At 42.5% G+C, this 72,089-nt stretch overlaps 1 protein-coding gene across 1 annotated transcript; it reads left to right on the top strand.

Annotated features, from left to right (window-relative positions):
- The first annotated feature begins 21,879 nt into the window (after nucleotides 1-21,879).
- Nucleotides 21,880-64,548, top strand: NXPH2 (neurexophilin 2). Its single transcript, XM_082312056.1, has 2 exons — nucleotides 21,880-22,143; nucleotides 61,377-64,548. Exons 1-2 carry the CDS (start codon nucleotides 22,090-22,092, stop codon nucleotides 62,118-62,120), a joined length of 798 nt encoding a protein of 265 aa, XP_082168182.1. The 5' UTR covers nucleotides 21,880-22,089; the 3' UTR covers nucleotides 62,121-64,548.
- The last annotated feature ends 7,541 nt before the right edge of the window (nucleotides 64,549-72,089 follow it).

Here is a 72,089-nt window from a genome sequence, read left to right as displayed (position 1 = left end):
ATATAACAGTATATTTTTTTATATTCTACTCACTTAAAAAGCATAATCAGATTTTCATCAAATTATTACCACAATTATCTGTTTCTATTGAAACTAAGCACAATAAAAATGGAGTCTAAATGAGTTTTGAGTAAATTCGGAAAGAGTGGGCAGGGGGGAGGTCACTGAGTGAACTGGAATGATGCGTGACAGAATGGCAGGAATGAATCTTCAGATGTGCTATAAAATACATGTATAAAAAAAAAAAAAACACACACCAGAAAACACACATACTACTAGCCCAATACTTGCACACGTAAAACAACTTATATTCAGTAATGATCACAATATACCTCTCTCTGTTTTAAGAGACAAGTTGCTGTATACTTATGCAGTGCTTTGAAGTTTTTTAGCTGAATTGTTTTGAGTAAGACCTGCATATTTCAGCAATACTCATGTTTTCAGGTAATCCAAAATTCATCTTAAAGTTCAAAGAGAATTCATACGTAAATTATAGGCATTTCAAGTGGCTGACTCTTCATCTGTCAAACGATTTATCTTAAAAATTACAGCAAAAGCCTGTTTTTAGAATATTTAAGGTCTGGCTATGCATTCCAGTTTATCAATACTAATGAAGCTTGGCAAACATAGAGGCTGTGGTTGAAGTTCATATTAATATAGCACAAGGTCCCGATGAAGACTTTCTGTCTCACTAAAAGCTTTTTTAAAGATTTAACTAGAAAAATGCTAACGATATTGTAAGATTTCTCTGCACTGGACCCACATTTACCCTGGAAGAGTTTCCCGCACATTGTCACGGTTATTAAAAATGAATGCAAATACAGAATATACAAAAAAAGTCCTTTTTCAGTACTACAATAAGCATGGCATTTACATTTCAGGAACTACTGAATGATGACAATGATAACTCTGAAATGATTTACTGCAATCAAACTTTGTGCCACTAAAATAACTCTTACTCTAAAATATGCAACACTGAAGTAAAGTACAGGAAAGGTTCAAGGAAAAAGCCCTTGGTACTTATTCTTATTGCATCGTATTTTATAACTTAAAGACTAGCTGTATCCAAGTCTTAGAACATTTCATACTTACTTTTCCACCTTCTCTTTTTCCCTGGAGGTGTGCTTTATCACATGGGTGCGCGACTGAGTAGGGATGGTCTGACTGACCTCTCCCTTCTCTTAAAAGTCCAAGATGAATTCCCACTTACTATAAATGATCAAAGTTTTATGGACTAATGACAGTTTAAAATACTTTTTTTTCCACTTTTACTGCAATCCTGTCATTAAGACTAACAATCTAAAGTAGCTAAGAGAATGAGTAAGCAAGATGATTTACACAGATGATAGTGCAATGGTAAGAAGTGGGGAAAGATTCTTTGAATTTTTTTGTAGCTGAACCATTAAAAAGATTTACACCAAGGTCTTTAAGTGAAAAGAGAGCATTGCCAAAGAGGTCTGGCAAGCTCTTCTATCAATAAAATACTCTGCCCCATAAATTTAGCCAAACCCTCAGCTTAAAACCTGATTAAAAGCTAGAAGGAACTTGCTTTGTTACCAGAGATAGCCCACCAACCCAGTATCCAAACAGATTGCCTATAAAAATCAAACAGGATAACAACACTTTGATAAAATCTTCACCACCATTGCATCTCCTATACCTTTCCATGAGGCCATGTACAAAAACTGAGGAAATATTTAGCATGAGAGAGCGCAGGTTCAAATACAGGACAAAGTTGTGTGGAAATTACTTAGGGCTCAGCACAGCATTAAAACCATATATGTTTCTGTACCTAGCTGATCTGTACCCTATGGCAAGACTTACAAAAATCTTGCCATACAGAAGACTCATAAAATATGTATGTATCTTTATAAGGTTTTGGTTTAAACAGCTTTCAGAATGTTCTTTAGTTAGAGGTTAATTTAGAACAAGCTTGTACCTTTTTCACGTCCTGTCTCCTACCATTTTTGTTCATTAGAGAGAGCCTCAGGAGGCAGTAATCAGACCTAGATTCAGGTGTAGGGCAGGTTCAGAGTGAAGGTTTGATTTTATGACCATACCAGAACATACATTTGGAATTTGAAAGCAGCAGTATTTGATCTGGTTTGCAACAAAATTTCAAGACAAAACAACAGAAAGGAGGTTTTCGGTTGCTCAGTATATCAGAACATTATTATTTGTTTTGTGCTAAAAATGGGTTTAAGGTTGTACAACATGAGTGTTTTGACAGTCCTTGCTTCAAGATCAGCTGTTCATGACATGTCCATCAACTTGGATTGCAGCCCATCCAGATCTAGAAAACAGGTGCCATCCAATTTTGGACCTCACACGAAATCAAAAGAGTAGGGATAGATACTCATATGCCCTCGTCCTCACCCTAAAGTCTGAATAAAGTGACAAACTTTATATGGGGTACTCCAACAGTCAAATTCTAGTAGGAAGAAAAGCAAGGAGCCAAAGCGGTGAACAAGGAAGAGCCTGTTGTTTGCTTGGTCTTTTTGGGCCATAGTAGTTCACACATCTCTGCTGTCTGAGGGCAGCAGGTTGCCACCATTTAGACATCTCTGAGCCAAATTCTGTAACCTCCAAACAGAAGTACGTTGAAAGAAATCCACAGGGCTGGTAGCCAGGTTAGCTTCCTGACCACTGCATATGTCCTGTGCAATTTTACTCCGCAAGCTGATTCAGGACACAGCCTTGGATAACTGGTCCATCATAGTAGCCTTGAGTTTCTACAGAAATGTATAAGCAGCTGAATATCATACAGGAATTGTTGTGCTCCTTTAGCCAAGCAAGGATGAAAAGACAGATGCCAAAAAGGGGGGACCCCCCCCACGCCTGCTCCATAACCAACACCACCTTTTTCAGATCATTGCTGCTATTTGGCAGTCTATAGGCAGGCAGAAATTTCAACCACTCTGGTTACACAAAGGTTACAAACACTGCTGGCAGCATTTACATACACGTCCTTGGAAAGAGGACTCCTCTTTCTGCTCAGCCTTTCCTCAACTGAACTTTCAGCACTTTGAGGTCTGGCTTCCAATTCTCCAGCTTTTGCCCAGGTCTTGGACTACATACTGGACAGTATCAACACCCAGCTGTAAATGAGTGTCACAAAATCCAGTTATCAGCATAGTAAAATAATACAAAAAATTCATAGGGAGCCAACACTGCATCAAAGGAAAGTCAGCCTACAAGTCTCATTGTCAGTCTTTTAACTCCATCACAGAATAAACTCCTCTATCCAAACACAAATATTATCTATTGCTCTCTAAAATACATTTAGTGTCTCCGGTGGTATTCTGAATGAGATAGGAAAAAAAACACTGAAGATTACTCATGAAAGTGCTTGCCAATTTTTTTGTTGCTTTTTGGTCTGAATTCTAAGTTTTATCAAATATTTATCACTATTTCAAATAAGAAGAGAACCTGTCCCAGCATTACATGCATTCATTCAAAAACATGCATTCACATGTGCACAAGGAAGACTCTAAAGACGGGTATGTCCTATGAACAACAAAGAGGACAGAAGGTGAACTTCATGACGACAAAGTTTTAACTGAACACAGGGATTTTAAACTATTTTTGGAAAATGCCTGTTTCGCATTCATCAAAAAAGCCATTTATCAACCATCAACAAGGTCGACGAATGAGGCAAAGCTGGGAAATGGGAGAAGATGACTTAGGGAACAAAAGGATGAGGTGTTTGGGAAGACATGACGGGAAACAAGTGGAGGCACAGTTTGTACACATTCAGATAGATAAGCTCCCCGCGCTGGGAACAAGGGCTCACATGAGATGCTTTGGGCCGCTTATGCCATTTCGCTCCTTAAGAGTCAATACTTGTTTCAAAAAGCTAAGAGACCCTAGGTGTTTCTGCAGTTTGGAGAGGGATACCTCTTCTGCAAATGCAAATATGTCAACTCACTAATGGCAGGTGGTAAGCTTGGTCATAAACGGAATGATTTTACTCTCTGGTCAACATCCAGACGTATGTCAGGATTTTTATATAGGTTCCTTTTTCATGGGAATGAAGGAAGGATTGCATATATTTCTTCATTCACATACAAAATATTTTGGAAAACCTAGCAGGCAAGTTTCATAGAAACACAGTATCTTTTTTTTCCTCCCCCTCTTAGCATGTTGTATAGCAGTCTGGGAAACCAAAACAGAGCATGCATCGAAAAACATTTTTCAGAACAATTCATTAAAAGCATTGAAGAATGCTTGTTGCTTACATATTCTCCCCAGATGATGTGTTGACTGCACATTTACAAGCCCTCATTCCTTACAGACCTGGTCCCAAGAGATTGAGTGGGAAAGTTAAAAGTGGTGAGACACATTACTCATTCAAGTATATGAAGTATAGGTTCAGAGGGGATTACAAATGTCATTTTTGCTACTGAATCTCTTTCACACTAAGTACTGTTTACTGCACACATTCACACAACATTCCCCTTTGGCTGCACATTCGTTAGCTTTCAGATTTGTAGAACTGCTTCAGTGTCAAGTATCTTACTTGAGGGAAATGCTGCATATTTCTCTTGTTTTCAGTGTGCTGGGAAAAATGAAACTTATTCATAAAGAACTGGTTTATCTTCTCCCACATTTTCTAATGCGAAATACAATTTTTACATACTGCATATTGATGACTTGCATACTATTGTGGTTTATAGCACTTGTTTCACTCATTTTCATTGCAGTTTTTTGATTCTGAACAATTTTTTTTTTGCTTGACTTTGTCTTTCAATTACTGGGCTGTCTTCTACAGCGTATCAATTTAAAGAAAAAGTTATGAAATAATTTTGATAGTATTTGCTAGCATTTGTTCCAGAGTACCTATGGTGCCTTTTGCCAGTAGATGGCAGCATGTTGCTGCTTAGCTCGTACGGACTCTGTGCAAAATGCCTACAGGGGAAACTTTCAGACAAAACCAACTGGGTCTTTGTAAAGCCACGTTCCTATATATTCTCTCACAGCAAAATACTGTAGTCATGTCTCTTAGAAGTCCTTCAGGGGCTGAGTCAAAGAGTGACGTTTTCTTGGTTTGGTTTTGATTTTGGTTGTGGGTTTTTTGTTGTTTTTTTTTTTTCAAACTAATGTTTTGCAGAAATTAAAAGATTTCTGGAAAGCAGAGATAAGCTGAACAAAGTCTCTTGGTACAGATACTCAGAAAGGTTTGTAAATTTGGAATTCCAGCCCTGTATCTGCAGTTCAGGACATCATTTCCAGCAACAAAACCAGCTCTTCTATCCCTGCCTCTTCAGAATTCTTGACCACAGGAGATATTTTCCTGCTATCAAACAATATGCACACATACGTAACAATTTCTCCCTTTTCTACCTGTATGAAAGGCAGCAGCAGCATATCTATGAGTATACACCTAACAAATTTAAAATACTGAATTCCAAAATTGTACTCCTCTCTTAAGTGGTTTCCATATGATAATTTTAATAGAAACAAAACTCAAGTAAGAAGCATGTACAGATTTCAGTCATTCTAAATTCCTAATTCTTTGTATTTTCAAAACCAAAATGGGCTTGAGATAATGAGCACTATTATTTACACTTGCAATCTGCAGTTTGCTCCTATGAGTAAGCAATTATATTAAATGCTGCGGGCAACATAACAAAAGTGCATTTTTCTCTCCCTTGTATGCAAGGCTTATTTCAATTCACGTGATGTGGTTCTTTCAGGTAGGAAGTTTAGGTGTATTTATAACAGAGTTTTCACAGTGTATAGGCAGCCTTCTCTCTCCTACCCCTATTAACGGAGCCTGGATATATCCTTTTAACTTTCTGACAATGTAGCAGCTTAACAGTATATTTGACTGGTAATTTTATAAAAGTTCAAAGAACCAACAACCAGCTCACACATCCCCTGTGTCATGTTGATGCTACAGCCAGAATGATTTGGCCATTTCAAAGAATCTATTTTTGATTGTTAGAGTGAGTTTCTTACCTGAAATGATCATCTTCTGTCCCTCAGAAGCGGCTAAAATTCCACTTTTTCCACGTTGCAAGTAGCAGCTGCTTCAGCACTGTAGTGAAAGAAAGCCCTTCTGTCAAACAACATAGTGCTTTTATATTACAGCATATCACACATCAATTGATCTTAATAAAGCAAGGCCTCGGGAGGGCCTTCTAACATGTGAAAACATATAGATTTTTTTAAAGCAGCAAGTCCATTTGGTTTGAGCTTGTAAGGGTGGTTTGCATGGCTCCCACGCCAGAGGTATGATAGCCAGAGTGCGCAGCATTGATGGAAACACTGGCTGTCAAGCCTATGCTCCTGGTGGGCTCATGTGCTAGAACCACAGGGACCTCCAAGCCTCTGAGGTCTGGGCACCCGGATCAGGACCTCTCCCTACCCAGCTCCTGCTGCCCCAGGACTCTCAGCACCTGTCCGAAGGAGAATGTGCTCCCCCAAGCTTCTCCTTGCAGCTCCTTGCATTATTTAGTCTCTAAAAGTCCATCTGTCAAGGAGCTAAAGTTGAAACTAGCTGCTCATTCATGGAGACCATCACCAGGCAATTATTGCCATAGATTATCTCAGTCCAAATTTCAGTATGCCTTTGAAATTCAGTATGCTTGGAGTTGAAATAGATGAACTGCAAAGAAAGATGTAGAAATCCTTTGTACTGCTAAGCAATATTAATGGAGTAAAATGATGATGGGATTTAAAGACCCCCAAGATAATGACAATTTAAATGGTAACAATTATAGTGATGAATGGCAGTAAAAGGTCTGCATCAACCTCATACTGTAAACACAGACAAACAGATTTTCCACTTCTCCAGCTTCTAACTCTGCCCTAATATATGCTACTTGCAACTATTACTTCCCAGTTTCTCAGCACACCCTCTATTCAGCGTGGCAACTGACGACACAATTCTTTATCTCTTTGATAAATACTCTTCTCATCCTCCGATTTCTTTTTTTATGACCTCTTTTTCCTTATTACCTTACCATTAATCTCTGTTTCCTCCCTGACTTCTCTTTCCCAGTGTTCCCCCCCATTTCTTCAGCTCTTAATAAGTTTGATGTATCATAATCCTGGGGGGAGGGAGGAATCTTCTCTGAAGTAGCATTTAACAAAGATAAGGTTCAAAGAGGGGCAACAGGATCTAATATCATTATATATTTAAATACTGCTAATAGCGCATGAGCAGGCATGCCAGAATTCACCAGCTGTCCCTAAAGGTACAAGCCAGCTTTCTGTCTCCTCACATTATAGCCCAGTTTAACCTCTGTTGTAACATATCTCAGCACAAAAAGATTATAAAATCTGCTCCACTAGAACTGGAGCTCTAATTCATCTGCTTTCAGAAATAGGTTGTTCTGTAGAGTTAGAAATGTAAAGATTACATTCAGTGTTACAGTTAACACAGCAGAAGTTTAGTAGTATTACAGCATTTGCTAAAGCAGAATGGATGAGCTTGCATAATGGGAGAAGATTCTTCAAAGATATGTATATATTAAAGATATATATAGAGAGATATATCTATATAGATAGATCTAGGTAGAGATATGCATATATATAAATATATATTTATATAATAATATAGTTACATAAATAATATTTTATATATGGGTGAACTATGATACCATAAAAAATAAGCAGAATTTGGCTTAAATGTGAGTCATGCATGGGAAATAGTTCTGGACATAGAAACATGTAAGAAATTAAGCCACAATTTAGCAGAGGCAAGAAGATAATTGCGCTGCCTGCAGCTAATAGAACAGCCATTGAGTTGCAGCTAATAATATCTGATCTAGACAGTTTCAAATGTTTAGGTTAATTGGCACCTAAATGCAGTTAGAAAACAACAGATCAAAATTTATGAGGAGCCACATTCTCAGTCCTTGCCCCCACTATTAGGAAGCAAAATTTAGAAAGAGAATTAATTTCTAGGTAAGTGTGTGGATACAAAGAATCTGGATACTTAATTTTGGCCATGTTCATCTGGGTGTGCAACTTCTAGTGTCTTCCTTTGGCTTTTCCAGGCTACCACATGTACTATTTTTCTTGATTGATTCAGTGTCTGAAAAGCATTTAGTCTTGTCTTGGATACCCATCTGGGACAAAATGTTCTCTGGCAGCCTGCTGTGCCTGTATCTCCCAGTCTTCCTTCAGACCTTCAGAAAAAGCAGTTTTACATTGTAAAAAAAGTTCTCTGAAATTCTTCTCAGACAAGCTGGTATTTTGTTAGGGGTTTTTTCACCCAAGAGAGATTATGTGACTGCTCACTTACAAGCATCCTTTATCTTCCCTGTCCTTATAATTTGTCTAGGTTAATAACATATGCTGGGTACCACATCTTCAGCGAGCTTCCACAGCTGTGCCAAATGCCATCAGTGGAAGATGATGGCAATGAAGCAGGCTTTAGTTCGGCAATCCAGCCAGATTCAGCAGTGAGTTCTGTTCTGATGAAGTCTCCGTTAGAAACACAGAAGCCCTTGGCAACAATTAACTTCGGCACATTTTTGGAAAACTGGTTTATGTGGCTGGCTGCTGGAGGGAGAAACGTATTTCACACATTATGCAATATATAACCAACATCACCACAGCTAGAAGTTTAGAACTGTTCCACATTAAGGAAAAAATACTTCACTCTTCTGTTTAATCCTTCATAATTGTACTGTTAAATAAAATGTCGCAGATTTCATCCAGTCTTTCATAATGTATTTTCTAATATTGCCTGCATTAGGCAGTCCTTGTCCTTACGTAAGTTCCTGTACCTACAAAACTATTTCACTTAATTGTTTATAAAACAACTTCTCCGTTCTGACACTGCCAGAAAAGTTTCAGATAAAGTATCTGTCCCTCTCATTCTTTCCTTGTATGCACCAGTGCTTTGGAAATGAAGCCAAGACACAAAAAACAGACCTAGATTGTGAAGAGGCAGTACAGCTACAGAAGCCATCTGTGATGCACGAGTGAAGCTCTGACTGGTGAAACTACAGCTGAACTTCAAAAGCCTAAGGACAAAAGGTCTGAAGACGTTTTTAATAACCTGGCCTCATTCTGAAGGAGAAGTAGGAATTAGAAAGGAGAAAAAAAGATGTGAGCTGAGGATATAAGCCGCACTCAGGCAAACGAAAGGCATGATTTGATGTGGTTTCCCCTCCAGGCAAATTCTTGGGCATGTAACACTCCTGCTCTGGGTCACTTTAGGCAACTTCTACCGCACACAAAGAGATTCTGGAAGTAGGGTACACACCATGTAAAAGTACAAAGCAATTCATTATTGTCCAATACACAAAACCCATTAATAGGATTAAAGAGCTACCAGTCCACTGGTTGAGAAGTTCACTGCTCCAGAGATGACATCCAGCCAACATATGCCAGCCAGGCAAATCATAGGAGGAGGCTTTTCTGCATTTTGTCCTTGGGACAGGCTGATCCTCCTTGCTGCAGAGCTGCCAACCTCGCTCTCCTTGTTTTCTCCTTAGGATTGTATATCTTTCCATGTTTGTTTTTCCTTTTGAATCCTTGAGCTGCCAACTATTCCCTTCTCACCTCCCTTATCTCTGCAGTTTCACCTTTCTTGTTTTGCACAGCTCTGTTCTGTGTAGGCTTTTACAGCTTTTTCTATCAGTTTAGCAGGTTTCTCAGAACTCTAAGTTGGGGTTACACAAGCATGCTGTGTGCAAGCTGGGTCTTGGATCACAGACAGCTGAACCGCTGGAAGGAAGGTTACAGGTATGACAGGCTATTCTGGAAAAAACTATTGACATTATCTTATGAAGAGCCGTCTCTTTTATTGTCAGATCATGTTGCTACAAGAGAGCGGAGAGCAACAACACACACTTAATAAAATAAAAGGACCTCTTTGCATCTCATTCACCTCTGACACAGCAGTGATAGCAGCAGAGGATTCATTGTTTAGGAGCACTGATCACACAAAAGCAGATAGAAGTACATAACAGACCTCTTCATTTGTACTAAGAAGTTAAGCAACAATAAGCCTACTTGTGCCTGCAGATGGTTCAGTGCCTATAATGTTTGGCTTGGGTTTTAATGCAGAAATATCAAAAGCTGTTAGTGGCAATGCTGAATGACCTCCTGCCTACAGTCAGTGATTTTCTTTTAACACTGAACACATACTACAGAGTGACTGATCATATTTTGAGTCTCATTAGGCAGTCACAAATGGAAGGAAAAGAGGCACTAGCTAACTATCTCTGCCCTAAGGAGCAATTGCAGGATAAACCACCGTCAGCCCTCATGGATAAGAACCTGCACACTCTGGGAAGCATCAGCACAGGAAAGGTTGCTGTGTATAGCCAGCCTATGCAGCGTGTGCCAGATGTGACACTGCAGGAAAAACACAGGAAGAAACAAAAAGGCATAATGGATATAACAGCCGCACATGTAGCACTCTGTCTCTCTTGTGAGATGAGGAAATTTCCATATCTTACCGCGTAATCACATCTAACTGCATAAACCCACTGCTTTATTAAGTTGAATAGCTAAATCGGTGTTTTCCACCTTTTCTCAGTTGGCAGACTCTTCAAAATGTGTCAATATTCCAATACTGTAAATGTAAACCAACTTATAATTAGCATGCTTTTCCGAGTTACTCTTCTTGATCCCTGAAAAGAAATACATTAACCTCAGGGCAACAGGTCAGAAGCCACTGAACTAGACCATTTGGCATAACCACGGGTCTGCACTTGGGCCATTCCCATTCCCACATACGCAGGGCTGCGAAAAGAAGCTTGCAGTAAAAGTAGTTAAGCGTTTTCAAAGCCCCTCCAACTGCTGTGAAGAGAAGGAAAAATGACAAATACAGCAGACATAAGCCACCTCACTATAATGTTTCTTTTTTTAATGTCCCAGCGTCTTTCCACTCCTTACGGTAAGGTTTGTCTTGCCAAACACATCGTATTAAGCACTAGTATCAACAGATTTCATCTTGAATATTGGTTGTCCTAGAAAATTAACTATGGTAAATGTTTCTAGAAAACTGTTACAAATGCTGTAAGCTTGTGGAAATTGCCAATACTAAACAAAAAATCCTGGTAACTTAAAAGCTTTCTGAAGTAACTTGGAAGGAGTCTATATATGTCACGTTCCACCTGCCTAAACTTATGTCCACTATTGCTTTGAAATGACTGGAAGCATTGCTACTGATGACAAAGCAAGGAGCATTATCCGTTTATACCAATGGTTTTGACTCCTAAAATGAGTTTTGAGCTGTAGACCTTTCAATAGTGAGCACACTATTGAAGACTTCTACTTGCTACACTTAACTCTTCACAATCTGGCTGCCATGTACCTTACGTGATCTGAGAATAAGCAGGGAACTGCATGATTGCACAAAATCCCAAGCTATCTTTTATGAATTATTTAATCCTACAAAGCATATTTCCCTCGATTCATTACTTTATTGATGACATTTGCTGATTGAAAAGTTACAGTAGTACTTGCCTCCACTAATCATCAGATCAAAGAAGGCTGTATGGGTTTTAGTTTTGGTAACACTTTTGAAGAATGTCTTCTGATTTGAGAAACCTAACTTTTCTCATCCACCTGGGCATTTTCTTTTCTTCCTCCCTTCTGATTCCACTCTCAAAAGGAAAGAAAAATTAATCTGTCAAATCTTTCTTTCTCTAATTCTGAGACTTTTAAAGATGGCAGAGGCTTTCATGGGTCTTTTCAACTTAGTCTTACAACCATAAAAAATTGACAGAACTCTGCAAGCAAGAAAAATGAGAGCGTGATAGATTTGTCAAAGACTCAGTGGATAAAAATGAATGTAAGAGTACATATATATGCCTCTTTCTGCTGTAAGTGAAAGAAAACCTCTTCAGAGTCACCAGCAGGAACACTCGGTTCCTCATCTTGCAGTCACACCAGGTTTTGTCTCCCTGTGAGCAGAGGGATGATGTCTCCTATTCAGTCCAGCAGTATCCCACCTAATGATATTGATGATACCCGATGATGCAATTTGAGACTCCTGTAACCTCAAGGCCATTGTAGACTAATTGCTACCACACTTTCCAGAACAGGGCAATCTTCATCTGCTGCAGATCTCTCAAAGGTAACGTAACATTCACTGCTGCATTTCAATTTTCATACAGGTATTCCTTGAGCTGGATGGTAGAGTAAAATCTGAGGTCGACACAGAACAAACTGCAGCATGACGTTTTGTAGGAAATGTTAATAGGTCACTCATAAATTATTGCTGTTCTCCTTAGATAAGCCAGCTGGTCTCAATATACAATTTTTAAACATCTTACCTTTATTGAGACAGGTTTTTCAGAGCACGAGGCAAAGCTAAATAGCATTGTGTGGCAAACTTAATTGCAAACCCATGGCTGTGCCCCTGGGCTTCTGGTCCAACAAACAACTTCTCCCAGCCAGGCTTCTTTTCCCCACGTTTGTTTGAATTTGAAGCACCTGGTCTCCAGAGGTCACAGATTTTTCAAACAAAATCCCAGCAAATAAAAAACAAAAAGCAACAAAATAAACTACCTTGTTTCAGGGAAGACTCCTTAGGCCCTCTGATTTATTCCAATGCTGAACAAACCGAGCACCTTCACAGCAGGCTTTGCCAGTTCTCCAAAATAACTGTGCTGGAAATTAGAGTCTGCCTTCCCTACTCTCTTCATCCGTAGAGGGAAGCTCTTTCTCCAGAGGGTCAAAGCATGGCTTCATCCAAAGTTCCTCAGCGGTTCTGGTCTGGATTCTAAACAAAAATAAGAGGCTTGTGTTTGTTTCCTGAAGTACCCTTCCCAAGGTACTTCCCTCCTCCCCCAGCAGCCATGAACCCAGCTGGGCCACAATTTAAAAGTGAATGTAGGAGGCTGATGCTTGCTCCAGGGGCTACTGTGCCTGAAAAAGGAGTAGATATTTAAAACAACACAGGAAAGGAACTATGGGGACAATTAAAGGAGAAAAAAAAAAAAAGGATTCTGTTTTCAGTGCTGAAAATAAGGTGCTGAAGTGCACAATTACCTTTACAGTGAAAAATAATTTCCATTTTAGATGTTAAGGATGTTAAACGGGGATTTGCTTTATCATTTAAATTGCAAAATTTTATATTGAATGTCAAAAGAAACTTTTGATTTATGAAGCAGAAAAATGGTACATTTAGGAGTTTGAATTCACAGATGAATCAGTAACTAACTACAGGCTGCAATGGTCTACAACGCCTATACCACATTTAGCAGCAGCAGGGCTTGCGTTACAGGCTGTAATTCTTTGATCTCCTAACTGTGGCACCAAGCATAGGAAATCAGCGTAAGGAATTGTGCTTACTCTCCATCTCAGCTGCCTAACGACAAGCTAACAGACAGGATCTGGGAAAAACAAACTCTTTCATAGTGGCATGACATGAGGAAAGCTCGAAAAATTCCCTGGGATATAAAAATGTCTTGTGAATACTGCTTTGGCATTGTGGAGGATGATAAAGAAAACAAAGAATTTGTACTAATTTTCAAAAACAACCAATTATGTACTTAGCCTAAGAGCTTGCGTTATTTGTCAACCTGCTATAATTGTTCTGATAACATAACGCATGTTCTGGATGTTTTATGAAGAATTTTATCTCCTGAGGTACCAAAGGCCACTGGGATATGTGCTGAGGTCTAGCCTGGGTAGATTTAGAATAATAAAAAAACAGAGTAATACAATCTGACAATTGCTGATAAACAATGCGAAAATAGATGCAGAGTACACTGTCTGAACCAGTGATTCATGTCACTGCTTATGTTAGAAATTATGTAAATAAAGAGATACCCATTTTGGTCAATTTGGCCAGAAGAATGATCTTTTTTAAAACCACATGGGACCTCTTTAAGAAAGAAAAAGATACATTTTTCTCTGTCTTTGAAAAAGTTCACTTGGGCATGTTATCATCTCTTTAAGCTATTTATATCCCTGACTTGCTAAAACTCTAAAAAGCATGAAAAGTATTATATTTGTGTTGTCTTTTAGAACTATCTAGAGTTCACCTTGATACTTAGTAATCGTGCATGTTCTATACAGATTTTTTCTTATCACTCCTCATATGAAAGTTGACAGGAAAAAAACTGCATCTTTTTATATAAGAGATTATGACTTAGAAGTGTAATAAAAGTGAAAGTGAAGTGGATTTGGAAGCATTCACTGAACATTATTTTTTTCAATACTAAATGAATGCAATAGCAAATTCTAATCTCTCAAGTCACAGTCATCATTTTAGCATGGCTCTGTGACTTTTTTTTTCATAATATTAAGTTAGAATTTTTTTAGCAGAATTACACAGCAAATATTTTTGTCATAATGCAGATTTGCTTATTTTGTCTCCCGGATCAAACATAAACCACATGATACAGGTAAGCTGATATGGTTTATTCATATTCTATGGAAAAAAATAGTTAAAAAATTAAAACACTAAAAAAAAATTCTTCAGAAATAAAACACTTTTAGAACTTAGAACCTTAGAGCTAAAGTAAACAAGGTAGCCACAGCATAAATAAATCTCACGCGAGGTCCATTCTAGATGATAAAATATTCCTTTGCAAGAAATTAACTGATGAAATAATATGCCCATTTATGATGAGGAAAACGTATTAAAAATTCTCACGGTGGGGAAAAAAAAACCCTGAGAGTATTGACGCAGGGACACTCTGCCCTCAAATGCTATGATTGCTCTATGTGAATATTTAGTATTGCAATAACTCTAGCTAGTATGACTTCTAAAACCAATTTTATTTAATAGCTCTTTTTACCCAGGTACAGATAACTCATTTTCCTTTAAATCAGAATTCTCGTCATTACTTTTTCTCATTATTATATCTTCCAAAATCTTTTCCATGTTCCTGTTTTGACATATCTAGCCATAGTTTATAAACTTTGGAAGTGTAACTATTCTAGTAAATTATAATAAGTCTAGTAGATTTTAAAATAAAGAATGTGGAGAATTTGAGCAATCTTAACTTTCTACCAAGTGTAAAGTACTATCTTAAATCAGAATTAATCTATGCCTAGTGCATCCCCTGCGCTTTGACATAGGACCATATAAAAATATTGTGATGCAGTAGATTAAAGAGGTAACTTGTTTCACCTGACACGGTTACTCATATGGCTCCAGTTCAAGAAAGTTTCTCTGTTGAAGATGTTTGCTCATAAGTGACTAAAGTCAATGAAGTTGGGCAGATGCTGAAATGCTTTCTTGAAAACGACTTTCATACAGGCTGCAGCACTTCCCTGAATGGGAACTACTCATCATTAAAAAACATTTGATTTGCAAAACGAAACACATAAATAAATACCTAATTAAAAAAAAAAATCACAAAGACCACCACACAAATAACATACATTTCTTGTGACTATTACAGCTGAAATCCTGCAAATTCCTCCTCATATAATCAAATATTATTATTAATGGGAATAGATGTAATCAGGGAAAAAAAATGCTGGAATGTTAAGTTTGGTCTAGTCTTTGTAAAAGCAGAAAGATCAGTCACCAAATTGACTTCTAGGTCCTGTTGTATCAATTCCTTTAATATTTGCTCAGGTATTTTGCCCAGCATTAGACTTCGACTAACGATTACTGATTTCTAGATGTCCTTTTTTATTCATTCATTCATGCTCATAAAAAGGTTTAAAATGTATGGATTACCACTCATGCATACCTCTCAGTTTTAATTAGTGACTTGCTCTCACCAGTCTTCTTCCAGTATCGACAGCATGTCTACTAAAAGTTTTTCTTTATCAAAAGGTTGTATTTGTCCATAGAATTAGATCTGGATGTGCCTTTGTATTTACTCACAGATCTGTGCTCATTGGTAAACTGCATTATACTTCACTTGCTTGGATTTTTAAACTTCTTTGAATATATGTAAACTCTAAGAACTCAAAAGGAATTAGTAAGTACTGGTGACTCATCTCTTTCTTTCAAACGGTTTTCAAGATCAAAAATCAAGTGACAGGGTACAGAAGAAAAACAGCTCAATACAACAGGTCCCTCATAGCCTTCTAAAACCAAGCTTTAAATCTAAATGTGTGATGGACTCCTTTGAGGATCTGACCTAGAGTTTGTCAGTGCTACAGCATAGATCCATTACCTGAGTTAAAGCAGGAGTAGTAAATAGCAGTAGCAGACTATTATTCTCTATTTAGACTAGTCACTACGGAGAAACGCAATGCACTAGCTGCACTGAGAAAAAGACTTTGTGTGTAACCCAAATTAACCGATGTGATAGAAAATTCCAGTGGAGAGGCAACCTCTGTTTCAAGCCAAGCTTACGGGTCAACTTAAAGACAACTGAGCATCTCAGATAAACGAGGGAACAATGACTAAAGAAAAATGAGAAGGTAAGAGGATGTATAGCAAAGAGGCAGAAAGTGCTGCTGTTAATGCAGCTGGAGAGAACAAAGTAAAAAAATTAAGATTTAAAAATTATATGAAAGTCATTACATACAGCGAGAGAACAAACTGAAATATGCTGGCTGCAATGCATGGATTCTGAAGAATGGGAGGACCCAGGAGTACTGACACAGAATATGTCAGCTTGCCAAGGCTTGCTTGGGGAAACAATGCTACTAATATTCCTGCATGGACTGGAGGAAAATAATTAGGTATTGGAATACAAAAAATGGGAAGCTGAAACAGGCTTATTTGCTGAGTGTGTAGCTAGGATATTTAGAGAAAACAATCATAGAAAATCAACCCGTAATGATTTTTTTAAAAAAAACTTCACATAGTTCAAATTAAATTAATAGATAAATAAAAATAGGCTTGTAACTTAGGTTCTTAATGTCTCAGTGTCAAGTGTGCTAGGCTTAACTAGACAAAAATTAACTTAATGTTTAAAGATAAGCACAGACCACAAAAAATGGCAAAACATTGATAATCAAAGCTAATGTGTTTATTAGAGGTCATAAAGTGTAATAAAGTGAGAATCATAAAAAGTCACGTGAAAAAGTAGCCAAGATTCTTCAGCCTCATAGAAAAGTATATGGAAAGAAAAAACCCAAGGCACTCTCTCCTCAGGATGAAGAAACTAAAGATAGTCTAGGTGTGCCCTCAAATAAATCTCCCGCTTTAGTTTTCAATATGAATGAAGATTCTGAACATTAGGGCCAATACAGGTAACACAAAGGGCAGGAGAAAATGGGAGTTACAACACCCGTGGTAAAACCGGAGTCCAACAGTTGATATATTCAGACAAGCGTAGATGCAGAAGTGATGGCAGGCAATCTTCACTCCAGAATTCTGAAATAACCAACATGGGAAACTGCAAGTCAGGTAGAAGAGATTTGTAATAAATCTATAAAATCAGGAATGGTATACATGTAGAATAGCAAATGCAATTCTTATCCCTAAGAATACGGAAAGTAAGAGAAACACAGTATCAGCAAACACGAGCTTTGGAAATATGCAAAGCTGCTGAAAACAATCTGAAGGAGGAAAAAAAAAAGGCTTGGAAACATGGGTAAATAGAAAAGGGGATAAATTTATTTTGGTTTTGTTTTGTTCTTTTTTTTTTCCCAGAAAGGTAGATTATTCTAGGATGATGAATATTTCATTACCTGCCTTTGATTAGGTTACTAATTTTCTAGACAAATGAAATAGAGTCATCTATCAGGAGTTCAATCAAAATGTGATTGGATGTCATGTGGGAAAAAATTAGATAGGCTGGAGAAGATGATTAGGAAAAAGTTGTGAAGAGGGTAAGGCATGGTTTAACAGGTTGTATTCAAGGTCTGGAAGGAAATAACTAATAGGGTTCATCAAAGATTGATCTTGGGACCATCACTATTCAAGAAATTAATTAGCAATTCTGGCATAAAATTTAGGACCTTGCTATTGAAATATGCTGCTGACACAGAACCAGCAGGCAGTCAGTAGTGTAAGGGATCTGGATAACATATTGGAACAACTGGAACAACAGAGAGAAAATATAATTGTGATGCATTCTTGAAAAGGAAAATACAGTAACACCATGTATCAGAGAATATATTTCCAACAGAGATAAATTAGATATTAATGATGTTCCACAAGACTTCCAATATCTAAATTCACCCACATTCAAAAAAGATTAATTTCCATGGGAATAGAAAAAAGAAAAGTTTTACCAGACTAACACAGGAAATGGAGTGCTATTTCCTAAGAGAGACTGCCTGGCGCACATAACTAGTAAAATTTGAGAGGGAATCTGCACCTTATAAATTTTTTGGGCTACACATTGTCAGAAGGAGGAAGAGGAGATCATTAAGATAAAGCAGTGATTGTAAAAGGACAAGCGCGTATAAAACCAGGTATCAAATATAGTAGATCGGAAAACTGGAAGTTAGAAAAAGGTTTTCAAATGCCAGAGGAGTGAATTTTTGGGACAGCTTCCTAATGCAGCGTGGGACTCCCCCTTACTCCTAACTAGCTAATTTAAAGACGGATCTTGAATAGTTTCCAAAAAGAACCTACACTTCACTGCCTGCAGTCAAGGGAGATGGACTGAATGACACAGGCAGCTCTTTCCAGTCCAGTGTTCCTAATATTTGGAAACAGAGTGAGGAGTCTTAGGAATAAGAAGAGCAAAGGTTGATGTCAGTGTTTTCAATTAACTCAGGGGAACAAGATTTGAGAATTGAAGTGAGGTTGAATGACAGACGGGTTTGATGCTAACTACAGGTTTTACTTGTTTGTTCTTATAAATTACTTGATAAAGGAATAAAAATTACTTGATAAAGGAATAAAAATTACTATTGGATCTATTACTATTACTATCAGATTTTTTTCACTGTCTTGTAGCAACCAAGATGGTTTAGTAGGACCCTGAGCTCTTAGTTTAGTTTTTCCACAGCTGGCTCATCAATCTGTTTCTAGAGAGATTAGGATTACTTCCTGCAGTATACAACCGTTATTTCCTGAGATGAACCAACTATTTCTTATTGTGCCTTAAAATTAGACCAGAAAATTTTCCCTTCCCCATTTAAATGACGTTTGAAGATCATGCTAACATGCCAAAGCAAGGGGATGCAACGCTTGGGCCTTACATTCTGTTCTTAACCAACACTACCGTGACTTTTCTGGAAAGTAATACAAATAACAGTAATACTTATCACTCACTGTGCACTGTGCTTTTCATCTTCAAAGCGCTTTACAAATATTTACTGCTAGTTAATCTGGAAAAAGTATGATTTAAGGCCAGCTTCTGATAGCTTGTGTGACAAAGTTAATGTCATTTAAATCGAGTCTGTTTGTATTTAATAGGATAGAACTACAGTACTTTAGTTTGAACACTATTGTTCCATTAAAAGCCAATTACAGAAATTCAGCTTTCCTTGAATTTATAGAGCACAGCTTTTCATTTTTTAAAAAAAATCTATCTAAATGCTTCATCCGAATTTAGTCTTCATAATTCTAACTAATTGCATAACAGTCTTTTCACCCAGCTGCATAATGCAATTCGTCATGAGGCAGTAAACCCCCCTCGCCGCCCTTGCGGGCAGTGCCGCCGGCGAGCAGCAGAGAGCGCTCACGACGTTTCCATGTCGGAGCCGGAGCCGGAGCCGGGAGCGGGCGGCAGCCGCCGTCCCAGCCCGGCCGGGGCCCGGCCCTGCGCGGGGTGCTCGGTCCTGCAGCCTCGGGCAGCTCCAGAGCCCTTCCTGACGGCTGAGCCAACACCTGCTTCATTTACACGTGCAAAAATATCATTTCAGTACCATTTTTCGACCCTAAACATACGCAGAGCAGCACTTAGCTGTTTTCCATCCAGGATGTGAAGACAACTTTTGGATTTAAATTCTAAAAGGTAAATTCTAACATATTTTATGCTAATCATTCTATATTAAAAATACAACTAAATCGTAGCACAACAGGTGGAAGGCCACTAAAATAAAAAGAACTTTTAAATACTGCTACAAAAAGTAACCACATGAAGTTGCGCCAGGGGAGGTTTAGGTTAGATATTAGGAAAAATTTCATCACCACAAGGGCAGTCAGGCACTGGCACAGGCTGCCCAGGGCAGGGGTTGAGTCCCCATCCCTGGAGGTATTTAAAAGATGTGTAGATGTGGTGCTTAGGGACATGGTTTAGTGGTGGCCTTGGCAGTGCTGGGTTAACGGTTGGACTTGATGATCATCTTCCAGGTCTTTTCCAACCCAAGCGATTCTATGATTCTATGAATTACGTTATAATATATTGACTCAGTGACCGTCACTGTTTCAGTTTTTTCTCTGAACCTTTGAATCTGCTGCAAATGAACCCGCTTTAGAATTGCTCAGTTTATATGTAGTTTCCTTTGCTATAGATCAAGCATTTTTTCTGAACCCAAATGAGAGAATGTGGTTTGTGGCCCGATCGCATCCACATGATACATTTTATGAGATGCCTAGCAGCAGAGCTAGGAAATGAACCAATGGGATATAACAACTAAATAACCACAGTCCTTATCTGGTAAAATCATGGCTGCTCTCAAGTGCAATGAAAGGGCTTGCAAAGCTATTTCCACTGGCAAGGGTTTTAGCGGTTGAAAATGCAAAGGTAGTCAACATGTAACCTGAACACAGACCTAGATGAGACAGGGCAAGGGAGAATTAAGAGGAAACTAATCTGCAAATGACAGGCAGGGTTTGGAAACTGAAACCACTACCTCCTCTTCAGCCCAGTGGCAGGGAATATCACATCGCATGTGAATTACCGATGCGCAAACGCCGGCACTGCCAAACTCGACGCAGGCATATCCGTGACAGGGAACGGTGCTCTGCTTCAGTCCCAGGCCGCGTGGGAGGCACGTGCACCCAACGTGGCCGGGGTTTCCGTCCGACTCCAGCCTCCGGCGCTCAAAACTTTATTCCCCCTTTCAAGGTTGCCGCGTTACGTGGTTGTCACCCCTGCAGCTGGAAAGCACAGGAACAAAAGTTTCAGGCTGCTCGTGCCCATCTCAAAAATGGGTCTGGAGTGTATTCATTAATTGACGTTATTAAGTGGATATAACCTCAGAGTGACTCATTTGGAGATGGATTCTCCAGCCCTCTGGGCTCCCAGCACGCTCGGTCGCCATTACGCAGGCCCCGCTTGCCCCGCGGTGCCAGTGGCACCGCTCTTCCCGCTCCCCCGCACAGCTCAAGCCCCACACAAGGCGCCCACTTGAACTTGGCCCTGTCCCCGCGCCCGCTGGAGGGGACGCCGCGTCCCCTGACAGACGTACGCTGTCCCCAGGGCAGGCCGAGGGCCCCAGGCCCGCGGCAGGGCCCGGCCGTCCCGCCATGTCTCCTCACGGCTGAGAAGAAACAGGCTGAGTGTCCCCACAGGGACCACGGCTGCCCACCCGTCTGTGGGCGCCAGATCCACCCGAAAGAAATGGCGCTGTGACAGCGGGTTTCCTATAAAAACGGGACCGGGGGGGGTGAACGTTAAGTCAAGCCCTTCACCTCTCTCTCCTCTCACACCAGAGCGGGAGGACGGCGGCGGGGCCGGGCGGCAGGAGAGGCTCGCTGAGGGAAGGCAGCGCCGGGGTCGCTTCTTCCCCCGCGCCGAAGCCAGGCTCCGGCCCCGAGGGCGGCCGTTCCCCCCGGGCAGGGCGGTGGGGGGTGGCCGCGGGCGGAGGAGGGGCCGCCGCGGCTTTAAACTTGCCGGGAACGGCCGCCCTGCCCGGGGCAGCGGGGTCTCCTCAGCGCCCGGCGGGGACGCGCCGCCCCCACCGCCCCGCTCCCCCGCCACGGCTCTCCTCAACTTCGGCCCGGCCGGGCGGCTCCTCCGCCCCGGCAGCACCATGGCAGGCAGGGGGGCGGCGGGCTCCGGCCGCCGGCATGCCGCCGTGCCGCCGGTCCGCGGCGGGCTGTGAGGGGTTCCCCCCTCTGCCCCGCGGGGGGTGCCGCGGCCGCCCGGCCCGGCAGCGCCGCCGCCTTCCCGCCTTCTTCCCGCCTTCCCGCCTCCCGCCCGCCATGGCCGCCCGCGGAGCCGAGCGGCGCGGCGCGGAGCGGTTCGGCAGCGCCGGGGTCTCACCGCCGCCTGCCAGCGCCCCGTGAAGGGGGGACAAGCGGGGCGGCGTGTCCCTGCGCTCAGTCCTGCCCCCCCCTCCTCCTCCCCGGAGCGGAGATGTGCGAGACCCGAGCGAGGGGAGTCGCCTCCTAGACCGGCAGCCAGGATGGTGCACCTGCAGCCCCTGCCCCTCGTCGTGGTCCAGGGCGTCCTCCAGCTCGTAAGTCTCCTTCCCCGCTCCCCCCCTGCCCCCTCGCCGCAAGACCTTGGGGGGAACGGGCGCCCTTCTCCTCGGGGAGGGCGGCAGGGGAGATCTCCTCGGGCGGCGGGGCTGACTCCGGGCAGCCCGCACCACACCAGCGGGCAGCCCCCCGCAGCCCCCCACACCGATTCTTATTTTTATTTGCGAAGCGTTCGCCGCTCGGTGGGCTCGTCTGGGACGGCGGGGCGCTCGGGTGCCCGCGCAAGGAGCGGCCCCGGGGGTGCCCCGGGACGCGCCGGCGGGGAGCGGCGGGCGGGCGGGCGGCGCCCGGAGCTGCCCCTTCCCGGAAAGTTTCGTGCTGCCCGGGGGTGCCCCTGCGCCCGACGGAGCGGGCTGTGCTTTGGGGGCCGCAGGCGAAGGTTTGGATAATTTTTGTTATAAGCTGTGGCAGACGCCCGTGTTCGGTGGCGCGTACTGCTCCGCACGCAGCCGGGGAATCTGGAATTTGGGGGCCGGCGTGGAAACGCGGGCTTCAAAACTCGGAGCTGTGCGCCGAGAGCGCAACTTCTCCCCAAGGCAGCGAGTTATCCTGCTTGGGGGGCATCGATGGTAGAAAACAGCCCGTCTTCGTGTTCGTGTTATTGTGGCGGGAGAGGTTCACAAGAGAAAAAAATTATATTTGCAAAAGCGTCTGGCGATCTTCACTTTAACAAGTGCTATTATAACGTGGAAATGATTTTTTTTCGGGAGGGTGTTACCTACTCCCATAATTGTCCGTGATTCGTGCTGCAAAAGTTATGCCTCCCTTCCCCAGCTGCCTTGTCTGTGAAAGTTTGTCAGTGTAGTCAATAGGGAGTGTGTAATAAACCTTGAAGGGATTAAACACCCTCCTTAAGAACTGGAGTCTAATATTACAGCGTGAGTTGATTGATTAGTTTTTGAGGAAGCTTATGTCAAATTCTAATCCGGTTTTGGATTGTGCTTGTCGTGTAATGTTTTTTGCTCCAGCACTTTATCATAGCAATGAAGTGGCGAGCTGCAGTCCTGCGATAAGGCACACATTTCTTTCACACTCCTATCCTTTTGGACAAGAAAAGGCTGTTTACATTCTTCACATTCTTGCAGCCCAGTTTCCAGCTAAACAACGCGCAGGGGTGAGAGATAGGGAAGGAAGGCAGCAAATGGATTACAAAGTTGCTGAGCAGAAGGGAAGGAACTAAATAAAAATGCTCCTTCCTCACACCTACAACCTCTCTGGTTCGCTCACACCCTCCTTTTTATGTTTTTTAAACAGATATCAAAGGGATTGATTGAAACTTGTCTCAACAGGGATTGGGTTTGTTACACAATGTTTTATGGATGATGTTGGGAAGTTGCTTGCTGTGGTCTTACATGCCTTGAGTGAAGGCTGACTAACGAAGCAAAGTCGCTGTCTTGAATCAAACAAAAATCATGCGTAGTCAGGGCAGGTTTTCAGGTGGATGTGGCACTCAGCTCACCCAGGAGTATTCATTTTTTCTGCATGCTTTATAAACAAACCAGCGAAGTTTTGGGGTCAATTAGTTTTATAGCTTACATAAATTAGTTTAAATAATAACTTAAAGCAAAATGAGAATGTGGGAGATGTTTGAGGCATTTTAGGTATACCTTTTAATGCTAATCTATTGCTAAAAAGTTATGTCAATGCATTTTGGCATACTATTACCAGAACTTCTGGTTAACATCTGGTTAAAGTTACAGCTTATTATAAATTGAGTTTGGAAATATTTGATGCCGGTGGTAATGCACTGAATACAAGTCTCTGTACTCTGACTCTCTACAAGTCTCTTTGTTCTGTGGCCAGTATTTGGAGTGACTGGTGGCTTCCTGGAATCTAATTAGCAGTTTTAGCAGGCAGGCATTGGTGGCACTAATTCTTGACTTTTTTTTTTTTTTTTTTAACTAAAGATCAACATGGTTAATAGTAATACAACACTAAAGGCTCAGCATTTCAGCCAAGAAAGAAAAAATTGTGTGTTTCAGTGTTGCAATACAGCAGCATTCTAGTAACCCAGAAATGCTACCATCAAACCCTTCCTGATCATGCAATCTTAATTTTTAATGAAAACAGAGATGTTAGAATGCCAAATATTTTGGCACTGCATTTTAGTGAAGGTAGAAGTACTTTTTTTTTTTTTTTAATTAGATTTAACTTCAAACACTTACTTGGCTTTCAAATACAAAAGCATGTTATCTACTTACCTACTTTTTAAAGATGCACAAATGTAGGATAAAACCCATGTAAAACTTTACAAATTTGAGGAGATGCTGAAGATTATGGCAGACAATCTCACTGGATTTCTGAAAGTAGTGTTGGCTAGGTGGCTGTTTATATGCTGTATCTAATATTGTTCAATCAGAAGTTCATGTTTAGTACTTCCTTAATAGAGTATGGATGTATTTTTGCAGCGTATTCTTGGTTTATTGTTTTGATTAATAGATGGTGTACCAGTATGCATGCAGTATGCATGTATTTCTTAAACTACTTTGCATATCTGGGTATATTAAACAGTAAGGAAGCCTGCTGTTGAGTCAGGTTAAGGTGCTAACTTGCTTCTGTATAAACATGTTCATTTTAAGAGTCAGGTTTACCTTATAATGTCAATATAGATCAAAAAGATAATTTGCAATGCACAGTCAGTACAGGTCTGGGCTGTTATTGATAAGACCAAAAATTGTTGTGTTGTGCTGTATTATCATTAGTAGGTACTCTTGCTTTACTGTTAATTTTCAGTAAGCTTTTCCCATTGTCACATAATTGCTGAACGCCCTGTTAGTTCTCTCCTTATAAATAATGGAGTTCTACATGTTGGAAATTGAAAAGACTGGGGTATTAATATTATATGGTTTATAGTATGCCTGCTGGTGTTTTGTTAAGTTAGTTTTAAATGCCTTTAAGGAGGGGGACTTCTGCCACTTCCCTGCTAATATTATTTGTCCTTTAAAAGAAATCTTGTTTTTTTTTAAAAAAAAAAGTTGTCGCTATTCAGTATTTTCTTTACTGTTTATTAATCTGCACCTTTAAAATGTCATGTTTCTTAACATTGTTTATAATAGCTTATATGGGGTCTTTAAAATGTATGAAATTTACCCCTTTAAGAAGGAAAGAGAAAAAAAAAAATAAGGGCTGTACATAGGCTTTGATTTGAGAAGCAGAGTTTGCTTTAGCTATAGATAGCCAGTATAGCCACTACTTTCCTTTTGTCTTGGCAAGGTATAGTTACACTCAGAGACAGGACAGGGTAATCAGGCACCTTAACTATTTGTTTATTCCTACATCTTTGCAGTCTGGAGTTAAGAAAGGATTACAGCAGCATTTTCTAGTGCCTATGGTTAAAGTTGCATCAGCATTCCTATCAAGAAACTGTTTTTTTCTAACATTATCACTGGGCAGAGTTGTCACCATGTTGTAAACCTGGGAATCAATTATTTTACAAACCCTTAAAAGCAGTTCATTTTTTCCCAGTAGTATTTGTATAGATGAGAAATAATTAGAAAAAAGACAAAGTATGTTATTGTACAATTTTTTTTCTCCACAAAGGTTGAAGTATAGCATTTGATATGAGTGAAATTCAACAACAGATTATGTTTGTCTTGGACTTTTAAAGGGCTGAAATTTTTACCTATAATGAAAAACAATTTGTCAGACAATTAAGCCAAAATTTTTAGAGAGGTTTTTTTAAAACAGAGTTTAACAACTTGACCTGAAAGGAACATCTGTAACTTGCTATAGTACAAGACATTGCTTCATACACAGAAATAGCTTGAAAACTGAGATAAAGGTGCATTTCCATTTAAAATATGTATACCACATGAGGTGTAGAAATGCAGAGGTATGTTCCTCCTGGCTACTTTAATTTTGTCTCCGTAGCCTTGCAAACGTGGCCTGCGTAACATGCCCTTGCAGTGAGAATCAGAAATAGGCACCGTGCAAAACTCTCAACTGTTTCGGAAAGGTAAACGCTTCCCTCTGGTCATCTTGAGGCACTCAGATCAAATTCCATCCCCCTTAATTTCAGGAAAATCTTTGTCGTGAAATATACTGAGCACAACGTTTCTTTTCATTTATTTTGGTATTTTTCTCAATGCTGTAGGCATTGTAAGCCTACATCTCGTTCTTGTGTAATAAAGTAATAGAAGTAACCCAAGGAGTGCAGGCAGTTTGAAGTTGAAGACAGCTCAGCAAATGCTGGTTTCAGCAGTTTGAGAATTTATTATGCTGAATAAGGAGTTACATATTAAGGTGGATGGAGCTAGGTTTAGTTTACATAGGAGGTTACCATGCAACGCTAAACTCAACTTGTCCTTATGTCACATCTTTTGACACAGTTCTGTGGAATTGGTGAGCGATATTTTTCAGTTTATTTGTAGGTTGACCGGGGCACAAAAAGGTTATAGATCCTGTTTAAAATCTCTACGGCAAGTCTGTCTGATGTCTGCTAGACCACAAGATACCTCAGGCTTCCCTAGCACAGGCCACGTAAAATCCAAGTCTCAATCTTTCCATCTGTAACATGGAAAGTATTTTTCTGCCATTGTAAAGCACTTTGAGATCTACATGTCAGAGATGTGCTGTAAGTACTTCTTGTTAGCGGTAGCGCAGTGTAACCGACAGGGAAGCGAAACAGAAAGATCGGTGAAGCCCAAATGCTGAATTGGGATGCACTGATCGGTCTCACCTTTCTGTTTTGCTTCCTGAGCCTTCATTTCTGCAGGAAGGGAACCCGAGCACGGGACTCAAACGGGTGCAACAGCAGAAACCACTCACTGGTCTGGACTTTCAGGGCATCAAGACCCAGGGAGGTGCAACTCTACTTTAGGTGCGCCAAATTCCTCCTATGCTGTTGAAAATTTTACCCTTAATCGACACTTCACAAACAAAAATGCAGGAGGAGAAACAAGAGCTGCTCGGCGTGGCATGGCATGGGAAATGAGCACTGGGCAGTAACCGTGCCAGGGGTGCCAGCGATTCATAGCCTCTGATCTGTGGGTGACTTGTTAACCTGTATTTGGCTCAGGTATTGAATAATACATGGTAATTCTTGGGCATTTCTGGTAAATAGCTGCAATAAGGAAAGATGAGCGCTGGTCTATGCTGAATGGTTTTAAGGCAAAAGCTGTAATTCTGTAGGTGAGGGCTGCATCTTGGTCAGAAACAGAGCGAGCTGTTCTGGTGCTCGGGGAAGACTGTCACTTTGAGTCTTTCACATGTAGTTGTCAATGTATCAAAACCAAATGCAGTGAGGAAAAAGGAAGAATTTTTTGCCTTTATCACAGAATTGCTGTGATAAGTGACTATTTAAAAGCAAGTGTATTTCACAGGACAGTGCATTTGCTCTGTTAATCCATCTTCTAGTCCTGATTTTTGCCCACCTCTTTAACTCACCACTTCACTATACCCATTATAAAGCAAAAATACTGGCCTTGAACTTTTTACTAGATCAAATCTTGCAGAACTGGAAGAGAGGAAAGTGAAAGTTCCCATTCACATGACTATTATAAATTCATCCTGAACTTGATTTCCAAACATCCTGTTTTGGGGCATCTTTGGCCTTTCACTTCAAATCTTAAACATGCTTGTGTATGTTTCCCCAAGCTCATTCATTGTTCCCATTCCATTTTCATTCTCTCAGTTTCCCACCATGTTTGTAGCTGTAGTTTATGTGGTTTGTTTAGGTAGTTAAAGAATCAGAGTTAAAGAAAATAATCCGTGGACCTGCTAGGTAGGGTCTGCTTCCAACAGAGCATTGTTACTGTAAGTAAAGCCATAAGTCGCGTTTCACCCTCTTAGAGTTCCTTTCCCCCAATTTAGCACTTTCCACACTTGCAGGTTTTCTCTGATACTCTATTTATATTCATCTCATTTATCAGTTGTTTCCTTGTGGCTCATACTTCAGAAACAATTACTGTACCGTTGTAGCACTGAAAATGTGCTAGCATCTGGGCAGAATCATGCAACACGGTCATGCCCGCACGTCGAGTCACGCACTTGGGATACACCCTGCATTAAATGAACCGATGGAGGAGCCTCAACATAAGGCTGCAGCCCAGGAGTCTGCACCTTGCGGCAGGACGCCTTGCAGCATGGAGCACAGGCTGGAGCCCTATGTTCACTTGCTCCCAGACTCCACATACCAGGCACTTGCAATGCTGGAAAAGCTATGGCTCCTGTGCAGAAATATGGGAATTGTCAGCGCTCTGCCAGGTGAGCAAGAGATGGGACGGGGGGTGGATGAGCTTCTGGATGAATCTCACACAAAGCCTGTGAGGTCTGCAGGTCAGGACTTGGAAAACAATGTTAATTCCTTGCCTGTAGGGAATCTCCTTGTGGGCTGGTGTTCTGTGTCAGCTATAAGCTCAGTTGCAGTGAACAGAGAGGTTCAAGGAAACAAATTAAGAGTGGAGAGGAAATAAAGGGCTATGAAGGTGGGTCCACAGTTAAGACTAAGTAGTTTTGTCCTTGCAGCAGAGATTTCAGTGCTGGTATGATGCTCTGCTCTCCCTGGAATGGCAGCGCTTACTGTAAATACAGAATTTGAACAACTTGACTGTAATTTAAGGTAGAATTAAAGAGCTTTAAGAGCTGTAGTTCTTGAGATGGGTTTTCTCTTTGTTCCAAACGATTGGTAGTAATAGAAGCTATTATTAGCAGGGAAGTGAAAATGAAAGAATAGGGAGAAATAAAAAATAAAACTAAGGATCTAATGTCTCTAAAATGGGTTTTTATGTGCATTGGGACCAATTATGGTTATTGTATCATTACAGTGCAGAGTTGAGGCTACTTCGAATGCCCTAATTCTGCTTCTCCAGATCCAGCATGTTTGGTTTATGTTTATGATCAGTTAAGAATTTCCTGACTTTAAAGTACTTGGTTTTGGTGATGACCAGGTATTTCTAATACAATGAATCACCAGTATAAACACAACCTTAATTACCCATTATCTAGGAAAATAAAACACTGTGCGCAGAAATGCTTCTATATTTGTTCTGTTATTATGTAGATATAATGGCTTTTTATGGTTTTGATTGAGAAGGAGCTGGCTGTGCTTGAGGCTGACCTGAAGAAAAAGAGTACTGAGACTTGCTGAGGGAGTGAGAGGTGACTATAAGAGAGAGGAAGAAGATGGAAATAAAACAGCTCCCTGGGCAGGTGAAGTGACCCTGGGCAGTTACATGAGGAGGAGAGGGACAGACAGACAGTAAAAAGGAATATTTCCACAGTAACACCAGGTTCTGCATGTGAGAGGCCGTGGTGGGTCCTTTCTGCTGTTGTTCCTCCCCCTGGAGAGAATTTGGAAGTGGGATTTTTCCGACCAGCCCCTCAGTAGGGGAAAGCAAAGAAGGAAGATTTGAGGTCTCCAACTTAGTCCATCTTTTTGATTGTACAAGTGCAAGAATCTGGTGATTGCCAGGAGTGGTTCTTGGTACTGTTGCTGTTTTCATCTTGTGAAGGGAGATGGGGAACCACAAAGCTTAGCACCCCAGGAGGGTAAAATATGGGACCTTGAAGGTTCCTTTTCCTCTGCGGCTGCCTGGCTCCCTTCTCCTTGCAAACACTTGCTGATTGGTTCTGTTGTGCATTACATGTGTTTGGGAAGTTGGAACTGCTGTTCCCCATGGGGCTTAGACACTCTCATGGCCACTGATTTGTTCTCGAGCCTTCGGCTGTAGCTGTTATTAGTGAGTGTGTTGTTCTACCATTGGCAGCCTTAACCATACAAAGTATTTCCAAGTTGAATTTTCTCCTTACTCCAAGCAGTTGGGTGGTTCTTAGAAGAAAAAACCTTCAGAGATGGTAGTACAGGAATAGGTACATAACAGTAGCTTTATCGTACTCTGTAGTTGGACTTCATGGTACTTTATAGTCATATATTATTTCAACATATTTATGTTACATGTGTGCCATCATTAATCTGGGAAACTGAGGGAACAAAGGCTGGCTCAGCATAACAGAATAGAGCCGCAGGGTATGTTTCTCAGCTTCACCTCCAGCAGACCAGAATATTCTGCATAGAAGAATAGACCCTCTCCTTCACTGGCCCGTCTGAATACAGAGACAGAGGCAAGGATGAACTTTGTCAGAGGAGAAGCTGATTTCTGTGATGTGCTTGCATCCATGGTGAATGACCATGTATGTTGATTAACGTGACTCACTGCTTAGGATTTTTAACCCATTACTATTAAGGTGACACTGCACATATTTTTCCAAGTTGGATTTTAGTGCTGTACCACATGCTTTCCTCAGATAAAATTCTAATATATCTACATTTTTAATACAGTAACACAATAGTTTGGTATTTTTTGTCTCCAAAAGACAAAAAAATGTATAATTAAGAGTATGTATTTAAAGTACAATAAACCGTATGTTTGTTATAGTCATCTCAGAGCCATGTCTTTGGAAACTGGGTAAATTCAGGTTTAGTAGTAAAGAGAATATGTGAATAACATAAAGAAATAGCTTTATCCCTACCCTTAAGTGACACTTGGAGGAGGAAAACATAAAACATAGAAAAACCTCCCGAATATTTTTATGATACATTTTAATATAATTTCAGAACAAAGTATAATTATAATGTATTTATTTCATATATTATGGGGCAGAGGTTGCATTATGAGGCCACGGTTTACAAGAGTACATGGATACTCCACTGTACTCCCTGGGGTCATGGGGTTCAACCCAGCTCCAGTCTGGAAGTCAAATATGGGAGCATAAGTCAGTGCCGCTAAATCTTGCTGAGAGACCAGAGCAGCAAGGTTTAAACCTAAATATGTCTAAGCAACCGCCAGATATAAATGCAGATTTAAATACAGGAGAAACAGCGTACGACTGCTGGTTGTAGGCCACGTAGACATGCGTTCCCATGTGTCAGGAAGGTTAGTATTGCATGTGAGAAACTAAACTCCTTATTTCACAGATTTTAATGTTTAATTTGGGGATAATTACAAAATTCTCCTCTTGTACTGTATTCTGTTATGGATTCTTAAAATATGCTTTTAGTTTGGAGCCCCCTTGGTTTAAAGGCAAATAAAAATCTCTCTAAGATATTTAGAAACAATAAAAAAAGTCAGGAAGCAATATCTTAAATAAGTTAAAGATGAAAGTTCCATCTTCAAACTTGTTTGTTTTACGATTAAAACACCATAGTAGTTGAAAAGAGCTGCTGAATCTGATCTTAATTGGCCGGCGACAGGGACATTTTCGGAGTGACATAATGTGGAGCGAGGGAGGAGCGAAGTCCAGTCTTTCAGTTTCTTGAGCAAACGGTGTGTCGGGGAGAAGGCTAAAGCCTGTGTTGTTTTCCACTCATTAAACTAACAAAATGCTAATCAGCTTTGTGGAAAGATTCGTAGTAGATACTGTTACCTCCATCAGGGTGGCACCACTGAAGAGTTATCAGGTGCGTTAGCCTGGGCCACTTGAAATTAGATGATTGAGACACTTATATGTGACAATCACTAACTAAATTGCACCTCACTTTCTTTTAAAACAGATTAAATTTTGTCCATTGGCTAATTTCAGTTCTGTCACCATTCAGGGCAAGGAAAAGACTGATGTTAAACTCCTTATCGGGTTGGGACAAATCCTGTGATACAGCTGCGGTTGTATACCAGACTCTGCTTCATCCTGCTGCTGAACCACTGTGTAGTTTACAATCATCGAATTAGTCCTCCAGTACTGGAAACATCAATTTTTGAGTTAATTTTGGGTCAAACTGTGCGGTCTTCTGTGCTGAATGACAAATCCATTGATCTTCCCCGCGTTCCCGTGGCTTGGGCCGGCTCTCTGCTGTAAGGAAGTCTCTGGCCCTCCAGGGAGCTTTTGCAAGCTGTACTCTGCCGTGAGCTGCCTGCTTGCCGCCTCTTGTTCTCCCTCCCTCCCCACACCATCCTCCTGAAGTTTTTTCCAAGCAGATAATGCTCAGTTCCTCTGGGAGAAGCAGCGTCTTCCTCACTTTCCTCTTCCTCCTGGAGATGCCCGCCCGATCCAAAGTATTGGTAGCCAGGACCAGGTAGAAAGACTATCTTCCTTTCTACTGCCCAGTAGAAAAAACACTTCAACTTTGTTTTTTAAAGCAAAATGTACTGTATTTGTACAGGAAACAAATTAAATAGTTAGAGCCACCTTTCCAGAACCTGTTCGTGCTCATCAGTTCACCCCTTGCTGACAGCTGTCTGTCCAAACTCTCTGGTAGCGGATCAATCCAAAGGCTTTATTGGCTTTGAGTCCTAGGTTGTGTAATGTACTTCTAGAGTGTTTCCATTTAAAATTGTCCATTTTTTAACTCAGTTGCTACAAGGCAAAATCTGAATGGATATCCACTATTAAAGCAAAAGACTGGAACATGATGTGAGGGCTGTCATACTTTTTTTTTTTTTTAAGAAGTAAGTTTTGCAGAACTGCAGATGCTATAGACACTGCACTGTTTCTCTAAAAAGCATATTTTTGCCTTCTGATACCCTGTCCCTATCAAGGTCTTGCTGTGGCAGTGAGCTCTGGTGCATAAAATTTAGATCAAGACGAAGAGATACAACAGACTGCATTTCCACCCCATTAGTATTCTGGGGGCACAGAAGGTTTTTTGTTTCTTTACGCTTTCTCTCCTTTCCCCTAGAACCCAAAATCCCCGATTTTTTTTTTTTCTACAGCAGTTCTGGTGAGATCATGGCTGGTGTTTTTCCTTAAAGTGGGAGAGCCATTCTCATCCATCTCACTCTTCAAGCCTCCTCTTATTTTTCTTCTCACTCAAACTCAGTATCCAGTTCCTGGCACTTAACTGAAGCTAGCTTAAAATAATACCAAGGTAGTCGAGTGTCTGACAGGAGAATAAATTCATTGTTGAGTTAGGGCCTATTTGATTTAAAATAAATGAAATGCCTCTAAATGTAAGAATGAAAAAACATGGCATACCTCATACTCAGATCCGTTTTATGGTGTTCACCCCATAATCCTTTTATTGAGGTATGCATGACCTATGTATTATCAGCAATGGACAGCCTAACGCTGCTGTGACTAGGGAATTTAAGCTCCACATTTTATTTAACAAAACCTTTTTGTGCATATTGGATGGGATCTGTTACTCTGCTTGCTTAGACTGAAGGTTCAGTGTTGCTGGTTTTAATACTTAATGTTGAACAATGGGGAAGGAATGAATTTAAAATAGGTAACTTTCTATTTGTGATGACTACGAATACAATTCTGCAGAAATTTGCATTCTGATGAGTTTGCAATATTCTTTCAATGAACAGCACAGTTATATTTTTTGGGGAATAACAAGATTAATATGGTGAAAAATACAAATACAATAGGTATTGTATTTTTCTTGGGTTTTGATGGATTGGATTGTCTTGTCCAGTTCAGATTAACTACTAGATTTATTTTTAATTGATGTCAATAAAGCTGGCAACTGTGAAGGAGATTCAACTTTATGTTCTATTTAAATAGTAGAACTGTAGTCCTGATAACACAAACCAGTAGTCACTTAACTGACTTGTCCCATACCAGTGATACTAATATCCTTCTGTGCATTCAGGGAATATTGAGATAAACTGGTCTGTAAGCAGATATTATATAAAGCCTGCTCTGCTATGAATATGTGCCCTATGTCCCCATTGCTGTCTTACCCACTACAATTATTTAATAGAAACCTAATTATCCTTGAGATCACCAGCTCTGTCAGATCCGATTGAAGTGCACAGAATGGCTGAACAGTTATTTGAGTGGGACTGGCATACAGCTGATGGGCAAGAGCATCTTAGAAAGCTTGATTTTCTTAGGAAATGGGCTAAAATAGTATTTGAAACAGAAATGAGCCTGAAAGCCAAAACACACCTGCATCCCAATCAGAAGTTCACCAGGACTTCCTGGGGTGGCCACCTTTTAGGGTTTTGACTGTTATTGTATAGACATGTAGAGGCTACAAAAGACATTTTAATCTTTCCTTGGCTGTAATGAAAATGTGGGCTACTGTATAAGTGATTTGGTTCAGGCTCCTCTTCAAAATACTCAACTGGAAAAGAAGTAGTAATCAATTTTAGTGGGGCAAAAAAACCTACACAAATAAAGGGTTTTTTTTTCCTCATTTCTTCAGTTTGAGAATAACATCTTAACTAAATGTGGTCAGGAATTTTATTACATTTGTGGAAAATTCATAGTCATTAAAAGATAGTACAGAAGTTATCTCTGTCACAGCTTTGAATTAAGCACCTGCAGTTTGCATACAGTGACTGAGAATGAGACGCGGCAAGCTCCCCACACAGAAGGAAGGGAGATACCTAGCAAGGACCTGAGAAGAAAAGAGCAGTAGCTTAAAATGTATCCCTTTTAGAAACTTCAGAGCCTTCCTCTGGGCTGCAAGGATGCCTCCTTTCACTTAGACTAGCGGGCTTTCTAAGGGAAGCTGGTTAGCCTAAGGTAAAACAGCTTTTAATGACTAATTAATAAATAGGTGATAATATCTCCATTCTCTCTGTGCAAATAAGTCAGTGCTTATCCCCTAATTAGGGTAGCAGAAGGGAAAGTGAGCCCGCACCTCTCAAGGCAGTATCATATTTATCAAGGTAGACAGTACTCTACAGGAGGGTGCTCAGTCCCTGCCCTCAAAGGGACTGATTGCTGCTTGGATCTACCTCTTGGAGGAAGAGAGAGAATAAGTACAAATTTGTTCATTATTTTTGGAGGTGGGAAATGTATGTTCAAATTCAGTGAGAGCAGGAAAGTGGCTTTCCTCTCACACTTGCCAGAAGATGTACTTGCTCCTGCAAGGAGACATTAGATTAAAAAACCCTAAAAAATAAAAGAAAAGCAAAAGTGATGGAGGCATAATTGCAAGCATTTTTCCCTATTTCTTTGACCTTAGTCAAAGGTGTGTGAAAACCACACCCTAGATTGGATCCTTCAACAGAAATGGATGAAGGCTTGTATCCTGAGAGAGCCCATACATGGATTAGGAGCTCAGGTGCTCAGCAAAGCATGCTCCGACACAAACTAAAGGGAATTTGCATTCTTAAAATATAAGGACCACTTGGGTCATGTGTCTTACAGGGTGGTTGCACAGGTTATAGATTTAGGACCTAGGCATCCATTATGAACCTGTGAAAAAACTGTACTTGCTGTCTCTCAAGCTCTCCCTGCTCTTTTGTTATTTACTGTGGCAGATGAATGCCAGGACAAGCTACCCAATATCTTCCTGTGATGTAGGATTGCTCATACTGAATGCTTCCTAGTATTCTTCCTTAGTTTTTTTAGAAGGTCCCATGATAATCCCTAGGAAGTTTCATATGACGGTATCATATTGTTCAGTAAGTTTTTCCTAATACTGTACACAAAATTTTCCTAATTCCTTCCTGTTATGCTTAGCTATCTTCTTTTCTATCGCTCTTGAGACACTTTGCTTTAGGCTGCATTATTTGCCTGTTCCTGGGGACCTTTTCCTCAAAGAACTACAATGTTAGCATTTTGAGTCACGGCAAGTTTTGCCTCTGTTGAGCTTTTCTACTGATCATGTGTGTTTGGAGTGACTTGCGTCTTTTTTTCTTCTGTCTTTCGTGTTGTATTTCACAGAACATCTTAATGGAAAGATACCTGCAGTGCTGACCCAACTTGTTAGGGTTAAAAGATACCATCTAAGCATATAGGACTCGGAGTATTTGACAATTTTGCAGATGAAGAAAATGGGCTAGGTTCAGGAGGAAGGCATTGTGTTCTGAATAATTCTCTTGGAATATTTTTTTCTACTCCAAACTGCAATGCATTCGCTACCAAATGTTTTTATCCATCTCTGGACACACTATCTAAGCAGTCTGGGTTTTTTCTGGACATCAGCAGTCAGCCCACGAGGATGGGACACTATGCATGCTATGTGTATATTCTGAAGATGTGAACTACGTGACTATATTAGCACTATGCGCAAGTTAACAAGCACAACACCAAAAGGTAGGAAGAGTACAGTTATGCGGTTTTGATCAGCTCAGAGCTCAGGGAGAACTTTCTTGTATCTAGCCAGAAACAGCATCAGTCTCCCTGACGTATTACTTTCTATTGCAAGCTCTTCAGTGGTGCCTTCTGCTTCGTGTGCAGGGCTGAGCACGCAGCAGTCCTCTGAGTAAACACAGCAGTGGCTGAAAAGAAAACAGCAGGAATTACATATAAACGGGTTGTATACCTGAGCATTTTGCTCGGTCTCTAATTTCTGATTAAAGAAATATCCCATGAATTCCCGAGGGACACGTTTCTTTGCAAGCAGTGACGACCTTTGTAACTGTCAATGTGTAAGAAAAACTTCTGTTGAAAGATGCTGTAGAAAAGCATCGGGTGTTCTGTTGCTATAAACCTTATATTGCTTCAAATTTCCTGTTCCTGAAAGAAATACGTTTAGAGCAGTCTGTAAAATAGTCTTCTTACCTGAAACCACCGCCTGTTTCTCATACAAGTCATCATCTTTAATAGATAAACTTTCCATTAAGAGCTAGACAAGGTGCTGTTTTTTCTTGCAGTAGTCAGAAATAAGAACAATGAATGTGTGGAAGAAATTCATCAATTTGGTTAGGAACATCAAGGTGCGTGCCTATCTGAAATATAGACTGTATGGAAACACAAATAGGTTCAGAGAAGGATCCAAGTATAGAATTATTGACCCTGGAGGATAAGATACAGAATAACCTTCCTAGGCTGTACTTTGTCAATTTTAAGTAGTGATTGCAAGGTGAGTAGTGTAACAACAGTTTCATCCCCCTTAGCAAAAATTTAATAGTAGATGCATCAGAGCTTTTCCTAAATTTTTTTCCTTGTATAAGTTACACTACTGTAGAAGTATATTAATGTTCTATGCACGTACTAATGTTCTGTAAGACAGTGTAAATAAGTACAGCTGACTGATGTAATTCATAAAAGTACCTAAATGTGTCTGTCTTTCCAGTCTGGTTGCTCATTTTCTGATTGCGGTCTCAATTCTGGGACCAACTAGTTGAGCTCGCTCTATGGTGTGTCACAGTCCTGGAAGCGATGAGGTCTGCAATACTACATCCATGTGTGGGATGAAAGATTAAGTCAGTAGATCACAATGAATCTTCTTTTATCTTTGTGAAATATAAATACAGTTATCAAAAGATAACTTTTAAGATAAATTCTGCTTTCTCATGGTGCTAATCGTATGTCTGCGCTGGAGTATTTTTAAGTCCATCAGGCAAAAAAAAAAATTTCTGTTTTCTTCAAAATGCTTTTGAGCACTCGCCCTAGCCATCTATTCAAGAAGTGCACTGTCTTCCAGACAACTCAAATATGAAGCAGTCCATGTCTAGCTGGATTACCAAGCAAGGAAGAACATTTCATCCTATGATACATTCAGTATATATATGTAAGATAATGTCTTGAGAAGTTAGCAGATGAAAGCTGTCCTTTAAGTCTACCACACCATACAAATATGACTTTTTTGTTTCAAAGAATGTGTACATTTGCAAAAAGGGAAAAAAAAAATTGCTAAATTCATTTCTATGCTGCCATTCAAAGCCTATAATTGAGATAATCAACTTTGAGTCATCATGTTTAAAAAATAAAGCTGCTAGTAATTTTTTTTTTTTAATGGATCATATCCAGCATTTTGGCACAAGCATTTCTCTGATGTAGGAAAGACAGTGTACTGGAAGACTGGGAGAAAGGCAGGGGCAGTGCCTTTTCTGGTAGCCAGGCTTGCTTAACCTCATGAAGGATGCCCACCCTCCCAGTAATATTGCACTGCTGGCATAAATATGGGCCTTGAGGGGTAAAAGCATGCTGCTAATACTGAGAGGAAAAAAGCTAACTTAAATACTCAGCCACCCATCAGCATCTGTTGAACTGAAAGTTACATTTTCATGAATACAGAAATTCTGCATGTTTAATAACAGCCCTCCTTCAGATTCTCCAAACCCAACAGCAACAACTTGCAACACTGTATTTTGAAAATAGCTTTATAATGAAATTTGAAGCAAAAAAGATTGTTTAAATCATCTTCTTTGGGAAGATTAGTTTTGGGGGGGTTATTTTATTTATACTGTGTTTTCCAGCAAACTACGTCAAAATTTTTCAGTAGTGATAGTGATTATGAAAATTTAAGCCTACAAAATCCCTCTGTGAATTCAGTCTATAGTCTTACAGAAGAATGGGACTCCATTTGTTACTGACTTGCAGTTAGAGGACAACTCATTAACTGCTACCTTCTGAGCCTGAGTCCAGCCGCTTTTTCACCCAAAGAGCAGTCCATTCGTCGAGGCAGTAACATCCCAACTTGGAGACGGAGATGCTTGGGAGACTGTGCCAAAAACCTTGATAAAGTAGATGACATTCCTCTGCTCTCTCCTCATCCACAGATCTAGTCTTTTGATAAATATTTGGCAATCGGTTTAGTCAAGCATGGTAAATTTAGTAAATCCATGGTAAATCTATGCTGGCTATTCCCAGTCATCATCTTCCCCTTCATGTGCCCAGATACGACTTTAGAAAGGATTTGCTCCATGATTTCCCCAGGGGCTGAAGTGAGTCTGAGCAGCTGGTAATCTCCTGGATTGTTTTTAGCGTTTTTTGAAAACGGTCACTACATTTGGGTTTTTCCTGGTCATTAGGGACCTCCCCCAATCTCCCAAACCTTTCAAACTTGATATTGAGCAGCCTCATAGTAACAGCAGCCAGCTCTTTCAGCACACTTGAATGATACCCGTCCGTCCCTGTGGACTATGTATGGGTTCAGATTGCTCGGGGGCTCCCTGACTCGATTCTCTTCTGCGACTGATAGTAAGGAGAATAGAATCAAAACTTCAGAGGACTTGAATTACTTGCACTTAGTTGTGCAAGAATCAAATGCATCCCCTGGAGTTCAATACTATAGCACTGAGAGAGGCACCACTGTTTTTGTTTAGTGATGAATGCTAAATGATCATTAAGCTAAAATTTAAATAATCATCTGCAAAGGAAGAGTTGTCATTCACAATTTTTTCTGTAAATTAACTAGAAGGACAGCATGGTTCAGTTCAAGTCTCTTCAGGAGATCTAAGCTTTACTTACAAGGGTGGGTCTTGAGTTTGGTCTTCCAATATTGCAGCAGAGAATGGTCTTGCAGAGGCAGATGGAAATGTGCTTCTGGGGCATTGGAAATGTCCCTTGCAGACAAGGATGCTCCGGGGGGAGCAGCAATGTGCGCTCTCTTGGTGACTCTGGAGCACCAGTCCTGTAAGAACTGCTTCGTTCTCCCATCTTTCTCTATCCCTGTAGAGTCTGAACACGGTATACTTTTCCCTGAGGTCTACATCAGCAGTGTATAAGATTGCAAAAATTTCGGGAACAGCATTAGTGTGGGTTAGCCCCATTTTTGGAGTAAAAACTCAAGACCAGCTTGCTTAAAATACTGATGATTATATTCTTTGCCGTGTTACGCTTTAGTGATACCAACAGATACAGAAATAATATATGCTTAAGGCAGACACAGGAAGATGGTTTGTAATTCTCTGTAAATCTCCTCTTTCTGAATTCAGCCAGTGTTCTACAGATAGCAAGCACAGAGGTAAAACTGCCAGCATATGCTTCGAGTCAGACTAACAACTTTTGCTCCTGCAAAAACAATTTGCATTTTTAATCATCTGTTAGTTTGTGTCCTACATATTAAGGGCTTGTAGATAAATTATTAAATTGAGAAAATCTAGATAGGCAAATGAACCTCAAAGCAATTATAACACCTGAAAATTTATCAAGTGTAGTGCTATTTTTCAGCTATGGAAAGAAATTATCATTAACCATTGTCAAGCACTTGCAGTTTTCTACCATACAGGAACTTCTTTCTCCCCTTAGTTTGTTAGCTGCTGTAGTGACAAGCTGCAGAGAGATGACAGATTTAGCTAAGGATTTGGAGTCTGAACACCTGTGCAGTGTCATGCATTTAAAAATAGAACGTGACAGCAAAACACATCAACCCTCTAATGTCCAAATGGAAAACCACAGGGGTTTTTCCTTCAACTTTTATCCAGAGAAATAGCTTTCAATCATCACCGTCCAAGTAAAAATACAAAGCAAAAGCTGTTTTGTTGAGGTCCAAAATAAAACAGGAACAAATCGGAGTGGTAGGCACAGGTGCACAAAAAATATTCAGCAATCACCATTTCTTTCTTCTCAATGATGTTCTGATGGCCTGCATCTTTGAGGGGTGCAGATTATTAATGTTCAGTAGCAATTTCTTCAGGAGTCACTTACTTGCTGGTGGGTTAGAAGAGGATTTGTTGACTAAAGCTACTTTGCATAGCGTGACTTCTGTATGACTCATTCAACCCTCCAATGAAGCTAACAAAAAACAACCAAAACATTTTTTTTGTTTTGTATAATCCTGTCTATGGGAGAAAAAAGCATAAGCCAAGGGCAGAAAGATAAAAAAAATCTTGCTTGATTACTGGGTTAGATTTGCGCATTATGCTCTCCTCTGAAGGAGCCGACGTCATTGACAGTATTTGAAGGAAACATCTCTACTTCCCATCTCCTTTAATAGTATCCTTGAAATGTTAATCAAAATTAAAGCACGTAATCTTTTTTTTGTCGTTTTTTTTTTTTTTGTGGAGGGGACAAGGTTTCCCAGTCTGTCTGACATGCTAAGCCTGCTGCAGTCCCCACTGGCTGCCAGCATGGTCTGCTCTCCTCTAGGGCTGAGCACAATTTCTGGGCAGCACCGCAGGCTGGCAGTGAACCCAGTCCATCCCCCTTTTCCCATTACAGAGTGCTAACCTTCCAGCATGCTCTCTTTCTTCAGCAAAACCTTTGTTTTCGACGGTTGTATGTTTTTTCTTCATATTCGGTGCAATAATTTTGAGAGGAGGTTTTGGCCTCTTTTCTACTGCAATCCTATTAATTGTGTTAAAAAGGACATTAATTCAGTGTTTTGGGACAACAGTTTTGTGTGATTGTGTGATGGGGAATTAAGGAAGGTCCATATTTAGCTCTTCTGTGCTCTCATTTATGTATGAGAAAGACAGAAATCTACTTTAAACTCAGATAAGAATTAACATTTTGGATGATAAAAGCTATCACGCATGAATGGGTTGCTTCTTAAAATCAATGAAATAAATTAGACTCCCTGTTTAGGAGCATCTGGCACCCTAGAACCTAGTTCATATAATGGTATCTCTGTTTATTAAAAAGAATTATGTAACAATATGTTTGATTTATTTCAAGATGATTGGCTTAGCAACTTAATTGGACTATGCAGTATACCAGAGGAAAAAAAAAATTTAATTAGCTCATTCATTTGTGGGTAACTGGAAGCACGGTGCATCATGCTTGGCTTCTTTAAAGGTGTGCAGCCATCTGATCCTCCAAGGAACCAAACCTTTTCGGCTTCCACAGAAACCGTCTTTGCACCTATGGGACCATCAGCACCACGCTGATGTTCAGGCATTGGGCCCAGTCGAAGCCCACAGAAACCAGCAAGAAGTTTCCTTTGAATCCAAAGAGCACTCAATGGCTCCTTGCAGATTAAGGAACCTTCCTGGAGAAACAGCAAGACAAAAATGTGCCTTGAAGAATAAAGCTCATTTTCCCCCAATGTGGTTTCTCTTGAGCTGAAACTCCCACCTTCCAGCTCCCAAATACTATTAACATACCAGAAAATTAGCATGCTGTGTCCAAGTTTTATATTCATCCTGGTGAAAAGTTTTATTTCCTCTATTTCCAGGATGATACTTACATATAAAAAACATGCTCTTGCAACACCTTTTGACTGCTTTACAAGGTTACCACCTCTCAGCTGAGACAGAACAGTAATTTTTTTTTTATATAGAATCATAGAATCATAGAATAGTTTGGGTTTGAAGGGACCTTTACAGGTCATCTAGTTCAACCCCACTGCAATGGGCAGGGACATCTACAACCAGATCAGGTTGCTCAGAGCCCCCTCCAGCCTGGCCTTGAATGTTTCCAGGGATGGGGCATCTACCACCTCTCTGGGCAACCTGTGCCAGTGTTTCACCACCCTCATTGTAAAAAATTTCTTCCTTGTATCTAGTCTGAATCTCCCCTCTTTTAGTTTAAAACCATCACCCCTTGTCCTATCACAACAGGCCCTGATAAAAAGTCTGTCCCCATCTTTCTTTTAAGCCCCCCTTAAGTACTGGAAGGCTGCAATAAGGTCTCCCCGCAGCCTTCTCTCCTCCAGGCTGAACAACCCCAGTTCTCTCAGCCTTTCCTCACAGCAGAGGTGGTCCAGCCCTCGGATCATTTTTGTGGCCTCCTCTGGACCTGCTCCAACAGGTCCATGTCCTTCCCATGCTGAGGGCTCCAGAGCAGGATGCAGGGCTCCAGGGGGGGTCTCACCAGGGCAGAATCCCCTCCCTCGCCCTGCTGGCCACCCTTCTTTTGATGCAGCCCAGGGTACAGTTGGCCTTCTGGGCTGCGAGCGCACATTGTTGGCTCACGTCCAGCTTTTCATCCACCAGTACCCCTAAGTCCTTCTCCCCAGGGCTGCTCTCAATCCCTTCATCCCCCAGCCTGTATTGATACCAGGGATTGCCCCGACCCAGGTGCAGGACCCTGCACTTGGCCTTGTTGAACCTCATGAGGTTCACACGGGACCACTTCTCGAGCTTGTCCAGGTCCCTCTGGATGGCATCCCGTCCCTCAGGCGTGTCAACCGCACAGCTCAGCTTGGTGTCGTCTGCAACCTTGCTGAGGGTGCACTCAATCCTACAGTCTGTGTCATTGATGAAGATATTAAACAGTACTGGTCTCAGTACAGACCCCTGAGGGACACCACTTGTCACCGATCTCCATCTGGACATCAAGCCATTGACCACTGCCCTCTGGATGCAACCATCCAACCAATTCCTCATCCACTGAACAGTCCAGCCACCAAAGCCATATCTCTCCAATTTAGAGAGAAGGGTGTTGTGGGGGACCGTGTCGAAGGCCTTACAGGAGTCCAGGTAGACGACATCCGTAGCTCTTCCCTTGTCCTCTGATGTAGTCACTCCATCATAGAAGGACACTAGGTTGGTCAGGCAGGACTTGCCCTTGGTAAAGCTGTACTGGCTGTCTCAAATCACCTCCCTGTCCTCCATGTGCCTTAGCGTAGCTGCTAGGAGGCTCTGTTCCATGATCTTCCCAGGCACAGAGGTGAGGCTGACAGGTTGGTAGCTCCCAGGGTCCTCCTTTCGACACTTTTTAAAAATGGGTGCAATGTTTCCCTTTTTCCAGTCCCCAGGGACTTCACCTGACTGCCGTGACTTTTCAAATATCATGGAGAGTGGCTTGGCAACTGCATCAGCCAGTTCCCTCAGGGCTCTGGGGTGCATCTCGTCCAGACCCACAGACTTATGTATGTTCAGGTGCCTCAGGTGGTCATGAACCTGATATTCTCTTACTGTGGGAGGAACTTTGCTCCCCCAGTCCCCGTCTTGCGGTCCGTCCACTTGAGAGGTGTGGGAAGAGAGGTTGCCAGTGAAGACTGAGGCAAAGAAGTTGTTGAGTACCGCAGCCTTCTCCTTGTCTGTTGTTACCAGTTTGCCAGTCTTGCTCATTGGCGGGGTACACTTTCTTTGACCTTCCTTTTCTGGCTGACATACCTGTAGAAGTCCTTCTTATTATTCTTTGCATCCCTTGCCAAGTTCAACTCCAGCTGCACTTTGGCCTTCCTGACCCCATCCCTACACAACCGGGCAGCGTCCCAATACTCTTCCCAGGATACCTGTCCCTGCTTCCACTGCCTGTGCATTTCCTTCTTGCCCTTTAATTTGACCAGCAGGTCTCGATTCATCCATCCTGGCATAATATATTATTATTATTATTATTATTATTATTATTATTATTATTATTATTATTATTATTATTAGTGAACCTCTTAGTAACATGAAAGTAATGGAGTTATTTATTGAAATGTGTTCGAATTACTTAATATCCAAATAGTATTTTCGGAATACCATTTGACAGTGATTCAGATAACTTTGAAGATCTCTCCACTTTATTTCAGTTCCAAATGCAGCTTGTTGTGTCAGCCAAGAAGCTGCTGTCTTGGGGGCAAATTCCACTTAAGTGGAGTTAATCACATCAGCATAAGTTGTTTCTATACTCTAGTTTTGCACCAATTTAAATAAAATTAGAGGTTTGGATGTTGATTTCTCTTGTGTTGTTAACTTAAGATACTCTGAGTCCCAGATGATTTCTTTTTCCATCTCTATAATTGAACGCCAACCTCCCCACTTCTCTCCCACCCCCCAAAGCACACAGAAAACAAGACAAAAACCTAAATGAAAATCAGAGTAAGGATTTGACTTTAAACATAAAAGAAGAAATAGGGCTGAAATTCCATACTTATCGCACCCTGTTGTACCTAGATACTGCTGCACATCTGGTATGTGAGATAATGCACTGTTTAGAGACCGTGTTACGAACACAGAAAATTGGAAATGAGTTTCAAGCCTTAACGCTACATTTCTTTACTACTGGGAGCAAGTAAGGCCCTGTTTTTCACTCTTTTTGTAGGTTGTGTGATTCGATTCCCTCTGTTTGTTTGCTCTGTAAATAATATAGGCATGAAGGAAATCAGAAAAGGAATGGTTCTGTAAGAAGTATTTTGTGCAGCACAGCTGAGAAGGTTTTTTTATAAATTCCCAGATTGTATACCAAGGTTTAATTATAATATTAGCCACAGCAAAAAATAAGAGATGCTCAGTTGAAGCCATGGGTGGAGCAATAAAAAACACATGTATCTTGTTCATTTATTTATCACATAATATAAATAATTAAAACCAAAGGCAGTGGTTAGCCATTTTTGACCTGCAAAAGAATGACTCGGGTGTAGTACATTTAGCTTTGGACTTAACGTACAGGAAATCAAGTATGTCTCTGTATGTAGAAAACATCAGATTTTATTTGACCTTTTAGTACTTACTTTCTTCCAAATTAAATGCTTTCTCTTGGTTTTGTGTCTGCATGCCTGAATGCCTGTTCACCGATAGCGGGGAGTGAGGGGGTTTCCACGACAAGCCAGGACACAGAAGAGGAGACTGGCTGTCTTTAATGCAAAGCCTGGTATTAGTGACGTGCTCCCAACGAACAGCACCAGGCGGGATGGCACTGGTGAGGAATACAGGCAGCAGGGAAGCTGTTGGCGTGTGGCCGACCCCCCGTTCCTGAATCCAGACCTGAGCGGCGGCAGCTCTCGTACCCTGAGAAGAGAGGAACAGTGGTGAGAGCATCACGGTCTGGCTACAAGGCCAGGAAAGCAGCATCCCAATCCAGAGAGAAGAGCAAACCAGCAGCATAGCGACCTCTCCTCCTCCCTCCAATCTGTGCCACGTTTATCCTGTGTAGTGACCATGAAGACAAGGGGAGAAAAAGCAGCTAAGTGAAGCATGCTGTTGGCACCCCGGAGAAAACATCTCCTGAGTATTGAGCAGCAATGAAGTGCACATCAGAATTGTTTAGACATTTCGACCCATATTCAGCTATCAGAATTTTGGCTGAAATTCAGCTGAGCCCTAAGCAAAGTCGAACATGAGCCACATATATCTTATCTGCACTAATGAGGTGTTGCCCTTTACTGACTGGGAATGAGATCTGCCAAGACTTTCTTTTCTGGAGCATGATTTGGAAATATCAACTCTGTTCAGTGAAGCAATGTATTGAAGCTTCTCGTTCTCTGAATGTGGGTGATGAGAATGCTTGTTTCTCACTGAGAGTCCAGCTGTCCTGCTCTCCTCCATGCGGGACTTGTGGATGGAAGAAGCTGCTACGCTTCGAACAGGAGCTGGAAGGTTCCCTGCTTCGACCCCAGCCAAGATGAACAGGGAAACCCGATTTATTTACAAATGTCTGAACCAAAATCCGTAGCGCACTACCATGCATATACTCTGGCTAATTTGATGGTCATGCCTGGGCCAGATGAAGTTTGTACTGATGGGTGATCCAGGCACACAGGGAACTGGCACGGGGCTGTGCTCCCTTCACCCGTATCCCTGCAGCATTGCGGGCAGGTAGGACAGACAAACAAGCCCTTCCTGAAGTGGTTCATCACAAGCAACTGGCACTTTCACAGATAGCAGAAGTTGTAATGTTATTTGATGTAACAGAGTTTATTGGCCTGATCACGGAGACTCAGAGATTTATAAAATCACATTTTTATTACTGATTCAGTCATGCACATACATATTTATAGACTTCAGAAAATCTTTGTAATTGATCACGTAGGGCAGCACATTCAATTTTAATACAAGGGATTACTGGCTGTCTCTGTAGAACCACCTTTTGTATCCACAGGAGGCAGTTTAAAACATTTACAACGGAGTTGCTTTTTTGTCTGTCGTGTGCTTATTACCAGCTTTGGACTAGGCAGCAGTTACATTTAGATTTGTTTCCTTCTTTGATCTCCACAATCCATATGAAAATATGCATTAGAAACAAGAAGGAATGTGTGACTTTTTAAGCCTGACTTCACTTACACATCACCAGTTCTTGTACCTTCTGCTTATTAGCTCACATCTTATATCTCTTGCTTTAAAAACCTGTTCTTCCTAACCCCAATTTGTTTGGGTTTTGAGATTACTCATGCCACTTGTTAGCATTCAGTCCCAAAACCATTCATAAATTGTGGTTAGGTTTTTTATACAGACTCAGAATTTGGCTACTTAATTAGAAAGACCTTATTTCATATTAAACCCTTTCAGACAGTGTGTGAATTAAGCAGTGAACTGTAAGTCTTATTTGTGATTATGTATTCTTCAGAACTGGCTCGTTCCGCTTTTAAAAAGTAGTGAGAAGTGATGACAGCAGAGTGGCTATTTTCAGAGTAAATCTTAAATTAGCGAACTCCATTTTGGAAGCGAATTCATTACCTGTCAGAGAGCTCAAGACTATGGTCAACTGAAAAAGAAAAATCCCAAAAGGAATTTGAACATTGAGGTGCAAAAGGAACACTTTGGTTTTGTTATCGTGCATGGTCAAGTCTAGGAGCAGGGAAGAGAGTCAAAGGGGCTGTTAACAGAGGAATGTGGATAATGTAGGCATTGTGTAAACTTTTGGGGAAAAAAAGGTCTGCTGTGGGTGAAGTCAACAAAGTCAGCAGAGCCAAGATTTCTCACTGAATGCTCACCCAAACTGACCTCATATTTAGGCCTTTGGAGGTTTTGCAGTCAAAGGTTTGGGATACTGTTTGCTGTTACAACACATGGATGCACTGAAATTTGCATTCCAATTTGCATTAGTCATGGTAACACAGGGAAGACTTTTTAACGTTATGCTTCTATATAGTGTTTCCTCTAAAACACCTTTAGTATGTATCCAAAGAGAAGCTTCCCGCTGTCTTGTTTATAGGATTGTACGTTTTCTAGGGTGTACGTTTTAGATGTGCGTGCCTTAAAAGCAATGTGCTAGAGTCCCATTTCCCCCACCCCCAGTCCTCCAGCGGGTGATTTATCTGCCTTTAGTGCTTGTTTCACCAACTGCAAGCACCCTGCTAGTACAGTTCTTTTATACAACCTGGAAATGTTATTCTTTATATGCCAATTGAAATACATCAAATGCATCGTGGGGTGAGACCAAATTAATACTTGGGGTTATGTGCACAGTAATTCACAATAAAAGAAAGATTGAAAGATGTAAAGATGTGTTGAATGTATTCCCTTCTTGTTTGATACAGATACAGGATATGTGGAGCAAATAGGTTTGAAACTATATTTTTATATGCAAATGACAGCAATTTGTATTAACTCCTATTGTGCTAGAACATAACATTTTCATCTGATGTAAGCCTTTCTTTCTTCAGATCCTCTTTCTGTTCTTCCAGTGCATGTACAAAGATCCTAGATATTAAATATCTCTGTAAATTACTGAAAGCAAACAAGCCAGGCACATGTTGTGACGTTCTTCTGGTTGAACTCGATATCAAACTCATCTCTTCTCCCTTTTTTAAACCCACATCATGGATTTATTATATCAGGACAGATGACTAACCAACTTCTAATTAAACCCTGTTAAAACTTACATGGTGACTGGGCTTCAAATTTGGACCTCATAATCTTCTAAGTGTCTCAAAGCTATCATTTTGGTTTGTTATTAACATTTCGTGTACCTAGCACTAGTCTTGAATGGGACTAATTGTGGTTCATTTGTTTGCTTTAAAAATTAATCAAAAAAGCCGAGTTTTTAAATTGACCAGTAGCTAAAAAAATGTTAAGGAAAATGTTTCTATTTTAGGAAGCTTTTAATTTAGAAAGGATTTGACCAACTCATTTCAAATTGTTCCCCAAATCTTCAAAGCACAAACAAATTCAGGCTGAAAGGAATTCTGGTTTTCCTCTTCTTGGGGATATAGAAGATGGCTGAATAAATTAAAAGGGATTAAAACTGGGTTTCAATAGGACCTTACAGTACGAAGTCACTGTTACCATACCATTATGCAGCTCACAGTGGCTGCAGGCGTGGCTGGCTGCTGCTGGGCAAAGGCTAATATTGTTTCACCTTAAAACTTAATAATGAGGCAGCTTCAGTCAATGATTTTCTCTTCTTTAAGAGAGTAATTCGTTTAGGAAAGCAGCATGCATGCATGTGTGTAGGCAGCAGTAAAATATCTCAAAGTGCCCCAATGTGCTACCTCATGCTAAGTGGTTTGAAAAGAAAAAAGATTTTAATTTAATTTAGAAAACTGCCGTGGTCTTTCACACATACTGCGAGGAGGAGAGAAGCTGTGAGCCAGCACGCCGCTGCTCCCCCGGCAGGCGTGCGGACAGGCAGCTCCCAGCCCAAACCTGGCTGCGTGGCAGGGAGGAAGACAAACCTCAGCCCTGCCTTCATCCCAAATCAGCGCGATGGAGTCACCTCTGCTGGAGCAGGCAGGGAAAGGCAGCGAGAAGGGGCTGCTCGGTGCCCCCCAGCCAGGGAGGGGTGTTCGGCGCAGTCCTGGGAAGGCTACACCCCAGTGCTAGCCAGGCTTTTCCCAAAGGGCCTCCACTTCTTTGAAAAGACGTAAGTGGAGGAGCTTCTCCCTGACGTGTGACTCTCATATCTGCCTACCGCGCTTCTGAAGCAGCCCGGCCCCAGCATTTGTACCCCTTCCCTCCCCAGGCAGCCTAACCCGCAACACATAGCATTTCTTGTTGAGCGGTAGGTCATCTTTTTCCTCTGTATTCGTTCCAATCCAGTGTACTCTTGTTAATTCCCACGCATTTCTATCACAAAGCTTTAAGCAGAAATATTTTTCTTAGGGACACGCCAAGAACGTATGCAGCAGCTCCCACAGTTAGCAGCGGCTTGGGTCTGACTGCCTCCCTCCCAGTGCATTAACAAAAGCGCACAGGGGAAGCAGCATTTCCAGTAAGGAACATCATGCTTGAAGGAAATAACAAAATGTGATTTCTGGAAGAAAGCTTTGAACTTGAGATTACTAGTCATTCCCCCCATCCCTGCCCAGCTGATGAACTCCTGGATACATCCACGCACGTTCTTCAAATAGCAGGATGATTCAGCAGGAATCACCAAGAGTCACTGAATAACCCCAGTTAATAGGTTCTTTAGCAGAGGGGTATTGCCCAGGGACTTGGGGTGACCACAGCTTTCCCAGGATGTCAGCACAGAAAGCACTTGTGGCTCTTTTCAACCGAGAGCTTTGCACCCTGAACTCCGTGGTGTCCCTAAGCCGTGCTTAAAGCGCGGCGTGAAAGTGATGGGAGTTGTGCTCAGCCAGGGAGATGGCGGCTCTCCGCGGGTACCACCTCCCGGCACTGCGGCCGCGCAGCGTGCCCTGCCATCCCTCCCGCCTCCTGGCATCCTAAGCCAGGAGTGGTGCCGGGAAAATATCTGCATTTTTTTATTCTTTAAACCGAGCATTTCCTCCCTAACCTGACAGAGAGTTATGCACCCTCTGACAACGTGCACTTAACAGCGAACGCTGAGATAAAGTTCAGAAACTTGGAATTTGTTTCAGCTCGCTCTTCCCTCGCTACAGTTGTCTGCCATTAAAGGCAGCAGAGTTTGCAAGCACTCAGCATCTTCCAGGAATGAGCTCTTTATCTCTATCACGTCAGTGACAGGTTGTTAGGAAATGCAGCCTGCAGTGAAGCAACACAAAAATCTTATGCCTTATTTAAATAATGGTGTTCATTGCCTATTAAAATGTAACATCTTGCTTTAAAATAGGATTAATTAAAATGTACAAGAATGCAATTCAGTTACATTTTGTGCTTCAGCCCAGTGCATACTTTTCATAACTCATTCCCAGAAGTAATATTCAGGGCAGCACGGCATTCTCAGTTCTGCCATTAAAAGCACAAATGACTATAAAACCTGTTCTTTTCAAAAACTTGGCTCAAGTATCGCCATTGTTAGATTTTTCATAACATATTACTTTGGTCATTACTGTTTTGCAAGATAATTGTATCAGTGATCTAACTTTTGACAGTATCCAAAGTGGCTGAAAATAGTTTGCTGCAGCACCTTTGTCTTTTAAAGGCCATTTGGGGCTTGTTATTTTAATCCTTGTGCAGCCTGATTTATCACTTCAAACATCTGTCAGCTGTGCTTTGTCTTGAAATGGATAGTGATAGTGTTACTGATTTTTCAACGGCAGCTGTTAGAGGTTCATTAGTTAGACTCTCAAAGGGAACAGATAACTGTAATATTTTTCTTTGTTAATCATCTCTTACGCGTTGTAATAATACAGAGCTTGAAATCTGCTAGAAGTGCACAGCTTCTCTCTGTTTCTAACTTGTGTGAAGCATCCTTTTATTCATTTAATCTGGCTTGATTATTAAAACTCCCTTCCTCATAATGCAGTAAAAAATTGAATAATGGCACATGAGTAGTGAGATAGAAAATCAGCCTTTGCTGTGTCGTACTTAGCGTGGAGGGAGGTCACTCAGGGTCTCAGAGTTCGCATCCAAATATGAATCAACTCCGAAGATGAGATTAAGGGCTGTTCTGTAATTGATTTTTAATTTAAAATTTACAAGGCATACAAAACCTTGATGACAATGTCAGTAAAACCAGGTTCATTTCTAACAAATACAGCAGTTTTCTGTTAATGCATTTTCCCTATCACATAAAATAGCCTTAATGGTTAACTGTGATTCTTAAAACATTTCCCCCCAAAAATCCTTGCAAGCCTGCCTGTGGCTGAGTGCCCCAGTGACTCCTGCGAGGAGCTTCGAGGGACCCGAGCATCTGCGAACCCTCCTGCAGCTGAGAGCGTATCAGTGCTACCGCTGGTTCCACCGGCAATGCTCACCAACAGATAATTACAGTTTGAAATTAGTATTTTAATGAACTGATCTCAGCAAATGTAAAGCGAAATCTCCCAGGCATTAAAGAAATAAGCAGGAGGGAAAATTATTAACTGTAAAGTTCAGCAGACGGCTGGTCAGCAGGTGCTGTCTTGGCAAAGGAGTTGAGCGTTCCCCTTTCAATTTGCGGTAAGAGGAGGCTCGTTCAGGTTTTGGTCCTGCAAGCTGCTGAGCAGCGCCTGCAAGTGGCCCGGTGACTTCAGTGGAGATTGAAAACATCTGGGGCATCTCTCAAGCTTTCCAGGTGAATAGAAACATCTTCTAAAAATAACTAAATGCCGGGTCTTCATCCTAAAAGCACGAGTCTCAGTCCCATAAGACGATGCACGAGTCCATAGCACCAGTGTAGCTCAGTGCAAAATAGATTGCAAGAGCACAGCCTGAATTTTGAGGAAATGTACCCAGTGACTTAAAAAGCACCTGAAGATCAGTTCCTTTTTATATGTTGTCAGAGCATGTGTTTTCTTCTTAAAGATGGACAAATACCTTGATCTGGTTTGCATCAGGCACCATGGTCATGCCAGGTCTACGGAGAGGGCTGTGTAGAGGGCAGAAACAAACAGCTAGAGGTGCCTGCTTGAAGACCCCTGCCAAAAGAAATGTCCCCCGCGCCGCAGCCTCGACACGCGCTCAGACGGCCCAAAGACACAGGCCATCGCCAAACACGAACCCACACACTCAGCTCAGGTTTCATCTTCTCCCTTCCAGTTACCAGGGTTAGAAACTATTCTTGAAGTTAATGCACATTGATTTTTGAAGTCAGAGTTTCAGCTTTTAGCTGTCCATCTTCAGAAGTCCTTCAGAAGTCCCACCTAGCTAGATTGTTCCATTAGTATTGCATAGACTCAACGACCTTTTTATTTTATTTGCTGAAGGAGAGTCGATCTCTAACACAGGTCAAGACACTGTGTAGACAGTCAGAGGGATCACTGACCCACTCCATGACAGCATCCCTTGTCTGTCCTGTTATGAACCAAACATGCTTCTTGAACATTTACTATATTTTTATATGTGTATATAGGTATAAACTAAGATTTCTATATCTATTGTAACCGAATTAGATATTTTTGTACAGGACTTCTTTTCAGATCATTCACAGAATGGTTTACATTTATGCAACCTCTCCACACTTCAAAAAGAGCTGGATGCCTTATATACAGCAAAGAGAAAAACTATTTAGTAATATTAGAAGAGTCATTCCTCTACAAACATACAAATAAGATACCAATTTTCTATCTCAGAGATCTCTGGTTTAGATTTAGGGGAAAAAACCCAAACAAGTAGAAAGAGGTGAAGTCGTCAAGAGTAAAATTTATGTACATTTTTTGGCAAGAAGAATTTCTCAGAACAAATTTTCTGTTCTTTCAGCAAAAAGGTAGATCAATTCAATGCATAGATGTCATTTAAAAGATATCTATGCTCTAAACAATTCATCCAACTGAGGCTGGAGGAAACACTTCAGATATAACCTACAACTACACGTCAGGGTTGTGGGAAAGACAGCACATACTTTCCACAAATACATTTTCGAAAAAGGAAAGCCTTGCAGGCTTTATTTTTAATTTTCCCTCTTCTCTCTTCTGCTTCTTTTTCCTCCCAATTTTGTTTCTTTACTGAAGCGCTGTTTTAGTAAAACACTATTCCTCTTTCTCACAAAAACTGGAGAATTTTAAAGGGATTTTTTTTTTCTCTGTAAAATATGATACTGAGTTTGAAGGATCTGTTTTGGTTAAAAATATGCAACGAAATCATAGCCTGAATTGGAACTTCTCCCAACTTACCCTCTTGTTTTAGATTTGTATTTTTGCCTGTGGGTTATTTGAATGTTATCATCTCATATTCTCATTAAAGTAAAGACTCCGACCTGTTACCTTCCCTAGCCTTTAGGTACGTACAGATGCAGACAGAGATCTTTCTCCCTCAGATCCTTTGAGGAAAAACGGCAAAGCGCCTTTCAGCAGTGCGCCGTGAACCACACTTCATTAGCGTCCCCTGCGCCTGCCGTGAGAGCAGAAGAGCAATTTGCCGTGTTATAGGATGGAAAAATAGTGCTGAGTCACACATTGGCTTTCATGTTTCCAATTTATGTTTTCTGACTTACCTTCTGTGACGGTTTGAAACTCCTGGAAGGCAAAAGGCTAAAAAGAGAGAGAAAGCTTCAGGCTTACCCTTATTGTCGTCTCTCTTTCAGGTATTTAAGCGTGTACTTGTGTTTAGTGGTATTAGTTGACTTTCAAACAACGATATGTCAGAAAGTATTAATATTCACAATTAATAGATTGATATATAGTTTCATTCTGTCATTCCTCATTTTCTTTCTGTCACTTTGCTATCACGCTGCTCTGACACTTCCCCAGCGATGCTGAAGAGCGATGGCTTTGGAGGAAGCCCCATCACCGCTCACTGAGAGCAGACGCAGCACAGCAACGATCGGCTTCCCGTCCGTCAGCGGGGATGGCAGTACAGCATCCCTCTGCAGGGGGGGAATTTCTTTGTAGGATTCATTTACAAGCAGAAAATGTAATGGGCTGCAAGGTTCGATCATGAAGCCTTTTTCTTCTGCTGAGGCAGCTTGTCATTTTAGTTTTAATGACAGGAGACAGGACAAAATTGTTAAAGCAATCCAATTATATTAGCTATTGAACAGGGGATTTCTCTCCACCTTTTCCGAGTGAAAGAAAGTAGCAATAGCTGCATTAGCCTTTAATATTTTCCAAATTGCCACCCCCTTAACATGACCAGGGGACTTTGAAGAAGTCTGGGTATTCTGCTGCCATCCAGCTACAGTTCAGCACTTCAGACACTCCATCCCCTGCTCCTCAGTTTCCCCCCAAAAAGGCTATCTTTGCTGAAATCAGCACAGTGAACGCCATAGTCCCTCTTTTTGATCCATTTTAAAAGGAGACAGAAATCAAGAAGGTGAAGTCTGAATTTCTGACGTGATTTTACCTTTTCACCAGAGTATTTCAAAGAGTCTGTCATCACCCAAAGGAGAGAGAAAGCCAGTGACAACAGCTAGCTGGTATTTATTTATTTACAGTTCAGCAAGGGAGAGGTTGTACAAGCGTAGGAGAGTGTTACAGGTGCCTGGAGAGCAAGAGCATCCTCAGTTACGAGGTTCAGCCTCTCTTCTGAATATCCACATCCCACCACCCTCATTAACATGGGTAAATGGCGACAGCAATTTCTGCAGAGTCTCTTAATTTATGTGGGGAAATAATTCCCACCTTTTGACAAATGCGTAATGAAACTGGGGTTGCTCAATTAATCAAGCCAATGGGCAGGACCTTCAGTATTATTCGGGTCCCGCTTTTGCCAGCATGCTGCTCGCACCTCTCCTCTCTTCCAGGCTGCTAACTGCAAGCACTGCTTCCAGAGCCACATAGGACACACAGGTCCTGCTCTCAACCTCCAGTTGAGATGTCTTCTGTCATTTCTTTTGTTTTTTGAATTTCTGACAAAAGTACCTCCCTGCTCACTCTGGTCCTTCCCACCTGCCCAGTGCTCAGAGGATGATACGCAACACGGACGGCTCACGGGCAAATCATGGGTCAGACCAGGTTGCCACGCAGGTAGTTAGCATCACCAGGACCTGGCCACCCGCCGGGTAGGCGACGGTCACCCTGAGCACCTCGGGGTCCCTCGTCAACCGCACCATAACCACTGCAGAAGAATTTGGCTCAGGAAGCAAAGCAAGCAGCCAAATATGTGGCCACATTTTAGCAGTCCCTTCATCTCAAATAGTTCAAGTCATTTTTGTACTTTCTTTACAACTGAAATAAAATACAGAATTTAGTTGTATTTCTTCGGAGCACTCTTGTTATTTTCCCAGTACGAGAGCCACATACCCTGCTGTCAAGCCCTCAGGTATTCGCATACGCTTTTTAACTTACAAAACCAATTTCTAATAAGTAGCTTATATCAACTCCTCTATACTTATCTAATTTAAAATACACTTTCTGAGAAAAAACACAACCTCCAAACCGTGGCAGGCTGTTACGTGCTGCCTACAAAGCAGTGTGCCCGCTCCATTTTCACTTGCTGCAGATACTGTTGCCTAATTCTCGTTGGCACGGGGGCTAGCTGGCTGGGAGCTGCAGCTGGTTGCAAGGTCAGGAGGAGGAATCAGTGCAAATCTTACGACCTGTCTGGAAATTAAAGATTTTTGATTCAGTGCAAAACAACTCCTTGTTTCTTGGGGCTGGCTGATCTGCACAGTTTCGTTTTTTCAAGGGAAATCCAAAAGCTTCCCAGCAGAAGTTTTAGGAGAAAGGATCAAAAATTTCCAAGCAAAAACCTGAGCATGTGCTTGGGCAGCTGAAGATTGAGGCATCCTTAAGGCTTTTTCGGTGTGGTGGCCCAACTTGTTAATTCACAGCTTTCATTCCCAGCAAAAGCTGCAGAGGTACATGAAAGTTAGTTCACCTTACAACTATGAAAGCACACAGGCTTATAACATCCTGAAAAATAAGGCTGTGACTAGATGGATAGACATAGCTCTTTTATACAGTCCCACTAAAAGATGTTGCTTAATTCCTGAATTCCTTGAAGTATTCCTGACAGCAATCACATCTGCTGCCATAAAACCCATCACAGCCTCTGCCTTTGGGAAAAACGTATTTAATAATCAGTAAAGTTCAAGCTCAGCTTGTTGTGATGAATTATTAGAACTCGTCATCATTTTCTTGCCAAAAAAAAAAAAGGCTATAATGGAACACAATTTTATGTTTTTCCATTTAATTGATGATGGGCTGAGTTTTTATTAATCTTTCTGGGCTCCAGTGTAAGATGCTGAAAAAGCTAATATGAGATCATTGTATCTGGTTAATGTGTGTGCTTTGCAAAATTGATAAGGCCTGTCAAGACATAAATTATTTAAAATTTGATAAATGTGTTGAAATCATTGAATTTTCAAACAGACAAAGCAGAGCTATTTCTCTTCCCCCACCCCGTTCAAACTGAGGGTTTTGTGCAGCCGCTCAATGATGCTGCGTTACCCGTGCAGCGCACGGCTTGTAAGGAACTGAAGCGGGCACCAGGAGGGCAGAGGAGTACCCTGTGCTGCTGCGGCGGTGACGCGAATATAAACCCACGACATACAGCCTCAGGGATGGAAGCAGCAGAGAGCGAGGAGGCCACTGGGAAGCCTCCCCCAGTATGAGTTTTTCACTGGTGAAACTGGGGGTGGGAGGAGGTTACTGAGTACCACCTCCCTCCTACCAGCCCTTCCTCTCCATCGGTGGGATAAAAACCTCACAGCAGCACCGCTGAGCAGCCGAATGGTGCTTCAGAGCTGTTTATCCCAACAGACCTATTTATTTCAGCTAATTGCTGCGAGTTTTTAAATGATTCCTGGCAGGGGTGAAGCTATAGAAATGATTGCTGGTGATCGATGAATAACCTGGATAAAATTCCCAAAGCATCAGAACGATTAACTCTTGCATGGGTACACCCACTTGTATTTGGTGCCTTGCCCACAGAGAAAGGCGTGGGAGCAAGTTCCAGATGAACCCCAATTTATTTGGGCAAATAGAGAAAATATATAGCATATGTATAATATATAGAAATAGAGAAAATATACAGCATTTACTGATACCGGTGTCTCATCAACGCAGGCTCAGGCCTCAAGAATAGTTCACAGGGAATGTTATTTAACCCTGTGCTGCTCTGCCATGGTCAGCATCACTCATGGAAGAGAAAGGTTTTGAAGAGCAATCACAGTCTTTCAGAGAAGCGCACAGGAAGAACCAATGGTTTGAAGTTTAAAACTGCATAAATATAAACCCCATCATACTTTGGTTTGAGCCATCCTTGCAGTTAACGTAGCAAAAGAAAACAGCGAGGCACATTGTGGATTCTGTACATCTCGATGGGTCCGAGATTATGTCACTTACTGGAAAATATCTACAGTCTAATGGAAATTTTTGGGTAACTGGGTGACATTCTACAGCCTCTGTAATACGGAAAAAGATTAGGTGATTTCTTCTGTTTGGAAATTGATGGTTTCGAGGGAATGGGAAAATGCAGGTGCAGCAGAGGAGAACTACAGCAATAGCCATCTGTTTAAATGTATACACTAACTTCCCTAAGCTAGTATTTTTCAAATACCCTACTAGCAATATTTTCCACTATAGAGAAGCATTATATTGAAATGGGAAGATGCTGAGGAAGTCATTTTTTCCAGCATGTGCTGCATTCTTTCTTTTAATACAGGTTTTTTTATTTCCCGGAAATTGCTAACCAGCGTGAATAAACAGCTGAACAAAGAGCATCGGCCCGTCCTTGCTAATAGCAAAGAGCTGTCATCAAGCAAAGGGCCTTTGCAATGTATGGAGGAAAATGATGCGGTAGAGTTCGGTTCTCTTATATTGCAGAAAGCTTTATTCAAAATACAAAAAACTCTGCACATGCACAAAGAAGGTTTTACATTAAAAAAGCACAAATATTATTCACATTGCTGAACAATGCACCCTCATTCCTGCTCCTGCGCTGGGTACCGAGCAGAACCAGGCGAACGGTTCTTTGTTAGACACCTTTTTACTGCACATTTGCAAAACACAACAAATGTACGACCCAGAGCCTGCAAGGTCCCCTTCCCTGCAGCCCACCGAGCTGACAACTCTGTCAGCCTCTGAATCTCCTTCCCATAATGAAATCAGTGGAACAAGACAGCAGTAGGATGAAGCAGAGTCAAGAGTTAAGGCTGCGCGAGACTGGAGAATCCTACAGTCCACAAACTATTTCAAAGAGGAGGAGGAGGAAAAAAATTGCTCAGGTTAAGTGTAAGGTACGACTTTCAACAGTGGCTAGTGATCGCTAGCTAGGCCTTAAATAGGGATATTACATCCTTGTAATTCAACATATTAATGATTTTGTGTTCCCATAGTATAGAAGCCGTTTCGTTGCCACATGAAATAGTCCACGTCACTGTAGCTCCAGGGACATGTTTCATTATCTTGTTACACCTCGTTCGGTGTAACACGTAGCTAATTAAAAGTAGTAGTAGTTTAGCACGATGCAACTCTGCAATTCCACCATCGTGGTTTTGAAATAATTGCGCCCTAACACCCTAGCGATGTGACAAACCCACCTGGCTTTAGCATCCATTAATGTTTCCCACCCTTCAGCCATCCCAAACCTTATACCTACATATTTCTTCTTTTTATATCAGCGCCTTCTGAAAAAAGCCGTTCAGAAAGCAATGCTCTGCTATCTCATTTGGAGTGAGAGCCCCCTGAAGAGACATACATTGAGTATTACCAGGAACACATGACTCGGTGCCCTCTAGATCTCTTCATAAAAGGAGAGCGGAGAAAAGCCAAAGAGCCATTGCACGGATTTCAATAAACATTGTGAAAGAGAAGCAGCCCAGAAGGAGAATTGCCAGTGTTCCTGTGCCCTTGCCAGAGGACAGTCGGAGCTGGGTGCGGACACCAGCAAAGTTAGAACCTCCTGTGAAGCAGGCAGCTTGCTTTCTATGGATGTCTCCTTAAAATTTCCATCCACAATTCCCTCCGGCTCAGTTGCTAACAGCAATGCCAACTACAGGTGTCCATGGTTTTGAGTGGTCATTAGCATTTTAAGTAGCAGATCATTAGCTGTGCAGACACAGAGAAAAGTTTCTGGTATTTCAGCACTGCCAGGCCCCTGGTCCCAGCTGGAATTGAGAAATGCAGCAGCAAAGCCTCTTTTTTGTGCTTCTAAAGGCCTCGGGTCAGTTTTGGGGTGAAGGAGGGGGGAACGTGTGCATCAGTTCTTGTTTCATCTGAAGAGAGGCGCTTCTCTGCAGCAAGGGTGTTACTGCCCTGGCAGTGGGGATGGCCAGCTGTTCGCAGCATCACCCGGCTGATTCTGAGCTTGCGAGCAGGCTTAAAAGTGGCTGAAGACCCATGCATAAACATGACATTGCTTCACCAAGAGCTTTCCATCACAGTGGAAACGATGCTTCCCCCAGCATCGTTATGACAGCGCTATTTGTGCTGGTACAGATAAGCATCTGTCACTGTTTCCATTAGAATCTCCTATTTTCCTGGGATCATAGCTCAGCCATAAAAAACGTAGCATAGAGGCAGAAAGTTGACACACAAGGTCTCAGGCTGAGTGATCACTGTTGTCCTTTTTCCCCCCCCTTTCTAATCTGAAGAAGAAAATAACGTATTTCTGCAGAGACACACCTGACCACTACATTTCGATCCAGCCATCGATTTATTTAGCAATAGCGATGGCCACCTTTCAACATTCGATCTTAATTACTGCATTAGGGATGATCAGGAAGAACCTGAGGTAAGCAGGTTTGGGGTTTTAGAGCCTATTGCTAGAGAACAGGCCCCCGTGAGGACTTAGGGCTTTGGAGATTCTGATCTTTGCCAGATGATGAAATGATAAATTAAAGAGTGTAGAAATAACAATTGAATATTATAGAAACTGAATACTGCTAAGAACTAAAGGCGTAGAGGACGCCTTTGGGGTCAGTAGCAGAGGGAAGAGCAAGGCCAGCATTGCAGTTTCCCTAGCGAAGACCGGCAGCACAAAATCCCACCCCATGAATCCAGCATCAGCGCTCGGTGTTTTGACTGCTGTAGGCAAACCACCACCCCGTGCCCTCGCTGCGGTTGCCTACGGGATAGTGACAGCCCCGTCCCGTGGGCCAGCAATGCTGGGAGCCCACCAAACCCGTCCTGGCACTGCCAGATTGGGGACGAAGCGAGAGCAGCATTTTGCCAGGAGGAGGCGGCGGCAGCAATTTGGGGATAAGGACAGTACAATAGCATTCTGCCTTTTTTCCCTCTTGAGCGCCTTTTCTTTCTATTCGCACATTTTGTAAGAATAATTGCAGCTCAAAAAGTTTTTCTTTGTACATTAGGATGATGGTATAAGACAGTCCTGAAGAGAACAAACCCTGAAAACACATTCTGCAAAACTTCTATTCAAGCTTTAAAGGACCTAAAAAGAAAAAGTTAGATGATCATTTCTAGCCTGTTAAAACACAGATCCTACTTCTGACCTCTTGGGAATACGCTCAAGTTCTGCATTTTCAACCGGACTTCTCTTTCACGGTGTACAGGAAGAGCGGGCATGGGCAATGTGTCTCTACATTAAACTGGAAATCTGCTGTTTACCGAGACCTGTGTGTTTGACCGTGAAATCTGACGCCATTCTGTCACTACTAGTTCTTTGCTTTCCAATTGCAGACAATTTGCATTAGACATCATAGCTAATTTTGCGTTAGACGTAGCTTGGCCTAGTCATGTTTCTGAAAAATGATGACGTGCTCTACAGCTGGGATTGCTCAACACTTCTTGAAGGTTAGGCCTTGCTAAACATGGGCATCTTGGCACCTGAAACCAACAGACCAAAAATACAGTTATTTTCACCATCTGTCTCAAATTAAGAGCACAAATGGGCATACGAAGTTTGGAAAAAATGGAAAAGGCAACACCAGAAAAGACGAATGTATAATAAACATTTTAGTATACAATGACACCACCAGAAGCAGCTGAGTAAGAGAGGACTTGCAGCTTAAAGCAGCTGGGAGGTGAAGTGAGGAGAAAAAATAAAGGGGAATGGAAAATTGTGCTTTTCTATTTCACTCCATCTTTTAGCAGAGGTGCCACTTTGCTGTGCAGGTTTTCCAGCATCCTTAGACATGTTTTTAGCTAACAAATCTGTAAGCAAAGGGTATCTGTCCCCAGTCCTCAACCTGTCCAGAGATTTATCCGTTTGTCCCAGTGGTTGGCTCCCACTCAGCTTTTTGTAAGCTGTTTTGAGTAAAATCCTTGAGCTTTCATGGGGTAGCAGAAATTACTCTTTACAGTAGCCCCCGTGACTGGGCTGGTTCAGACCTTATTGGTGTAAAAATAAATTTTAATGCCTCCTTTTGTATCTCGACAGTCTTATTTTCACACTTTGTACAATTCTTTCTTTCTGTTTCGAAACAGGTATTTTGTGACGCTAATCAAGTCGTACAAGCCACAGACGTGCTGGACTGGGAAGACAAGGATGCTGCAGAGACTTTGGTCGACAACGTGGTCCATTCCAGGATCATCAATCCTTTACGCCTGTTTGTTAAGCCGTCTCCAATACTGAAACACGGCCAGGTGTCCTACTCGGACAGCATAGAAAACTTTTGGGATTGGTTGTCCAACATCACGGAGGTTCAGGAATCTCTCGCACGAACTAAACGCAGGCCTATAGTAAAAACTGGGAAATTCAAGAAAATGTTTGGATGGGGCGACTTCCACTCTAACATCAAAACTGTTAAGCTGAACCTCCTGATCACAGGGAAAATCGTCGATCACGGCAATGGGACCTTCAGTGTTTATTTCCGACATAACTCCACAGGTCTGGGAAATGTTTCTGTAAGCCTGGTGCCACCTTCCAAGGTGGTTGAGTTTGAATCATCTCCACAGTCAACACTGGAGACCAAGGAATCCAAGTCCTTCAATTGCCGAATTGAGTACGAAAAAACAGACCGCGCTAAAAAAACTGCCTTGTGCAATTTCGACCCTTCAAAGATCTGCTACCAAGAGCAGACTCAAAGCCATGTCTCCTGGTTGTGTTCCAAACCATTTAAAGTTATCTGCATTTACATCGCTTTTTACAGCGTAGATTACAAACTGGTGCAAAAGGTCTGTCCTGATTATAACTACCATAGTGAGACCCCGTACTTGTCCTCTGGCTGATACAATCGTGGGTAACTGTAGAGATACAGCATCAGTCATAAAAAATAAGCATTTCCATTAACCTTTTGGAGGAGAATATGTTTTCCTATCAGGTTAAAAAGTCTTTAAAAACTGTAGCTGTGTTTGTGCTGTATCGTAAATAATCAAACTATTTATGTAACAATCGTTTTCATTTGAGACCATTGCATTTTAGCGCTCTCATCATTAATGAGGGAACTACCAGGCAGACACAAGACAAAAATCAAACAAAATTATGTCTGTAATGAACACCGATCTTGAAAATCAGTTTTTTAAACTAGACTCGATGGCAGAGAAGTTGTCTTCTACTTGAATTGGATGGCACTTAGGATCCTATTTCTCATTGGGAACTTTAGAAGATGACAATTCAAAGAACCAACGATGAGGCAGACTCCCAGCTGCCGATACACAAAATCCAAGTAAACAGCTCTCCCGCTAATTTCATAAAGAATGTTACACACACAAGGCTCAAGGAATCAAGTCCAAATACTAAGAGAAAGTACTATTTCTAGGAGAAACAAAAAAAAAAAAGGGAAAAAAGGAAAGGAATGTCTATTTCTATGAGTTGTAGTAGTTGTACATATTCATTGGAGTGAAGAGTGAGTAGTTCTTCCTTCAGACTTCCCACCCGTGGATACGCAATGATGTAATTAGCCATTGATGAGCTTTAGTTCATTAGACCCACCAGATGCGCAGGTTTGGTGTACATTTCTTCCTTCCATGGTCACCATCGGTTCTGACTCTTCCCAAACGTTTACACGTACACCAGTACTAGTTTTACAGTGATAGAGAATACACATACCTTGGAAAAAGATAATCTCTGTTTAAGTCTGATGATAACAGGGGCTGACTTCCAGTTAACAGAAGCAATTATCTTGCTATCTGGCCCTCTTAGCACTGCGCTGTAGCAAGGAAAATACATCACAGCATAGGGACGATACCTGAACAACACAAGCTTTCTGCTTAACGGCACCCAGTTGTCTTCCTTAGCATTGCATTGCATACCTTAAGTCAAAATATAAGCAACGACAAATAAAGAGGGCAACAAAAATCTATGCATCTTCGCCTCATAAAGCGGATTTCAAACAATTGCTATCAATATAAAAATGTTCAGCCAGCCTTTCCCCTAGTACAGAACAGCATCACTCCGCCGTAGGGAGTTACAAGAACGGAGGGCCCGGTTGTGGTTTGGCGTTGCTCCCGCTGCAGCCGACAGCGGTCAGTGCCAGCGGTGCAGCTTCAGGCATCGAGCCCCGGCGCCTTCGGTGGGTATCGATTTTGCTGCTGCCACCAGTTTGCTATCATAGCCCTTTGCGACGGTTCGATATCGCGGGTCCTGTGGAAGAGGCTGGCTGAGGAAGGTCTGGAGCACAAGTCTGGTGAGGAGCGGCTGAGGGAGCTGGGGTTGTTTAGCCTGGAGAAGAGGAGGCTGAGGGGAGACCTTATTGCTCTCTACAACTGCCTGAAAGGAGGTTGTAGCGAGGTGGGGGTCGGTCTCTTCTCCCTAGTAACAAGCGATAGGACAAGAGGAAACGGCCTCAAGCTGCGCCAGGGGAGGTTTAGGTTGGATATTAGGAAAAACTTCTTCACCGAAAGGGCAGTGAGGCACTGGCACAGGCTGCCCAGGGCAGTGGTTGAGTCCCCATCCCTGGAGGTATTTAGAAGACGGGTAGATGTGGTGCTTAGGGACATGGTTTAGTGGTGGACTTGGCAGTGCTGGGTTAATGGTTGGACTCGATGATCTTAAGGGTCTTTTCCAACCTTAACGACTCTATGATTCTTACTGCATACAATCAAACTTACATGCAGGGTCCAAGAAGTTAGGTACAGCTTAAATAAAGTACTATTAAAATACTCTTGTTCAAGTGGTGTGCACCCAGGCAAGCGACTGTGACAGCTCAGAAAGACTCACTCAGGAGATTAACTCTGATTTCCTTGGTAAAGTCTCATACAAAAAAATTACTCTGTTAAAAATATACTACAAGTAACCAGCTGATTTGTTTTTTCTCTTTAGGTGACAAATTTAAATGTGTGGTTTAGTTTGATCAATAATCTAAATGTTTTCCTTCATCTTATTTCATACAGAGTCTCTCCTGGTCTAAATGCTGGGGTTTAGTTTGTCTCTTACTGTCGATTCCTACAAGGTGGTCTACTTTGTATTCTGTATAGCGTGTCCTCGTTGGGCTGTACATAAGCTTGGATTTATTGCTATGGGTTCAGTGGTTGGTGCTTTTGTAACTTAGCTGTAAGCCATGATTTTATTGCCATGTTATTTTTACTCAGCACTGTAGGCAATTAAAAAAAACCCTACATGCTATTTATTGTAGAGTACGTGGAAATCATGTATGTATATACACTTAAATATGTGTACATATACAGAATATATGTGTACATGTATTTGTATGTAAATAAAGAGAGTTTGCTAGATCTGGCACTTGCTTATGGCATATTTGATTTTTTTTTTTTAAATGTTTGTGTCTTTATATCTACAAAACTAAGGCACTACAACAGATCACTGAACTTTTTTCCCCAGCTGGAATTTGTGTTTCTAGGAGATATTGAAGTACGCGCCGCAGCGAGCTGCGCTACGAGCCTAGGCAGAGGAGGTTCAATAGCGTTTCGCGATATTCGACAAACGAAGCGCGTGTTTTGAGGAGGACAACCGTGAACCGTTTAATAATTGTGCGAGGTACGTTCGAAGTCGAGGGGGTAGTGCAAGTTACAGAGCCCAGGCCAGCCGCCCGCGAGCCAGCCTGCGCCGGGCGACGCGGCAGCCCGCCGCCGCCGTTCGGCCCTCGCTCAGCATCCCCTCGAAGTCCTCTCGCTGCGGCGCAGCCGCCTCCCGGGCTGGGCTTTCCAGACCTCGGGAGGACAAACCAGGGCTGCGAGCGAGCAAACGTCGCCCCGGGAACACCCGGGCCACGTGGGGATGCACCGGGAAAGGCTGCTGTGGCTCCAGAGACAAGTATTTTAGTAGGTTTAACCCCTGAGCTTCTTGAACACGGAGAAGGCACGCACCCGGCCGGCAGCTTTTGACTTAAAACAACGCTCGAGCTCTTCAAGCGAGGCGCAGGCTGGTGCCGCGCCATGGGAGCGGCGCTGGGCACAGGGAGCCCAGGACAGCAGGAGGAGCGGGTCAGCCCAGGCCCCGTGGGTCCCGCCGCCCCGGCGGCCAGCTGCAACCGCCGGCAGCCTCTGCCCCGGCAGAGCGCGGGCGAGAGCTCTCGTCTCCCACCTGTGAGCCCCCCCAAGGAGCCCTCCTGCCCCCAAACCTCCTAATGACAGAGGAGCGACCGCCACCAAACCCGCTCGCCTCCCTCCGCCCCCAGCAAACACAAACCAGTTCGGCAAAGGCCGACGTTTCCTGAAGACCAAGGCGAGGGCAGGGAGGGCCGGCGCGGGCGGGAGAGGCTGCCTTCGGGGGCTCAGCCTTTGCTTTAGCGTAGCCCAAACGTTTTCCCAGGGAGAAGCGGACCCTCGGCAGCAGCAGCCACCCGGTGCCGCGATGCTTCGCGCCGGGGCGGTGGGAGAAGCTTGCACCGCCCTCCTCCCAGCGAGCCCGGGCAGCAGCCGGGGCAGGAGGGGAGCAGGGCGCCTCGGTACCACAACCCGTCACGCCAGAGAACTCACCCCCACGCTTTTTCCAATCACAATACTTTAAAAATCAACTTAAAAGCATTACGTTTCTTTCAGATCAGTTGTGAGAGTCGCTGAAGGAAAGCATTTACGATCTTACTGCAGGCAAAACCAGATTAAGAAGAAATTATTTAGACCTCCCAAGGTAAGCAAAATCCAATCCAATGAGCCAGAGGAAGGGGCAGACTTCGTTAGGTCAAATTTCACACCGCCCATGTAAACAGAACAAAATTTGATTTAATTTCCCACAGAACAGGCCGTATTTTAAAAAGCATTTTCCTGTATAACAGCTGACGATTTCAGACAAGTTTCAAATTTCAATGACTGTTCCTTTCATGACTCTTATTCAAAGGATTTTAAAATAAAAATCTGGAAGATTAAACACCATTTTTAGAAAGTGTCCCAAGTGGGCAATAAGGACTTACAACCACAGCAACTTAATCTAAAAGTTTTAACGTACATACTTTAATCCAAATCTCAACAGTATCGTTTCGCATGCATTTCTGTCAATGCAAACACATATTTAAACTCCTTATTAAATGCGCTTCTCCCCGTCCCGCGGACATACATACAAAAATCCCAGCGAAAAGCGAATTCACGATACACACATAAGCATCAGCTTTTTGTCCTGAGCCCGCCGCAGTGCCGCAGGAACCGGGCGCATTCAGTATTTTTTTTTTTTTTTAATCCTTTCAACTTGAAGAGGGAAGTAACTTGGTTTGGTTTTTCTTTCCCCCTCAAGAATTTCACCCTTTGGGATCCTCAGCCCCTTCATCTCCGCGTAGCCCTCGCCAGCGGTCGGCCCCCGCCCCGAGCTCCTCGGCCCCTCAGCCATCGCAGCCCCGCGATACCCCCGAGCTCTCGCGTCGCACGGCCGCGGCGAGCAAGGCAGGGAAAACGCAAAAACCCGAGCGCTGTTTGCTGGGAGCTCCCCGGGGTTGCCACGTTTTCTTTTTAGGGAGAATTTACTAGGCAGCGCTACAAGAGCAAACCCCTGATTCATCCTGATGCAACTGGAAAACCTCTCAGAGCAAGCAGGCGAAGGTATTCAGTGCAAGTCAGCATCCCCTGCTGCTTTTTTTTTTTTTTAATTGTAATTCAAGGACATTAGAATTTGCTATTTGTTTTACGCTCTGTTGACCAGCCTAATCTGGATAATGTTTTATTTATAGTATAATAATGATTCGTCATTACCACTGTCCCTATTCAAATATGCACAGCTGAAAAGACAATAACAAGTCGCGTATCCTAAGTAGCTCAATGAAATTCGCATCAATCAAGTAGATTTTTAGCTATAGGCATCTCATTTGACAAACCAGACTTTGCCATTCCCATCTGCCTCTTGTGAACCCCTCTTACACGAGTCTGCCAGAAGCAGCTTCCCTCTTTGTTTCAAAAGGAGCAAATAAAATGATGTTTCTCACAAATTGGAAACTAGCACCGTACTCTACTTAGAGGATATTGCCTGTACTGTATTAGACAAAAACCTAGGAGTTAGTGTAACCCCCCCAAGAGGTTTACAAAACCAAAAAAATCACAAATTTATGTCATGCCCCTGTGGATTCAGGTCTCTGGAGTTACCGAGCCGAAGCTAAGCCACGCGTCAGCAGGCAGCTCCCGGTTGCCGACGTAGCCCAGCCGGCCGCACGTGCAAGGACCACGCCAGCTCCACAAAAGAAGGATCCAAGGGACTGGATTGACAGAAGGAGAGTTGAATTGTCACGAAACATCCTGCTTCAGTCAAACCACAGCTCCCTTGGGGGTCGCTGAGCTCAGGTCTGCAAATGCTGTCCAGAGCTGCACTTAGAATCATAGCATCCTTTAGGTTGGAAAAGACCCTTAAGATCACCGAGTCCAACCGTTAACCCAGCACTGCCAAGGCCACCACTAAACCATGTCCCTAAGCACCACATCTACCCGTCTTTTAAATACCTCCAGGGATGGGGACTCAACCACTGCCCTGGGCAGCCTGTGCCAGTGCCTGACTGCCCTTGCAGTGAAGAAATTTTTCCTAATATCCAACCTAAACCTCCCCTGGCGCAGCTTGAGGCTGTTTCCTCTCATCCTGTCACTTGTTACTAGGGAGAAGAGACCGACCCCCCCCTGGCTCCAGCCTCCTTTCAGGCAGTTGTAGAAGTGATTTAGAAGCGACGGAACCACACGGGAGTCTGCTGGACACCGCCAGCAGCACGGCACGGCAGCGTCTCCCTGCCGAGGCCGCTGCCACCGACCCCGTCACACAGCTCTGCAGCCCAAAATACCTGCAGGTTTTCAGTCAGAAGCAAGCCTCCAGCTGCTGGTGCTCTCAAGCAAGAACCTCAGTCACCTAGACTAAATTTTGAAGGAAAAAAAAAAAAATTTGCAAAAAAATGCTTTTCCAAAGATGTACTTCAGTCTCCAACTCAGCATAAATCCAGCACCAGCTGCAGCCCAATTAAAAAGCAATTACGTTCATGGGAAAACAGTTTACTCAGGGATGGGGGGGGGAAAAATCTATCTACATCAACACTGGTAGGACTCTAAAGCAAGACTCCAAAAGAAGTATCAGCACCTTCCCCTTCAACTGTAGTGAACCAGCCCAGCAGGTCCAACAGACAGTATTTCTTGCACTGCTCTCTGCGTTTGTCCAAGTGAAAAACAAATCCACCAGTTCAGGGACTTTTTAATGTATTCCCTTCATCTTATGAGAAACGCCCCCCTGCAACGCCTCAGCCAGACGCAGCTAAATTACAGCGAGGGCTCGGAGACGCGGAGCCTTTCTGGCACAGCCCGAGTGCCGCAGCCCAGCGCGGCCGCAACGGAAGAGCGACGGTGCCCGATCCGCTCTGCAGCGGCTCCTCGGCCGTCCTTCCCCTCCCCTGGCCCCTCTCGCCGCGACTGCTGTCGGAAAACAAGACGGTTTCATCCGCAGGCCGATGCCCGACCAGCAGCTCGCCTTTCAGTCGTCATCCCCCTCACCGGCCCTTGGCAGCCCTGCATTTTAGCCACCTCAAATGCAAACCCCGTTTCTCCATTTTCTTGCCTCATTCCCAGGCAGTACGTGGCTCTTTCATCATTATGCACTCAATTAAGCTTTGGCTACCTTATCTTAACAGCTCCAAATAAGCTGGTGATCTTCCCGAAAGGTGATACTTTATAATTGGCTCCAAATTGGCAAGAAAGAGAATAGTGAAATATGAGTCTTGGAGGTTATTTGAATTAGCCCTGAAGTTAAAAATGGCCAAAAAAGAGCACCTGAAGTTATTGGGGTGTTTGCTTAGACCTTCTGGTATCGGCCATTTGTATCATCCGTTACAGCCCGTTACTTCCCAGGAAGCAAAACTTGGGATCTTTCATTCTGGCGACCCGACCGACAGCAGCGATGCTGCCAGCTCCCCACCGCAGGCGATGAAGTAGCTCCACTGCGCGCAGCAGCGCGGAGCCACGTCGGGGTGAGGGTAAGGGGGCAGGAGCCGGGCACAGGGCACGCTCCAGGGGCCCAGGCGCTCCAGGCGTCCCTGTTGTCTATACACACCTCGACAAGTTTTCAGTCTACAGCCCACAGCACCCCAGGCAAGCTCAACGCAAACAACTCTCGACTCCTCCCGGCTGGGACCTGGGAACATCCCAGTCGGTTTCTGGCATTGCTGTGATCCTCATTTTCATCCCTGTGATGAAAGCAATAAACACCTAAGCAGCCAGGAGAGCCGGGCGTGGATACGTGTCCCAGCTGTGGGGATTTTGATGGGTGGGCGCGGGGAGCGGGCGGTGGTGCCGACAGGAGAGCCACGCAGGAGCCAGCGCCGCTGCCGGCTCTGGAGGGTCAAGCTCTGGGCATTGCCCCAGGGACGCGGCAACAGCAGCACAGCCTACTGCAGTTACTTGCTAACAATTCATATTATTTCCTTCTGATCTGTTAAAAAAAAAAATTTAAAAAAGATCAGGTTTTCAAAACATGTCAAGCGGATATTCCTGAACACGAGCACGTGCATTTGGCTGAGGACGAGAACTGAGCAGTGAGGAGCCTTCAGTCTCTTCTAAGCCTAAGTAAGTACTTACTAAGTACTTCGGCTCTTCCACCGCCCTTGAAGGCATACCCGAGGCACGTGCCGCTAGGGCGGGCGATGCTGAGCAGACTTGCGCTGCTAACCTGGGATCCCAGCGCAGAATATTTAACACCGATTTCTGAGCAGGTGAACCAAAGGATTAAAAATATTGCAAGTTGCCCTACTGAAGATAAGCAAGCCTATTTATTATAGAGTACTTAAGACTACTTAATTCCAATCCATTTCTCACGTCAGATATGTTTAACTGTAGCATTTCTGACTTCAATCATTGAAGATTTGGATTAGCCAAAGTACTCTGGGAAAACAAGATGCTTCCTGAAAGCAATGCGGGACAGGGCGATTGCTCTGTCCCGAGGGAAGACCCCTCTCCGAGGTTTCAAGTAAAGACACCACAAATACCAGACCACGGCGTTTTGCCACAGCCAAGCGCAACCTGACCGCTCGAAGGGAAAACGGCGCCACGGATGAACGGCGCGCAAGGCAGCCCGGACCCAACGGGTCAGCCGAGCTCAGCGCTGTGTCCAGGCACTGAGGGACGCTTATTTTATTTGGCAAAAGGAGTGGAGAGAGAAATATATTTTGATTCACCGCACCAGTTAGCTTTAAAACAAGCAGAGCCCCTTATTTAAAATACAACTCTTGAATTGCGTTGCCAGAAGCAGATTAATTGCAGCTTCCAGGAAAAACTCGGAGCTTATTTCACATTGACTTTTATTCCCACTTGAATTAAGTTCCTTATGTTACACCGACTCATTTGAATTTTTTGAATTGGTTTTGCATAGTATCATTTACTGATGTACTATCTTTAATTACATAACACACACACACACACTCTCCAACTGCATTATTAATTAAAGTGTTTTTAATTAAATGGCTCTCAGCATAATATTCAGTCATTAATTCCACATGCTCAGGCTGTGGAGAGATTCTATTCTGATGGGCTGGGGAAACTTCGTACTTTAGATGAGGGATACTTCCAAAGTGAGGTTTAGAGTGAAACTTAAAATCATTGCGAGGGCTGAATTACGCTCCCGGCAGCTGGTACCGCAGTCCTGCTCTGCCGGGTGCTGTCTGCTCTTCGGCTCCAGTGCTCCTTCTGCTCTGCCACGCTTCACCACTGGTAATGTTCAAGTGCCTCTCGCTGGATTCACATATATTCCACGGTGAATAATATCAGAGGGATCTTTTAGGAACAATTTATACTTAGATGGCGGCACTGAGGCTGCACCCTCTACAAGAAAAAGCTCTGCACCCTCCCTTCCAATGCTGTCGCCCACCTGCCTCCGCTCTTAAACTTCCAGTGCTCTTTGCTGTGACAAAGAGCTTTCCTGCTCTTGGGGATCGGGCTTTTTTTTTGCCCATCCCCCAGACACACACCAGTACATCATGCAGGCTTTGCTGTAAGCATCCTTAACGTTCCCCTGCTGCAAAGATTGCCAACCGTGGCCAAGAGCCAGAAGAACAGCATTAAAACTTCTTTTTCCATAGTAGCACAAGTTTACCATTGCCTTACTCAAGGCAAGCAGACCTCTTCTCCAGCCCAGCCTGGGAAAGAAGCCCACCCAAGCAGTCCTGTATCCAGTGTTTCCCTTCCACAAAGCCTCCAGAAAGGATTCATTTTCACCTCGGTTTATGCCTTCTATTTACCGATTAAAAAGAAATGCCTACTTTTTAAAAAAAAAACTTCTAGGACAGCATTTACCAGGAAGACTTTGGAAGCCTTGGAAGTAATTTTTCCGTCTTTCTAGAACAGCTCAAGGGAACTTGAGAGTAACGAGGTTGCACACTGCTGTACATGTTTGACCTGTAGATTTTGTGGTAAGTTTGTCCGTCTTCCCCAAAGGCAACTGCCTATAAACCAATATTCTGGCGGGACTGTTCCGGGGACTCTTGTCATCCACTTTCTAGTCTCTAGGTAATGAAGTCCTAACAACACAAAGTCCTGGGCTTTTGCTTTTGAGTAACGAAGTCCTTCCTAAAAAAACCTGTCCTCTAATTTCTTAGGGTTACAAGCCCTCACGTCAGCGCTAACGCACCCGAGGGGAGGAGCGGGTCCTGCCCGCCCCGTTCTCCTGGAAGCACGGCATCCTGGCTTTCCCCTTACCTACCGGTGCCTCTCCGCCTCAGCTCAGCTGCCTGCTGTGCCGCTCGCGCGTCTGGGCCCCTCTCTGCCACGCTGCCCTACAGCTCTGTCCCCTCTGAGCTCCAGGTTGGCCCTTCCAGCTCTGCTCCTGTAGCCCGACTGCAGCGAGATACCCGCCACGAGCTC

Source organism: Platalea leucorodia (assembly GCF_965183815.1).
Source record: "Platalea leucorodia genome assembly, chromosome: 5".
Taxonomy (NCBI): domain Eukaryota; kingdom Metazoa; phylum Chordata; class Aves; order Pelecaniformes; family Threskiornithidae; genus Platalea; species Platalea leucorodia.
The sequence above is the reverse complement of the archived record's forward strand: the minus strand, read 5'-3'. Positions and strand labels throughout refer to the sequence as shown.

Excerpts from the sequence above, each read along its gene's own strand:
- NXPH2 (XM_082312056.1), top strand. The coding sequence starts at position 22,090 with ATGGTGCACCTGCAGCCCCTGCCCCTCGTCGTGGTCCAGGGCGTCCTC. Across the intron at positions 22,144-61,376 it reads TCCAGGGCGTCCTCCAGCTC|GTATTTTGTGACGCTAATCA; the intron begins GTAAGTCTCCTT and ends GTTTCGAAACAG.